The sequence below is a fragment of the Cavia porcellus genome, unplaced genomic scaffold (genome assembly GCF_034190915.1).
Source record: "Cavia porcellus strain 051 isolate PalLab524CR breed Dunkin Hartley unplaced genomic scaffold, mCavPor4.1 scaffold_15, whole genome shotgun sequence".
NCBI classification, from domain to species: domain Eukaryota; kingdom Metazoa; phylum Chordata; class Mammalia; order Rodentia; family Caviidae; genus Cavia; species Cavia porcellus.
Window position 1 is genome coordinate 18490972 of NW_026947498.1, and position 72089 is coordinate 18563060.

Genomic DNA, 72089 nt, shown 5'->3' on the forward strand with positions numbered 1-72089 from the left:
ACTCCATGTCCTTATTCAAATTGTTCTCTGCACAACTCCTGACTCAACAGCAAGTAATAAACTCAATTGGTAGTGGCTGAGTGAATGAATTAAGATCAGGCAATGTGCCAGCACACGGAATTGTACAATTGTCTATAAAAGTCCTTAGATAATTCCCCTAACAAAAACTGCAAATGAATGTATGATAGGAGACCCCACATCATTAGGGCACCCCGGGATGACCTAAGCTCAACTACTTTCTGCAGCCTCCTTCCCTTTCACTTTCTCTTGCGGATCATCCACATTAACCTGTTTGCATGGACATATGGCAGGTACATTTCCCTTTCTATTTGTCATGTGAAGCTGCTCTTGTTTAAATGTTGTCATTAATCTAGTCAGTGTTCATGTTCACTTTTAGATCTCATTGATAATAACTTATCTTTCTACATGAGAGTAGGCCCAACATCCTTCTTTTTATCTTTTTCTTAACACTGAATGGTTGGTTTTCCTTACCTGATTTCAGCTACATTTTTAATTCTGGTTACATTTTATTTACACTTATTAGTTGCAAATTTTGTGAAGGTAGGGATTCATCTTGATTTGTTCAAATTTTTATGTCTAAAAATGAAAACAAAAAAGGAAAATATTATGTAATAAATATTTGTCGAAAGATTGAGTGACAGAATTTATACATGAATGGGAATTTTCTGTGTAGTCAGTTACTAAAGTCACAGATTAAATGACATACCTTGGGTTTTTAATATGCTCACAGCCATGATAAACATCTTGTATCTATAACATGAATAAGAAGAAATGTAACATTGAACAGAGCTCTTCCAATCTTGGTCTCAATGACATCCCTCCACTCCTGTTTCTAGCACCCATGCATATACTTTATGTTTCACCAACACCGTGATATCACTTCTGAATATTGGAAATGGAGTAATAAACATACCTGTCCAGCTCAGCATCGTAGTGCACGCTTCTAATCTCACCACTCCAGAGTCTGAGGCAGGAGGATCGCTGTGATGTTGAGGCCAGTCTAGCTGGCAAAATAGGACCTGATCTCAGAAAAAAATTTAAAAAGTGTCAGTACAAAAATAAAACTCAAACTGAACATTTATATGCATAATAGATTCCACAAATTCTTTGATACAAGACTTAGCTAAAACTGTGTTGTGATTCAGTTAAAAATTGTACCTTAACCAAAGTGGGAAACTAAGTTCTTTGAAGTGAGTAGAAATATATTCTGTTACCATGTATGTCCACTTATTACCCTCTTTGCTATTAATTTTAGTCTTATTGTATCTACATTGTTAAGAAACAAAATCCTAACTAAAAATGAAACAAGTAAATAAAAAAAAAATACAAAATGGAGGATTGCAGAAAATCCTTTCAATCAGACACTATTTTAATATTTACAGAAAGAATAATATTCTATCATTTAAAATTTAATATATATAGAAAGAATAATTATTCTATCATATAAATCAATTTAATGTTTTGAAATCATTTTGCTTAATATCTAGATACCTCTCAAGAGACTATGGAGCTCATAGGCAGGGCTTTTGGAGGTTGGTGGGATTGTGTGGGTTTACAGCTGGCTTGCTTCTCTGAGGTGAAGCCTGGTGGAAGAGGTGGGTCCGAAAGTGTTCCTCTGGCTCCATGGGTCCTTCGTTTGCTGGCTATGATTTTCTTTGTCATGGAGCAACTACTCTCATGCCCTTCTGCCATGCTGCCCTGTCTCGGAGCCCGTCAGTTGTGTACTGAAAACTGACAACTGTAAGCCAAAATAAACCTTTCCTCCTTTAGTGTAGAAATATTTGGTATTTTTCCCCAGACTTAAAAAGTATAAGACACCTATCATTCCCATGAGCTCTTTGTAGAGTTATCTGGGGTAACTAAAATCTCCCTTGCACAGAATACTGAGAGCTTGTCTTTATTTCCTTTGAGATAAGTAACCAGTTGTTTGGTCATATATTTGTTTGCCTTTTGTCTCCACTACAAGGATGAGACTGCATAATCTTTGATGGAGCTGGATCCCAGGCCCCTTCCATTTGCCTGTACTCTTCGCCTCTTCCTTTCTTCTTTTGTATTCAAAGACTCTCACTAAATTGTCCATGCCGGTCTCTAACTAATTCCTTCTCCTGAGAAAAACAAGGAGGTAGATTTCAGGCATGTACAACTTAATCACATTGAGGTTACATTTCATTTCACTTAACTAGGGCTGGATAGCTTTCTTTGGCCAAAATAAAAAATAAAAATTAGAATCAAAGTACATACCCCAGTCCTTAAAGTCCTGTACTACTTTCAACTTTGTATATGCAACATTTGGAATGTCAAATTTAAAACTGCTGATATTTGTCTCTCAGTTGAATACTTCTAAATGTACTTTTAGCAAAACAAAGACAAAAATATCCAATAACAAAATAAGTTAAAAAAAATGTTACTCTAGATTCTCTTAACATCATAAGTCTGCTTAAAATTACTTATGTAAACTTCAGACTGGGTTTTGTAAACATTTAAAAAGTTGGTATTGTCTAATTTAGAAACCAAAGGTTTTCACCAATATATTTCCTTCAAAGGAATAAAATATTAGACAATCATATATGGATATATATATGTTATATATATACATATACATATTATATACTGCTGTGCATGTTAATAATTAATAAAATAGGGAATTTGTAAATTTTAAAAACCATCACATAAAGATTGAGGGATATAAAAGAAATTTAAAATAGTTTAAATGAAAATAATACTTATTTGAAATGTATACTACTAAAACTTCTAATATGGTATTCATCTAACTTAAGGAAATATTGATAAATAAGCATTGTGACAGGAGACATTGTTAAGATGATGGTTTCTTTGGAGCCATTGTAGACGATCAGATACCTATAAAGTTATCTCATAAATTGTCTGTAATTCAGATATAATTAATTTATTTCTAGTTTTCTTTGCAACAGAAACATTTTGTACACTGAAATCAATAGAACTTATGCAAAATATCATGGTATGTGAATGTATACAGTGACAACAGTTTTAAGTATTTCTGAAATTTCTTTTAAATATTGAAGAATTATTTTAATACAGCTGATTTCCAGCTTTATATAATAATGGAAAGATTCTACTATTAAAGACCAAGTAGATTTATAGTGAAAATATAGTCACTTATTTTAAAATAAAAGGTGTTCATTTACTTTTAAGCTTTAAAGTTCAAAATTAATTAGTTCATGAGAGTATGAATGTTCAATCATGCCTAAATTTTATTAATTTTACCAGAGGAAATGAAATGTTCTAAAAACAAAACTGAACAGGAAATTAGGTAACAAGGAACCTAAGAGATTCATATTAACCTTAATTCCGGCACAGATTTTGAGTACAATTGCCAGGTCTAAAGTAATCCCAATTTATTCAGAAAACGTTAAACCTGAAGTTAATTTCATAAATAGGGATATAGACTTGTTTTAGAACTTGGAAAAATAAAAATGTCCTTGACAAAGATAATATAAATCAGTGTTTCTATGAAAAGCAAATTGTTTTAGCAAATGAAGTCAAATAGATTAATATCAAAAACACTGACAAATGGTTATATGTAATATATATTTTTTTACTTTCCTTCAAATTCAAATTCCTTTTGCAATTAGATGGCTGAATTTAATAGAGTAAGTCATTCACTTATGCATAACTCATACTTAATGATTCACTATGAAGCAAGTTCTAAAAAATTATTCATGAAAAAACATTTAAGAACTCAAACGCCGTAAGATGAATTAAAGTACCAGCAGTGTATTAGTTTTAGGCACATTTTTCTACAGATCCACGTAAGACTGTAATAAAAATTTGAAAGAAGTTTTTATCATCATTTTTGTCAACTAGATTTAGAAAAACAGTAAACATTTTTCCTTCAGATTTATTTTAAAAAAGAAAATAACACATCTGAAGTTTATGTAATATATTTTTGTAGGCAATATTCTGCCTTTTGAGTGTTCATTTTTAGCTCCAGTTTTAGTGTGTATGTATCAGCCAACATTTTGATGGCTTCAAGTTGTTATAATGTTTCTTAAGAATTAAGTAATACTATTTTAAAGTATCCAAAGTGATTTTTTTTTATTTTTAGCACTCAACTTTTAAACTTAAATATGGTGTGAAACTCTCAATGAATAGTTCTCCAATTTTTACTGTTCAAAATACTTTGACAAATGTGTTAATTTTATTTTGAGTTGAAAACAATTAATTATATTTTCAGAATTTTATTTGTAATACACTTACACGTATATATATATTATAAGTATATAGAATTCACATTCTACATGTATGTGTGTGTATATATATGTCATAAAATGATTCATTATATCATAATTCTTTTCAGCATACATATAAATTTCAAGACAAATGAGAAAGTACTTCAAACTTCAAGACACTTAGAAAAATCTATGTTTGTGTAGATACTCTATTTCTCCCCATTTTTATTTATCATTAATAGCCACCTCCCCAAACTACGTGATACAGGAATCATTCTTTAAAATTCATCTTTACTTAGTGATCTTTGTTTCCTATTGTAAAATGATTCTGCATATAGCCATGAAGTGAAATCACATAAAACTATTTCAGTGATGTAAACTTCAGAAACATATTGATGTCTTTTTGCTGAAAGATGAAATCAAATTCTCATGTTCCTTACTTACATCATTTTTCATAAAGCTTAGAGACAACTTTTGTGTTATTCATGCTACACTTTTTCTCAGCATGCAATTTCTTATCCTGCTGTATTTTTTTTTTAATTTAAGGAGAAAAAGAAAAAAAAGGTACAATAATACAAAATTAAAAAATAAACAGTAACAAATCACTAGTTAATAGATTAGATATTCTCATCTTAGAAATAGTTGTTCAAGTTACAAAATTGAAGCATACAAAGTGGACTTTCAAACAGTGAGAGTGCAAACAGTTTTGTTCAATGATCCCAAAAAACTCAGTAATATGGTTATCTGTCTTATACACTTAAACGTATATGCAGTTTTAACCTTTAGAGCACTTGCTTTTCTTTTCTTTTGTACAATGACAATTACACATTTTGGATTTTATTACTCCCATAGTTCTTTTTACTCTTTCTGAAGAGAGCAAAACCAAATGCGACATACCAGAACAGTGTCAGTCAAATCAAAAGGATGGACACAATAGATAATGTAAAAACAAAACACAAGTTGATCAACAATGGTTATCATACTGCCTCTTGCTATTTTAAGAAGAATTGCCTGTTATAATAAAATTGAACAAAACAGTAAAGAATAAAACCAAAGCATTGGAGACATTACAGGACTTTAAAAGAAGATAATAGTCAACCAGAATGATTGTCGTGGTTACTTTTCTGTCATTGCAAACACAAAATACCCTACACACAAAATTAAGGAAAGAAATGCTTAGATCACAATTTGTGGAGGTTTTAGTCCAACATCAACTAGCTCTGAAGAAGGATGGCATGCACAGGGGCAACACTTTCAGGTGGCAGAACACAGCAAAACACCAAGAGCCAAAGGAGCGGAGAGTAAACCTTTCTTACTGACTTATATTGATGCAGGCTAGCCCTGCTAGCTTGGATGTAGCACTCACAACTGATCCATGCTCTCCTCTTGCACAGGCTCAGGATGTTTACAAGGGAAGATCCTGGCCTCCTGCTGAGCTACTGCATTAAACTGCTAATCTTCTCAAGTTGAAACAATGGATCAACCATTACACTGACTTTTTCAGTACATATCTTCATTATAACTTACTGAACAAATGGTTAAAAATAGTCATTAGTGTAAAGGTTCTTTGCTATGAGAACAAGCAATAAAGTTGTAAATTACAGGAATAGAAGAAAAGAAGATGTCACCTAGGAATTGAAACACATTTAGCTTTTATAATTTGGACAAATTAATTCAGTAAGCTAAGGAGCTATGGGAATTAGTTACGCTTCAGACAATTTGCTTTGTAAAGGGAATGTTTGCTAAGATTGGCCCTTGATCCTATCGTTAGAGAGCTGTGACCCTATACTCTCTTAAGAAATTGAGGATGTTGTACTAAGATATCTTCTATATTTAGAAAGAATAGGAAAACGAGAGAATTAGTAAGCAACCAGTGTTGTTCCTCTTTTTTCCTCTATGGAGAAACACAATATATTTAATATGTCTCTTTATGCTCAACGCTATTTTTCACTTAAAGTATTTCTTTTTACCCAAATTTCTTTATTACCAACAATTGGTGTACTTGACAGGCATCTTATGAAGAATTATGCTTGAAAATTGAAATTGGTGATAGATAGACTAATAATTACTCAGGACTGATTGTAAGCAAACTGGTAGGGTCAGGTCCATTTAAATGTTAAGTACCACCAGTTAGTAGAAATGTAAATTAAATGAAAAGAAACAGAATTACAAAATAAGCTTTTGTGATAAGCTCCTGCAATTTAAGGACAGAATTCTTTGAATATTTCAAAGACTATTTTACAGAAACACTGTAAAGCAACTGCTCCATATTTCCTGTGATGTCTGGAAGACTGAACCAGTTACCTATACGAAAAAAGAGTCTGATTTTTTGTTGAAATAATTAATTCCATTGTTACTAAATTATTGTGTCCACACAATTTGTATCAAATACATAGATAAGATTGTTAGGCACAACAGAATTTCACTGAAAAAATTTCCATCACTAAAAAAAGATTACCTAATGCAGTGAAAATATGCCTTATTCTTACAACCACATGTTAAATAAAGATCTAGTGATAGTTATGTCTTCTGAAAATGTGATAATGTTCCACACATAAAGCATCATTAGTAAAACTTTATTATGTCTTATGTATAGTTTAGGAAGGAATAATTGTTTTAAGCTAAACTGATATTTCTTCTTTCATCAATCTTATCTGTTATGACTAAAAATAATATCTGAATTTACTTACTGTAAATTTGTGTTATGAAAAATGTTTTTAGCTCCCTATTAATTTTAATGTCTTAGTCTTACCTAGGAACAAAATTGTTTCTACGCATGAGATTTTCTATGTTAGAGAATTCATTCCTCAGCCAATCTTGCAGGTATCACATAAAGTGTGATAAAACATGATATTTAATTTTTTAAAAAAAATATAGTGAAAGGCACATTGTCATAAACCCCTCTCAAAATTTCTCAATTTTTTTGAACACACTTACCCTACCTACTAGCCCCTTTATGAAGCATTTCTGAAATACCCATATTTACCCTGCCATTGCCATATTTTACTAATAGATATTCTCAGATATACCTTTTTCACAGTACAAGCTCTTTGAACTCAATATGTATCTTTAAACATTTGATGTTCTATCTGTCATTTATTTAGGTTCTGTGTCCATTTGGGCAATGGGATATAAAATAACGAAATATTTTGAAAGAGATGATGTCTTTAGTTTGGTAAATGTGCTAGGCAAACATGTTGCAGATATTAAAACTGAAGGAATCTTGCTCCAGAACTCTTAAGTATTGGCCCTATACTCAAGAAAAACAGAAAAGGCTGCAGACACAGAAAACAAAACTGAACATTATCAACAAAAATATGAATCAGCTTGGACTGGCAAAGGCAATAGATGCTTCTGAGTAGTTGAGTATTGGGTGTGGCAGAAAGAGGTGGGCTTTAAAATTCACAGAAGGATTGCACATCCCATAGTTATATCATGCAGCTCCCACATTGCTGAGTGACTACTACTTAATTACCAATCATATTCTCCACTCTCCACTGTCTGCGTACACCTAAAGCCAAGGTAATCCACATTTGTAAGGCTGCCGTGGGAAAAGCAATTCATAAAAACTAGTCCTAACATTCCTGATTCCACTCTCAAAATCATTACACAGAAAGCCAGGTTCTTCTACTAAAGACATTCCCCAAGACACTTACCTCATTCCCCTGCTTCAGTCTGTAACTCTGGTTGTGAGCCTTGGGTTTGCCTTCACTGGTGAGGCCCCACCTCATAGGCTGCCTTTAGAGGAGCATGGACCTCAAATAAATGCTGGGAAACAAGCAGAAATTGTCATCAGTTTAACCCTGAAGAGAAATCGATGACTTCTGAGACAAAGTACCTATGAAAATTTATACCAGTGATTCATGAAGTAACCTCTAAATTTGAGGCCAACCTGATCAGTTCATTATATTCCAAGAGCAAGGAACACTTTGAACATGAGAAGGCTGCTGTAAGAAAACATTAAAGTCTGTCTGGTTGGGCTCTGGTTTATGGTTAAGTCTGAAAAGGAAAATAGAATTTGCAATGATTCAAAAGTTACAAAAATTGGAAATATATTCTGTGGGTTGTAAGGTTAAACAAGGCATTTCAAAGGAATATGCAATGGTCAGATTTTGACTCAGTACAAAAAATTCTAGGAACAAAGAGTGCTCTGGATATGTAAAATTTTGATGCAGGAAAAGCATTTATGAATTTATTACAAAAACTTGTGTGAATATTCCAGGAAACAACCAGTTCCAAAAGTAGTCAATAAAGAAATTATATATATATATATATATATATATATATATATATATATATAATTATATATGTAATTATACCTATGTATAATATTATATGTAATTATAACTATTATATATAATATGTATTATAAGTACAATACATATGACACAAATAAAAATACACTTACAGTTTTAGTAGAGGATGGCAGCAGACTCACAAGTTGTTAATATTAGTATCAAAGGAGAATAATTTTTTGATTGACGGGATGATCAAGGTTAGGATGCATAGATAAAATTACAAGCTGACATCTGAAAATAAGTGCCTAGAGTGGAAGGAAAATGTTTAAAATGGACAAGAAAATATGAGGTTTGTCAATGTAGAAGTTATTTTTGAAAGTATTTCAGTAGAGGATGTTAACAGCAACGATACTACCACTGTGTAGAAAAAGGACTAAATCTATTTAGAAATCACATTAAGAAAGCAGTAAAATGTGAAAACTGAAGATGAAGAATGGATTAACAAGAATGAGAGACAGAGAACTAATGCCATGCATATTCTATGAAAATAAAAACTGTGCATAAATGGTGTTAATCACAGTCTACAGCCTCATTCGCAACATGCATTAACTCATCTTTTACAGCTTGATTGGGGCTAACTCGTCATAGAGGCAAAAATCCCAAACAGGTTAATTTTTCTGTGAATGTGAACAATTTTATCATCTCCCACTTATGGTCAGTTTTTCTTTTGCCTGACACAAGAACACCATTCTCAACACAAGAACTTTATCATCTTTTGTAGCTTCCTTTTACTGCATAAGTCATTCCAAGAAAAGTCAAGAACATCTACCAGATCAATGAGGTGTGGATAACCCTAACTGCTTCTCACTCCTTGCTCTCTGAGACATTTGCATTTACTTTACAGCTGGATTCTGAATGTCTCTTGATTTGGAGACTCTTTTGAGATATTCACTGAATTCTCAAATAAGGGCAAATCTAGAAATCTTAGAAAAGGTCAACTTTTTACTTTAAATATAATTTCACCTGGTAATCACGTGTTTAAGGTCAAAGATCCTTCTTGACGTTCCTGATAAAATATTTGCATTCCTCTGTTGACTGTAACTACATGTCACAGTTTTTGTGACACACTACATGATGCTTTCATTTTGTATGTGGCTGGTAACTATCATCACATTTTACTTTTTGTTTACAATATTTCTCTTTTCTACTTCAACACTTTGCTCTCTTCAATCTCTTCAATACATTCTGAACCCTCTTATAGTGAATTCATAATTACTAAGGGAAATAGGATTATAAATTTGACTATGTGAAAAGTTTGACAATGAAAAAAGTCTAACAAAAGACTTGCAAAGAAAATGTCCTTCAAAGTATCTAGTATTTTATATATTTAATGTGCCCAAGGTACTATTTTTATATATACAAACTACTGGAAATAGTTACACAGAAATTACTGTATCCTCTGGGTCCATTTTTTTGCCTGTTGATGTATTCTTGGAAATCTTTTAGATATTTTTTCTCATTCCTCAAAACTCTTCTAAGTTCCCCCACATTTGCTTATTTTACCTATTGTTTCTTAGCTGTAATATGGTAATATCAACTTCTCCAAGATTCTTCTAGCACCAAACTCTGCCCTACACCTGCTCTTATCTCTTTTGTCTTCTTTTGAAGATTCCACATTAGTCCTTTGCAATTAAGTGAGAATTAAAATACAACTCATACTACATAAAGGAATGATTTGTTAAACCAATATGGAGTCTGCTTTTTCATGAGCCCATAATCTTAATACATATTAGTTTATCACAAACAACTTTTACATTGTTCGTAAACATTTCCATTGTTTTAAAAGTGTAATACAAGTATGTTTCTTTTCTGCTCCATCAACACATACACTATTTAGGGCATATAATTCATAATATCTTTGTGACGTGAAGAGTTTTGTTATCTACAATTGTTGAATTGAATCTCCTTTGTTATTTCTACCCAGTCTCTCTCAACAATGAGTGCTAATAACTTGATTTATGTTTTGAGTAATTACATAGAGTATTATCTCCTTTGTACTGCACTAATATAAACAATTTTATCCTGAAATAGTTGCAAATTAATAATACATGATTAGACAGTTTTTCACCCTACTTATGAATATAAACAATAGCTTTAGTGTTTTTTAACATATGGCAAAATATTATTTTTCTTTTTCCAGGCTTTTAAAACTTAATTGTTTTTCATACACTTTAGATATACAGAATGGTCACATTCTCCATAGGAAAGTTGTACCTGGACATGATATATTTTGATTTCTCTTTTTTTACTATTCCCTTCCCCTATCTTCAAACCTTCCTTATTCTCAAAGCTTTGTTTACATTTTATCATCGTATCATTTTTATTTTCTCTTCTTTCCTTTCTCCCTTCCCCTCTCTAGTTTCCTTTTCTTTCTGAAAGCTTTCTAAAAATTTCACAATATCTATTATATATGTTGATTCTTATATACATTTTCAGGGAGATAGTGCAATATTTGCACATGTCTGTCTCATTTATTTCACTTACGATTAAGTGTCAAAGTTCATCCATTCAGTTCTAAATGTCTTGAGTTTAATCCTACTTGATTGCTGTGTAATACTCCATTATATATTAAAAAAGACATCTTTTTTTTTTTTAATTCATCCATTGATTGTCACTTTGGTTGTTACCAATATTTAGCTGTCAAAAACTGTTCTTCTATAAACATGGGTGCAAATACATCACTGTGGTATAATGATTTTGATGACTTTGGGAAGCTACCAAGATGGAGAATATGTGGTTTAAATAAGATCTCTAATCCTAGGTTTTTGAAGAATACTCACACTTATTTCCACAGTAATTGTACCAGTTTATACTCATATGAACAGTGGAGACGTGTTCTGTTTTCCCCATGGCCTCACCATCATTTGTTATTGGTTGATTTTTGTCATAATAGCTGTTCTATTTCTACAAGAAATTTAGAGAAGCTCTACTGCCACTAGTCCTCAAAATCTTTGGTTACATTCAAAGAGAAGCAATATTCCCAAACTCATTCCTGGGAGCAAATATTGCAATATTAAAACAAACAAAAAACTGTGAAGGATTCAATCACGAAACTACAGATCAATCTCACTAATGAATGTAGATGCAAAAATCCTCAATAAGAGGATGCAAACAGAATACAGCAAATCAAGATTTTGCACTATTACCAAGTAGGAATCATCCCAAGGATGCGGTGAAGGTTCAATTTATGCAAATCAATAAATGTAATACACCATGTCAACAGAGCCAAGCACAAAAATAAAATAATCATACTAACAGGCACATAAAAACATTTGACAGTCCAACATTCATTCATGATAAAAACCCTACAGAAAATTAGAATAGATAGTTTTTACCTCAATCTGATCTACAACAAATTAATGGTTAACATCATACTAAATAGGCAAATGCTGAAAATTTTCACTCTAAAATTAGAAACAAGATAAGATGTTCACTATCAATTCTTCAGTAAAGTTTGGAAGCAATAGCCAGAGGCATAGTTTTAGCTTTACTATTTGTTTTCCATTTAGACTATGGCTAGACAGTTTTAGAAATAATTAGGTGAAATATTCTGTTTTTTTAAACTTCACATATTTAATATATTAATGTAAAAATATTAATGTATATGTGCACATCCTGAAAATTCATAGTATTTTCCATGTTAGCTTCAGCTTTGCACGTTAACTTGAAAGAGTCCTTTACTCACCAAAAAGGAAATATGATGATTATTACTGTAACAGCCTCTAATTTTAGAGAGCTGTACCTTTGTTGGTTATTTGCATGCAGTCATGGTTTCTTAATTTTTCTAAAACCCCATCTGTTTGTAAAATGAAGCACCTACATCCTACAGTCCTAGATAATGAGGAAAGGTGACAATGTTCATAAATAATCTGTAACAGCGGATGCCACGTGGCAAGGAGGCAGCAGATGACCGGTGTTGGTGGATGTTAAATCATGCTCCATGTCCCCAGAATCACTGCTGTGGTCTGCTTCCAGCAGTGACACTGTTAGGGATAAGTACATGGAAAATCAACATGCAGATATAAATTTCCTAAATTATGCAAAGTTCTTCCTCTTCCTTTCAGTCTAACTCTTGCTATCTCATATTACATCATTTACCTACTAGAGCCCGAAGGTTGTCTTTTTTTATAGCTGAGTAGATTTCCATTGTATAAAAGTGCAACGTCTTTCTTATCCATTCTGTGGTTAATGAGAAAGCTATCCTTGATTTTTCTGCTTCACTGTCACATGGAGCATTGTTTTCTCTCCATTGACTTTTGGTCTATAAATTTCTTTTCATGGTAAATATGTTTTTTGTATACAGCACTTTGATAGATCTTGTCTCCCAAACTACTATACCTGTATTTCTATTGGTGAACTGAGGTTATCTACATTGATGATTATGCACTGGCTCATCTCTGCCTTCCTCTCTTCCTGCCACTGGCTTCCTACTTCTTTCCCTCTCTATTTTCTGCCCTTGGTGATCTCCCTGTGCTACTGTTCCTGGAACTGTGTTCATTTTTATCTCTCTCTAGAATGTCCTTTAGCACTCTTTGTAGAGTTACTTTGGTAGTTATGAATTCCTTCAGTTGGTTTTGTCGTGAAACTTTCTTGTTTCTCCATTAATTTTGAAAGGTACTTTTGCAGAGTACATCAGATTGGAAGTTACTTTCTTCCAAACTCTTCTTGACTTGATTGTTTGTGTTGAGAAGTCTGTCATGATTCTGATGTGTTTTCCTTTGTAGGTGATCTGTTTTTTTTACTTCTAACAGCTTTTAATATTCTGTTCATATGTTGAATTTCTGGCATCTTGATCATCATATATTTAAATATAAATTTATTATGGTTTTGGCTATCTGGAGCTCTATATGCCTCACTCATTTGTATGTCAGGCTCTTTTCCCATGCTTGTAAAGTTTTCTGCTGTTAGTTACATAAATAGCCTTTTTATTTGATTTGTGATGAGCCCTGCTTTTTCCACTAGCATCTATCACTCTTAAATTCTTTTACTTTGAGTCATCTTGCAGCTTTCGAGTTGCTATTTCTTATTTCTTACTATTTTTAAGAGACTTTTTTCCTTTCATGCTTGTTAGCTGTGATCCTGTCTTTAAGGTCTGAAAGTTTGTCTTCAGTTTCTTTCAAGCATTTTGCCCATTTTCAATGGAATATTTAGTTTCCTGGATTTCTCTTTGAATCTGTTTCTTTTATTTGACACCTTTGTTGTGTTGGTCTTTCAAGGTATCCCTCATTTTCCTATGCTTCTGTAATTTTTTATCTATGTCTTCTTTAGATATACTCAGATACTTTAGATATACTTTTATTATGATTTTCATTTTTTTCCTTTACTTGTGATGATATTTCTGATCGAATTTCTTTCAAAGCTTCATGAAATTGCTTCTTTACTTCATTTGAAATCATTTCAGAAAATTCAGGTGTGCAATTTTCAAACTCTTCCATTGTTACATGTCCTGGACTTGCTTTCCATGTGTCGGAGGCCAGAGACTGTCTTTTGCTTCTTCATCTTGACATTTTCCTGGGTTTTTCCAGACAAGCAGATTGTAGAGTGCTGGTCATTTCTTGCACTATAATTTCTTCAAGACATGACTAGCTGATTCTTCCAGCCAGTGCTGGCTACAGGTACCCAGTGGGGGCCAGTGAGTGTGCTGGTGCAGGCGGGCTGCTGCTTTTCCCAGTCTGAGGTAGCTACCTGCAGATAGCTCCCTGGTGGTGGCCTCATGTGCATGAGAATGAAGCTGGGTGCTGCTTCTCCTGACCATCACTGGCTACCAGCAGGAAGCATCTCCGATGGCTGCTGTTGTGTATGTGGGACCATAGCTGCCTGCTGTTTCTTCTAGGAGCTGGCTGGTGCTTCTCTTAACCTGTGCTGCTAACTAGTGGGAGGCAACCCTGATGGTGGCTGGTGTGCATGCCCTTTATTTTTATGTACCTTCACACTCTTCATTATTAGTGTTAACAATAAGATTTTGTTACTTTTAGTTATTTAATAACTATTTTTATTGCTGATTTTTTTTGGTATTTTTAATGTTATAGTTGTTGCTTTTAGTAGATATTGATTCTATAACATTTGTTTTCTCTTTGTATCTGTATTATTACAGATTTTTTCTACTATTAGCAATAGTATAGTTGTACCTGTTACTGATTCTTACACTATGTGAATAACTGATTTTGACGATTAATATTGATGGTATTTTTGTATCATTAATGGTGAAATATTTGCTGCATTTAATTGTTTTTTACTTTATGACATTTCTGGTTCGCCTTTGTGTTGTCAATGTATTGCAGTTCCTGTTTCTTCTCTGAGTAGTTTTGGGGCTAAAAGCCTCAAAGGGAGGTTAGCAAGTAAGAAGATTTTGAAATATTACATGGAAAAGTTTGTAGAGGGTTATAAACATCAAAATGTAACCAAACTTAATTAAAAACCTCAGGAAAACAGAATCTGAAAGATTTCTATAGCAGTGACAGAAATTCACTACCTTAGGTGATTTTTAACCCAGTGCAAAAACAATAAAAATAATAAGAAAAAAAGACAACAGGATTTCCTCTATACTCTGAACTCCCCCAAAACTAATCTCACAAACACTGAAGCATGGTAAGTTATAAGTAAAAACTCAAACACCAACTGGTCAGTGTTAAAGGGACAGAAGAAAAATATAAGCAAATACATAAGATGTTTAGTGAAATCAAAGAACATTTACCTAAACATATAAGGGAGTTTGCCAATAAAAGAGTCTCAAAAGACAGACTGGCAGATTGGATCAAAAAGCAAAGCGTAAGCGTTTTTTATCTATTAAAAAATACATCTCATCCAAAAGAAAGTAAATAGACTTGAAAGGAAGGGATAAAAGCAATACTGCAATCAAATGAAGTGCAAATGTAAGCAGCACTATGTATCTTGTTTTCAGAAAAAGCAGACTTTAAGCCAAAATCAATCAGATGGTCAACACATACTGATACACAGAACTACATACTGATATGTACACCAACTTAATAGGAAGAGATAATTGTAAATGTCTATGCACTGCACAAAATATCCAGGCAAATGACTTAATAAAACAAACAAACAAAAAACAAAATAAAATAACATCAGCAACAATAAACTATTAGGGCCGTGGATTTAGCTCAGCAGCATAAGTGCCTGGCAAATGCAAGGTCATTAGTCCTTTCCCTGGTACAAAAAAAAAAAAAAAAAAAAAAAAAAAAAAAAAAAAAAAAATTACACAAAGAAGGGTAGCTAGACACTGGTACAGTCATAGTGGGAGACTTCAGTACCTCCCTGTCACAATTATGCAAGTCAACCAGACAAAATTTAACAAAGAGACACTGGAGTTAAATGCACCTTTGAACAAATGGAATAGATGTCTACAGAGTATTTCTTCCAAAGTACCAGAGTACATATTTTTTCCAACAAGACACAGAATATATTTCAAAATAGACTGTATTTTAGCCTGTAAAGCATACTTAGAAAAATACAAAATGAAACTGAAATGACCCCCTGCATAATATTGGATCATTACAAAAGGAAGTTAAAATCAATATAAAAAATTATAGAAATGCAACACATGGGGATTAAACAATACATTTCTAAATAATCAATGTAACACAAAACAGTAAAGAGTCTGTTTAAAAAGTTTCTAGAATCAAATGACAGTGAGAGCACAACATACTAAAATGTATTATGAAAGCAGTCTTAAGAAGCTAGTTCAGTTCTATGGTTATGTGCATTAAAAAAAATAAAGTGATCCCAAATAAATAATCAAATGATGCAATGGGACGCTTAAGAAAGATGGGAACAATCCAAATCTAAAATTAATAAAATGAAATGCATTTCAAAGTTGAGACATGATAAATTATTTGGGCATTGAAAATTTATAAATCATCAAAGAATTTGAAAGAGTAAGAAGGGGATGTGAGACAGAGCAGAAGGAAGAGAGTTAAAGGGATGTAAAATAGATCAAGGTATAGTATATTTGTATCAATTGTTCCATAATGTATGTATTTACTATGTAGTAAAACATACTAATAAATATTGGGGGAAAAGATACATTGACATTAATCTCCTTCAAAATATCCCTTTGCTTTGAGTACATTTGTCTAATAATCTTAGCAATGCGTATTTTGGTGTGATAAGGATGTCTTTAAAACAAAAGTTTTGAACACAGGCCATATTTCTATTTATTTATCACCTTTTATTTATATGAGATGGAGGGAGAGCAAAGAAAAGTAAGGGAAAGGAGATGAGAAAAGGAATTAAAATGTGAATATACATGTACCATCTCTACACAATGAATGGAAACATTACATAGTGCAAACAAATAGTAATAAAAATAAGCTAATTTAAAAAAAAGAAATTAAAACTTGCTGATTTGGAGTCATCTGTCTCAATATTCAGTAAGTATATACTGATTTTTCCTGAAAAACATTAGTTATCTCTTCCAGTGTTTATTGTAATTCCAGAAATCTGATATCTACACCTTCAATAATTTATTCTGTATACTTTTCTCCAATATGAATACAGTGATATTTGACTTGGTAAAATGGTGAAGATCTATATAGTAAAATAAAATTCCCATTTTAGACTGATAATTTTAAATCATGTAGTGGTTATCTCAAACTTACTTTATAGTATACACTAATCAAAATCATATTGCGTGCTTACTGATAGACATTATATGAGAGCATGGCGGACACTGGCCGAATGCGGTAAGCTGAAATAACAGATGCTTACAATCACTGGGAGTTGGATTCAGTTTCCCATTTAAGATTTACTTTAGTGGGATAGTTTGGAAACTAGAAATGTAATTGTAATGTTTAACAAACTTATTTGGATATAGTAGAAATTATGTTCTAGTATAAAACACTTCTACATAAATCAGAAAATTTTGTTAGTTTTTTTTTTCCATAAAATACAAAATAGTTATTACTTAGTTTTCTTCTTTGTGCTCCAGGGAGATTTCTAGAAATTCTATTCCAAAAATAAATTATTTTCCTTAAACCCTGCTTTTTGTTATTGAAGGAAAATATCATCTTGTAGGTTCACTCCTTTCTTAGATAGAAAAGAAGCTTGAGGGAAATCTAGGCAATACTAACCATCCACTGTATCAAAATATATATATGAAATGCACAGAATATGATGACGAACATAGATCTTGTTCTCTATTGTATTAATAACTGCTCTTTGTTGAGAATAAAGGATGAAATTAAGACTTTTTGTAATTTTTCTGTATTATAAGAGTGAAAGCTTTGGATTTGAACATTATGTCTAATTTAGTAATTTTCTAATTATGAACAATTTAGTTAAACTACCGTTAGCTTATTTTCAACTTTTACAAATTGATTTTTTTTTGTCTTTCTCAGTATTATTTGGGTAAAGTTTAAATATCTCAACATCTGTAAAAGTGTGTTAAAATACCAAAACACAATAAGAACTCAGTAAGCGCTAAATATTTTAGATGTTTAATTTTGATATAGTATACCTATGAACTATAAGCATTCTGTTAGTCACCATCATTATTTCTCATAAATTTCCATCATTACCATTGTTCATCTCACGTAAAGGCCAGATTTGGTTTTTATGCCATGCCCAAATACAACCAACTCTCTTCTGATTTTTGTAATCTACTTATTTGACTCGGGGACGAAATTTCTTTTCTTCCCTGTAAAGTTACTGGGAGTTCACTTCCAACTGTATCCCACTGTTACACCGCAATATTTTTTGTCACTGCCACATGAGTAGGCCTTTCCCTGAAAATCAAAATCAGCACAGGAAAAGTATTTTCCTGTATGTTTCCACAACATTTTGAGAGATGAATTGTCATTGTATTGTCAAAAAATTCTCAGTTACTGCACTTCTTGAAATATGTGTTGATAACTCTATCTTACTAACTATATCTGGATAATATGGAGTAAAAGCAGAAATTTTATCTTATAGTTTATCTCAGAGATATAGAATATCCTATATCTCATACTGCATAAGGAAGTGGGAATTAAAAGCCAAGGTGTGGTATAGGGGTGGGCAATGGAAAATTTTAAAAGGATGTATTAATACAAGTATAGGAGGGACTCTGGCTAAATGAGCTGGTGGCATTCTTGCTGAAAACAGGCCAGAATGTTCAGGCATCTTATAGATGTGGAGGAAATTTGATGAATAGGTTCAGATACTACTAGTGGTCAGACATCAAGGACAAGCAAGGATTTTTCATAGCCTATGAAGCAGATTTCTTTGCAACTATTGCCCTTCTCAAAAAGTTTACAGAGCTTGTAGGAGTGGGTTCTGAAGCCCAACTAATGTTCAGCCAAGTTAAGAATTTTGTGACAATTGAGAACATCTCATATATTTGTCATACTGCTATTTTTTGCCTCCCCACCGTAAAAAAAAATTACAAATCTAGTATGATTCATTGTATTAACTATGCTGTATCAATAAGCAAATTCTTATGAAACACACTGATCCCCAGACTTCACAGTTCAACTTGTTTAATCTCTCACTAGACAGTGAGGCAATGAGAGATCCAGTGAGTTTCCAGAGAGCCGATCAAGAAACAGTAGAACTCCATTTTTGCTTATGGTGGTTTGGATTCTCAAAAATGCTTGCAATACTTCTTTACAAAAAGGGATATAATTGCAATGAAAGGCATATGCAGAATAAAACATATTCATCTATGAAGTGAAGAGATGTTTTATTCAAACTTTTTGAATTTTACTTGATTTGTAGAATATATATAAAGAAATTTTATACTTTCCTTCCAGAGTCAAAATTGGTTTTAGTTCCAACTACCGTATGCCACTGTCTTAAGTCAGTGCAATTAGGTATTTAACAATAGTTGCTATCAAGCAACATGAATGGTCACTATAGGTCTTATTCTGTGCAGCATAATGAGATACACACACATATTTCATACAAGGTCCTGCTATTGATTTAATATAGATAGATAAATAAATATAGCTGTATATAGACATAGAAATGTCACCACATTATGGATTGCAGTAATCAGATTTCCTATTGCAGGAACACAATGTTTAATACCTACCAATTAAATGGAAGACAGAATTAATTTAGTTTATGGTTCAGGAGATTCAGTCCATGGACAGCTGACCCTAAGACAGAAATACCATAAGGAAAGTGCATGATGGAGGGAAGCTGTTCATTTCATGGCTGCCAGGAACAAGAAAGAGAAGGGAGAAGCTAGATAAAAGGGATGCAGCCTTCAAATGCAAACACCCAATGACATCTCCTCGTACCAGGCTCTAGCTCCTAACAGCAGGTTTTGCTATGAATTCATCAATAGGTCTGTCTGCTGATTAGTATAGTGTCCCTATGAGCCAAATGATATAAAAGGATGCAACTCTCAACCTAATATATGTCTGGTATGAGTTAATGTTCTCTAAAATTGAAGAATTAATTTTAGGAACAATGGAGGTAATGAGCAGTATACAATTATTGAAAGAAATAAAGCTTCTGTCTCAGAGAGAGAAGGGTCCCTAGTGTGGTGTCAAAGACTCTATATTTTCCAGGGAATTTTATAGCATACAACCACAAAGTGAGACTGGTGCAAGGTGAGGAAAATCTGGGAGCTTATAAGGTGAGCATAAGGTGGGACAGATCTATGATCAACCAATATGATTAATTGCTCTTGTAAAATTTATTAATTCAGGAAAAAAAATGGGGAAGCAAGTAACATAGTAAGGGAGCATGCTTAACAACAGTGACTCTTCCTGTAGGGAGTTGGAATGCTTTGGGATTGACTTCCTCAGGGTGACAGAGAACTATGTGGACTATCAATCCTGAGGAAGTGGGTATATTGCTTTGCCTTTTGTCTTGAGATCTGGCCCACAGCAGGAGCTGTTTGTCTCTTCCAAGCTTACAAGGCATCTGAACTTCTCCACTGGCTCCTTTGAGGGCCCACCCCTGTCTGACTGCCTATATTAATTCTCTTTTTTTTTTTTTTTTTGTCTTTTTCCTTTTTATCGGTACCAGGGACCGAACTCACAACTGCCTGCTTGCAAGGCAGGCACTTACTCCGCTGAGCTAAATCCCTAGCCCCTAAAAGACACCCATCTGAATCCCAGCTGCAGTTAGGAGGCCTTTCTGCCGGTGGAGAGAGCTCTCTCTTTTTCAGTCGGTTCTGGGGATTGAACTCATGACCATCCGGTTTTAAGGCAGGTGCTTATGCCGCTGAGCTAAATCTAATTAACTCAGCTTCCTGTAACACACCTCACCTCTGAGCACATGAAAATCTTGCATTACATCCTAGATCTAACTGTAACCTAGATCTTCACACGTACAGATTTTAATGAATATATTAAATATAAAACCCACTGAATTCTTAAAAACATCAACATGTTCCTTTCAAAAATAGAGAAAAACAAAAATCAGGAAAGCAAGATACTAGCATAAAGCTCAATCTTATTACACATTTTGTGCTTTAAAGAATTATAGACTGGGAAAAAATCCTAGTAGGCATTCTCTTCTTATTCAAAATTTCTGCAGTTTGTAAGTTGAAATTTTCTGAAGACCAATGTACAGCTGGAAAGATTTAATAGTTTTTGTGAAGTACTTTTCCTTTCAGTTACAAGTTTCTCATGTTCATTTTAAGCATAATTCTGAAACTTCGTTTTTACTTTAAATTGAAAATTCTTCCTTCTCTTTTTGATATGCTAATATCTTAGAATATCACATTTTTTTACTCAAACAGTAATGAATACTTTTTTCCTAGCCTCCTTTACCCTATCTTTTCCTTTATTTCCTCAAAGACATTTTCTTGAAATGCAGTATATTACTTCATACTCACAAACCTACAAATTTTAAAATCCTTTGTACTTATGTTCTCATATCTATGACTGTATCCCATTTATAAGGAGTCCTTGCATGGTTGTAAGATATACGTATATATATTTTGAATAATTCTTCTTGTTGAATTCTCCACTTTAGACCATGTAAATGACCTATGCAGTCAAAAAATATTTTTTGGTCAATTTTTAGCTGCGTTTATCTCCTAGGAGCTAAGAAACTAAAATTCTTCTGGAGAACATACCTAAATAGTGTTGGTGGGCACTGTCTTTCAAGTTCCAAACTATCGTAGTGGGGAAATGTATTTGGGCATTGTGATTCCACCCTCTATCATGAATCAGCATATGATCTCTTACCAAACAAAATTATAATCAATAGCTCTGAAAAACAATGGATGAACACAGTAATGATATTATAGAGGCTGGGGATTTAGTTCAGCGGTATAAGCACCTGCCTTGCAAGCAGGCGGTCGTGAGTTCGATCCCTGGTACCGAAAAAAAAAAATAATAATAATGATATTACAGTGTTACAGGCAACTAAGCTATATAGAACTATTATGGATAGTTAGGGTTAAGTCTTCGAATATGCCAATGCAGAAGACCAGATATCTCATAGGGGAGCCAGACATCTCCCACTGTGGGCCAGCCCTAAAGACAAAAGAGTAAACAAATGTACTCACATCCTAAGGATTAATATTCTAAATAGTTCTCTATCACCCTGAGGAAGCCAGGAATCATTATCTCAACCATCTATAGGAAGAGTCACTGGTTTGTATGCATGCCTGCTTGCTGTGTGACTCACTTCCCCATTTATCCCCAATTTAATCAATTTTATCTGAGCAATTATTCTTATTGGTTGACCATAGTTCTGTCCCACTCTATGCGCACCTTGTGAGTTCCCATGTTTTTCCATTTTGGACCCATCTCATCTTGTGGTTTTGCCCCATAAATGTCCCTAGAAAAAACAATCTTTGGCAACCCACTAGGGACCCGTTCTGCCTCTCGGACACAAGTTTTCTTTCTCTCAATAAATATATTTTGCTCTTTACCTCCACTGTTCCAAAATTCACTCTTCAGTTTTAGTGAACACAAACTCATGCCAGACATATAGTAAGCTGGGATTTTCATTCCCCTATATCAATAGAAAACATCAATATTTTACAGATATTTCAGGAAATTTTTTCTCTTAAATATTGGAAATCTTTTTGTGAAATCATTGAAGGCTGAAATAAAGTCAATATATAAAATAGAATCTGTTTTTTAAAATTGAAGTGTAAAAGAAATGAATTGATGGTGAAAAATTAATTTACTAAAAACGATTTAAAACTTAAAAATGGTTAAATGTTTTTCTTTCCTATAAATGTAAATACTGTAATGAAAGAATTTAAAACGTTTGTAAGATAATTCTTAAAACATTATATGGTAATTAGCTTGTAGATGCCTTATTTCAAACATGTATTTCAAAGGTGAAAATCATGTGTAGTTTCAACTTATTGTTATTCACAAAAATTAATTGACCATAAATTTGTTAGCAGTTGGGCTTTGAAGTGGGTTGGACAAAGGCTCAGATACATATTATTTTAATGAACAATGATGTGTGAAACGAATCGTAGCCTTGTCAACAAGATAATGGTGAATTATAACCGATTCATTGAGGAAACGCTTTATGACAAGCACCTGCATTACTTCGTAAAAATGCCAGTTGAGTTTATTTTTAAACACAGAAAAACTACAGAAAGCTTATAGCTTTCAGAACATTCCCCACCATAATTATTCTGAACCCAAATTCTGCAGATACAAGATAAAGTATAACTTTTTATTGTTTTTCCCATTACTGCTATAACAAATTTGCTTTCCAATGTAAATCAATACAAATTAGTTTCCTCAAAAGCCTTTTGATCAGAAGTCTGACACAGGAATCACTGTGGCATGGGGGACACTATGGTATCGGAAATGCTGTCATCTTTTTGGAAGCTCCAGAGGACAATTGTCTTCTCTTTGTTTGGATGTTGAAAAATTTTATTTTCTTTTTAGTGGTTCTGTAACTGAAAGCATATTTCTTTTGCTGGTTATCTGTTCAGGGATATATGTATCTTCCAGAGGCTGTGAATTGTGTCTCATGGGTTTAAAATGTTGACATCTTTGGTACACTTATGCCTATTGCAACTTTTGACTATAAATGAAACAGGTTGAGTCGATTAAACAATCAGCAAGTTTGGTTGGTTTTGAGGCTTCTCTCTCTGCTGGCAGATAGTGGTCTTCTTGCTGTGTTCTCATACTGTATGTTTCTTTTGTTTTCTTTGACTACATCTCCCTGAATAAGAATTTTATATGGTTCCAACAACAATCAGTTTCTGAGATGAGAGGAAAATCAGGGGTTTTCTCAGCTCTTCCTTCACTGAATCTTAAGACACATTTACATATAATGTAGTTTATTCCACTTCATCTGGACCAAGATACTGCAGAAGAAATAAAGCAGTTATTTAAATTGTCATCATTCATACATTAAGATGAAAATAAATCTCCCAAATAAAAAAATTACATTTTTCTTTGAAAGGAATATATATATATATATATATATATAATTTAAGTCTACCACAAGTGACAAGATATTTTCTGACAGAGATCCTTTTATTCTACAAAGCATAAAGATTTATCCATTCCAGCTATATATTTATTGTAAAGACTTATCAAACAACAAATACTCCAAGGGAAAACTTTATCTGACATTTGCCAAATATATATAGATCCTCCTACATTAACCTACTTGGCATATCATAAAATAATAGAATATTTCGCAAGCAATTTATTGTAAGATATCTGTCAAGATGTATTTCTTGAAGTTAGATTTTCTATTATCATCTTGCTCTTATATGACAAAATTGGCAAGGTATAACATCTGTTCTTATGTCTCTTTAACTACAGATTGTTTATTCTAAATTTTACAGTCCTAAATGTTGACTCTCAAATGCGGATGAGTACTTAACAAAAATCAAAACTTTTTTTGAGAGGAAAACTACTACACACTACAGAGATTTATCGTATGTACTCCTGTGTCTCAATAAATGTAATAGCTATCCACCTGGAAGAGAAAATCCAAGGCAAAGTCATAAGTATTTTTTGTTTTATGACAGCATGTCAGGTTTAATACACACACACACACAAATATATATATATATATATATATATATATATATATATATATATCTTCCCTAAAACACATGAGGCATTGTTTACTGAACAGATAGAATACTGACATACTAAGATTCTGAAAACACTAATGAGTGTATTAGTTGTGACTTTAGTTTCCTTAATCCTTAATGATACAGTAGAATTATTAAAGAAACTTTTTAAGCCATTCCAATTCTAAACCTGTACTAAGATTATTAGAAAGTAATATATACAATTTATTTTAGTTTCTATAGAAATGTACCTACTGAGTGGTTGTTATTGCCATAATTTGAGCTTTTACAGAGATACAATAACCTTAATCTTTCATATATTTTAGTTATACATTGTATACATGTAATCAGTTGAATTTTTCCAGAAATCATTTTTAATCAAAATATCCTAACATAATTTACTATCTTAATTAGATCACTCAAACTCTTAAATAAAACACTTATCTCTTAGTCCCTTTTTTATAAAAATTCTCAAGGCTAACTTGGTAATCCTCCATTAAGCAATTTAAAAATAATTAGAAGTTTATTTCATTTCTTTAAAAATATATATAATAAGCTTTTTTATATACATTAAGTTATATTTGTAATTGAAAATTTCCCAATTTACTATTTTGATTTTTTTCTCAGTTATATTTTTCATTAGTCCATGTTTGCATTGCATAATGATTACACTTGTTGACAGAGTTGGTGCATGTACAAAATAGACCTCAGTTACTTTTTCATTCTCTTTGTCTCCACTCCCTCCATCTCTTGATTCTCTTCTTATCTGAAAAAGATGTTTTTGTCTAGTAGGGTGAATTTATGTTTAGGCATTATGTATACTTCACCTCATTTAAAATTAGACTGTAAATTGGTCTCTTGTATTTTGTGGATATAAAAGACCTTAGGGAGAAGGCAGGCCTCATTAAGTTACTTTCAAATCATGAAATTAGTACGAATATTATTGCCTTCAGAAGTTGGATATCTGTTCTAACTAGAAGACAACAGAAGTGAAGAAAAATTTGGGTAATATAATAAATATATGGAAGTATAAATGTGACCCTCCCAATTATTTCATTTCCTAGTTGAGGACATAAAATAAGGTAAGAGAACAGGTTTCAGAATACTATACTGAAATGACTCAATATGGCATCAAAAACCTAAGAAAAATATTTAAATTTTGAAAAAAAAAAGGATGTGGATTAATAGAACATTGAGCGAGGAAAAGGAAGATAGGATTTTTTTTTTTAATGTTGAATGTTATAAAGAAGAAAAATAGAAGAGTACATAGGTTTAAAACCTTTTATTACACAATGAATGTCTCAGGTTCTAGTCAGTCATCATAGTAATTTGGCTTCAATGAGGAGCAAAAATTTATGAGTCAACTTTTTTGTATAGGGAAGATTTATTTTGTTTTATCGCTAAGTAACTATGATTCTTCCCTTAATCTTCCATCACTGAATGATATTAAGAAATTAAATCAAATTCACTGTCCAAGATCAGCTGGACTTACTGCTTTGGGTCTGTGGCAGGAGGCTCATTATGGTAGGAAGCACTGATGGTGCACAGCTGCTGATGTCACGGGAAAAGAAGGGCAGAGACAAAACAGCCGAGCACCTACTGTCTCCTTGAAGGCCACGAATGATGCAACCTGTTGCCGACTCTTCAAATGCCATTACCCAGACCCTTGGTCCCATGAGCTACAGATTAAGTTTTTAACAACGGGCTTTGGAGGTTGGGGGCATTTCAAAGCAAAACTGTAGCAAGCGGAACAAAAAGATATGAGTAGACTCATCTGTATTGCAGGAACCAAGCACACTTCCTCTTCTTCATAGACCAATCTTAATGTTTCTTTTCTTTTTATATACCACTGAAAATTGAACTTAAAGCCTTCACACTGAGCTACATCCTTGACCCCTTAAAACATTTTAAAAAATAGAATCTCATTAAAGCACTAAGTAATCCAAGCCGGGCTTGAATTTATAATAGTCCTGTTTCAGCCCTCAGAGTGCTGGGAATGCAGGCATGAGCTTCTACACTGGGTAGGGATATTGCTTCTTTAATTAGTTATTTATTTGATGTGATGGCGTTAATTAGTGATACTTTGAGAAGTTATTTGAATTGATTAATTATTTTATTAATTAGTCATAAATTTATGACAACTGAAAGATCTTTAGAATTAATGTGTTTAACTGTAGCATCAGTCACATCATACTAATTGGTTAATAAATGTTAATTATCTTTCCGTCATTACTATAATCTTCAAGGAACTCTCAGTCAGAGATATGTTATCTAATTGTGTCTCTAATTTTCCTGTTTTCATAGAGGTAAGGTAACAGTTGAATGTACTCAAGAGGAAAGTTAGTGCTCACACAAAATAAAGTGAAGTAAGCCGTTACTTGAGTCGGTTAGCTCAAACATAATGTTTCTGTCAAAAACTTTTTTGTTTTTTTTCCAGTGACATTGGTCGGTGTTTCACATGTCAGGCTATGATTAGCAATATCCCAAACTTTTGGCACATGTTCATGGCCCTGTGAAAGGGACTCATTTTCCTTAATTCGCCACTGTTCCCATCATGAAATTCCTAATATTTTAAATTAATGAGTTTTACATTAACATTTTGCACTGTTTTCTACAAATTTTTACCTGGTCTTGCTCCAGGTAACTGGTATTCTTTACTCATTCATCATGGATCGATGTTAAGTTATGAACCTCATTTTTCTATTAAGTCAGAGCTGAGAATTCTAGCTAATTGTAATCTTATAAATCCTCACTAACCTTTCATGTATTAGACCAATTTGTTTTTATTGCTCTTGGCCTGACACAAAGGCTTCTTCTGCAAAAGTCCAGTGCTGAGGACCTACCTGTGTTTTTAATGAAAGGGTTACCTTTCACACTTACGTTTCGCCTTTGTTCATTACACTTTTGTTTTTGCAAACACCTCAAAGACAATTACTGTTGCATGGTCCATGCTTATGAGGGGAAGAAGACCAGTATTTTTCATTGCTTCCCTACATTACTATTTTTCTTCTCTCAGAAACTTCCCAAGTGTCCCATGTGTCTTCTCAAATTTTTGTTCATAAGTTCTAGTGGTTACCTAATGAAAAATAATCATTTGTCAAATTAAGATGGTTAATTTGTTTGTTCTTCCAATTAATAATAATTACTGGAGCTGTATATTTCACCTACAGCTATTTTAGGAGCTGAGATGCTATAGAGAAAACAGTAAAAAAAAAAATCACTTCTTTTAAGTGCATTTGCCATAGACACATACTTCAAAAAATAAATGTCTTCAGTTTTCTCTGGACAAAAAGTTCGAGGGTTTTTTGAGCTGGGATGACGTTTTGATACCTTTTGCCTAGAACAAACTTCAAAGCATTTCTTCAAAACAAATTTTATTTTTATTTGAACCAGCTGCTCTATTTAATTTCCAACATTTAGAATAAGCTTTTAGAGTTCAGAAAATTACTATATTTCAATAAAAATTGATATTAAAAATAAATACTATATTAAAGACAGTGATGTAATTCAGTAGTAGAGAGTTTACTATCACACATAATGCCCTGTGGCCTGACTTCTCAAAATGAAACAAAGCAACAGCAACAACAACACCAAAAAGCCACCACCACCACCACCAATAGCGAAATAAAATAAAGAGAAAGAAAAAAAAAGGAGTAACCCTGATTTTGTTAAATGAAATTCCCTGCTGATGGCACACTGGCTTCGAGATTTAATAAAATATATTTGAGTTTTAAAAGCCATATTTTATGGAAAGCTAAATACTCTTATGAAAGGACTTTATGCTGTGTTCTCAATTCTTATCTACTTTGTGTAAACCTTATCAATAAACATAAGGTACTTTAGATCTTTTCAAACAAGACTTTTTTTTTTACTGTAAAACTCAATCAGTAATATTAAATATCCTATTTATATTTTATGATCAAAACAATATATTCATCAATTTTTTCTCTACCAACAATTTGGGCACACTGAAAATCAATGTTTTTCTCAATAAATTTTTGTTCATGTATGATATTTACATCCTAATTTTAATCTTCGTATTTTTCTTTCTGTTGCCATTTATTCTTATTTCAAACATCTACTCACTTTTATTATATAGTTTAGTCTTTACCCTTGTCTTAGAATAATTGAAAACAGATTTTTAACAGAAAATGGTTTATTACCAAAAGAAAATATACTCTAGGAATTAAAATTTCTATTTAAATAGGCAGTGCAGAGGTTTGGTTACTTGATACCGCGTTTTCCGTGCTAAAGTAATGACTCAGTTTTTCTGGAATCAGGGGCAAAGCTTGATGGGGAGTTTAGGATGCTTTTTCCGCTGAAGTTGCACCTCAGATGCGAGGAAGAGAAGCCGTGTGTCATGGCCACTTTGAGGAAATAGGGAGTTAAATAGAAGCAGCAAAATACACTTTATCACGAAACTGACAAAGTAAGCTTGTGTTTTAGTTAGGGTAATTTAGATGAAGAAAATTGATGAATGATGTATATTTTAATATAAACGAACATAATGATGTATAAATATTATGAAATATGAATATATATTAAAGTTTCTAAATATTTTTATACAGAATATATAAATATTTATACATATATAAGTAAACTGATAAAGGGTTTTTATTAGGTAAACTTTAGGATCAGAGACCGGAGAGCATTCACAATGGCCATGTGTGTGCTGTAGTTTAGGAGAATCCAGTAGCTGCTCAGTCAAATTAGATGGAAACTGAGCAGAGTGATCAAGATTGCAACATCGTGTGCAATAAATAAGTAAATAAATTAAATGAGAGCATCAAGAAATAGATGAGTGAAGAAGGAAAGGGAAAGTGGATGAAATGAAAAGGAATGAACATCTATTATCTACATTTAACAGTCTCCCACAAGGACTGCAAATGTTAGGAACTACAAACATGTACTATCAAAACAAAAATGTGATAAACAAAAATAGAATGCAGCATCAAATGAGGGATGGTACACAGCCCTGAAATTCTAACACTCTTGCGGGCTGGGGCAGTAGGATCAATAGTGTGAGCCTGGCCTGGGCAAATTAGCAATATTCTCTCTCTAAATAATAAAATATTATAAAAGTGGCTGGGCATCAGAATCAGTGCAAAATTCCTAGGTTCAGTTTTAAGTTGTGCAAACTAAAAGAGAGAGGCAGTAGGCGAGGTGGAGAAGAAGCAAGAGAAAAAGGAGGATGGAGAAGAGGAAGGGGAAGAGGAGGAAAAAGAGGAAGAGGAGAAAGAGGCAGCACATGCAACACCGGCCCCATGTAAGTGTGCAAGGTTTCTACTTTGTTCCAAAAGACTGAAGAAACTAGAATGCAACTTCCAGTAGTGATGGAAAAAAAATGTAAAAGAGAGAACCGAAAAAAAAAAAAAATTCAAATCAATAATTTTCTCCCACTTTCAATGAATTTTAGTTAAGCTCTTTTCACGGAGAACTTTCTCACACATCTTTCTGTTTATTCATTCTCAGTACAGTTTCTGTGGTTTAACTCTTAACCATCTATCATTTAAATCTCCATACCTTCTTGTCTATTTTTAAATATCTACACTAATTAACTCTATTCTATTTCCTATACTGCAATCAAGGTAAAATTTCTGAAACATGACAGTATTTTTAACATTTTCTTGATTTTCCTTCCTTTCCGTGTTTTCATTTATAAGGAAAAAAATGTCAAATTCTAAAGCAGTCTGAAGTGAGTACTCTCAATGATCATGCCTTTATAGGTCTGTTTCTTCCAACTTCTTCTACTCTGTATTCCACACTTAAGTCCTAGAATCCTTTTCTTTCTACAATTTGATCATTAATGAAGATAGAACCATTTAACTGGATTAAGAAATGTCTGGCAGATTACTAAGGAACAGTTCTGTGAGTGTGTTCCCATGTAGTCCCGGCTGGCCTTAAACTCACAGAGATTCTCCTCATTCAACTTCCATTTTTGAAATTCAAGGCAAAATTCATTTGATTAAGCTGTTGGATACGCAAGCTTTTGTTGTTTGTTTTTTATTTTGTTGTTCTCTATCGAAACATTTCACTTATATGTTGAAAAATGACAAAAATGATAAATTTCTCATACAGTATTTAAATCAGTTTCTTGAAATAAAATACTAAGGAAAAAACAAATCCGTTAAACATGCTTTTCCCTTAAGAGGTATGGTTTAAAAAAGGAAGTTGGATTTAAAAAAGGAAGTCTCAGATGTGGAAAGACATTAGAACACATTGGCTTACAATCTATAATTAGTAAGATGGTTCCTTTCAAGAATCCCTGTGTTTTTAAAGCAAGTAATCTGATGCTTTCTTAATTTCATTGTATGTGCAAATGGTCTAGGGATCATGTTCAAATGCACACTTACATTTACTAATATAGAGAGAATTATTTTCATAAGTTTTAATAAAATGTTCTTTTTACCTATTTTTTTAGCTTTGTTTAATATTCTTCTTACAGACTGTATTTGAGTACCAAGGATTTAGCTCTGTGAGAACAACTCTTAGTTTAATTGAAGGTTATTGTTGTTCCTATAATAACAGATGGTTTCCATGAGCATACATTTATATTCAGAAGAGATGTTCCTATTAAATGATTTTAAAAATGTAGAATGTTTGAAACTAGAATGTTTGATTTTTATAAACAACTTACAGAATCAGTAATGTGTTTCAAATTTAACTTTGAATATTATTGATTTACAAGCTTTTATTGATTTTTATATTTTATACCTAGTGTTCATTCAAAAATAAGAAAAAACATTTTTAAACTTGTTTCTGACCATAATTTTATAAAAGAAATGTTTTATTTAGCAATAATATGAGGATTGTTACATGGAAGTGAACTGTAAGAATTTCCTATGACATAAAGTCCATTTAGAAAGAGAGAAATTTTCTAGCCATGTCACATAAAATAATAAAAGTCGATGCAATCTATTTAATATTTAGTTTGCTTCATGCTTGGATTTTCCTGACAACCTTTAGACTCTTCTTTTACAGAAGAGTGATTGTTTTTCATTGGGGAAACTTGCCCTTTTGGGCAGTTGTAATGCTAGGAAGAAAGGATAGACAGCCAGGAGGGACAGAAGGGCTACACATCTATCCAGCAGATAGACCCATCAATTCTGATGAATAAAGATGACAACTTTCACAGTCAGGTTGACCTCACAGCCATAATTTCTATCTTGTGTAGAAATTATGCTTTTCTCTACTCATTGTTCATGATTTCTTTTGACTATGCACTAGAATCACTGATGGATGAATGAGTCTGATATTATTTTTCTATTTATATGTCCAATGAAATGATGTTTCCAGAATTTTATGTTATTATCATAACATTTTTATGCAAATGACATCTAATTGCTTTGCTACAAAAAAAGTAACAATACAGATTTTAATCTTGGGGAATAATTTTGCTTGGAAAAAATTGTTTTAAATGAAAGTCTGTAATAGAAACACTGCAAATTTTTGTCTGTAGTTTCATGACATCTAAATTTGCTGTTTTTGAATAAATATCAATAAGTATACTAATGTTTAGTATACTAATTTGGAAACATTTTATTAATAGTAATTTAGTAAACAGGGTTATTTCCTTAAATAAAGTAGATGAATCCATTAACACTATGAAATGTATCAAAAGACAATGTTATTTTCATCATATTGTTTAAAATTTTGTTTCTAATTGACTCACAATAAATATGTTTGTCACAGGGTAGAGCATGATGTTTCTAGAGAGAAAAATAAACAAATGGCAGCATTTAATATTATCCATTATTTTATATTTAACTTTTTGTGGTGAAATGTACAAAATCATTTTTTTTAGTTTGTTATTAAAAATTTGCTATATAACCTGGAGGACATTATGTTAAGCAAAATAAGCCAAATACATTCTCACTCATATATGTAGAGTCTGACTAAATCAATTTCACAGAAGTAGAGAAAATGATGGTGCCTAGAAGCCAGGAAGATTATTGAGGGTGAGGTATAGGAAGATTCTGTCTAACAGGAACAAAGTTATTGGTATTAAGAACAGTGAGTTCTATGGTTCTATCACTACATTGAAGCATCGTTCAGACTTCCAAGGGCAAAGAACTCATATTTTAGGAAATAAATATATTTTTATCATTTATAATAGTTTTGTGAATTAATGCCAAGAATTATTATTTTAAAGAGAAGACTTCCATTCAGTATAAAACTTTTGCCGGGAAATTTCCTGATCTTAAATATCCTAGTGATAATAATAATAATAATGATATCAAATGTGTGAGTTTTACTCTGACACCTTGTTTATTAGAATTGTTTGAAACAGGGCAAAGAATTAACAACTAGAATGCATTAAAAATTTTTAAAACTACCTTCCCCAATAAACGATCTCAGTAAATAATAATAATAATAATAATAATAAAGTGGCAAAGAAAATGAATAGACACTTTGTAGAAATATAAATGGCTAATAAATATATGGAAAATTGTTCAACATCACTGGTCATTAGAGAAATGCAAACTGAATGTTGATATTCCATCTCACTGTAGGAAGAATGCATATTTTCAAGAAATCAAATTGTGACTAAAGTTGGCAAGGCTATGGTGGGAATTTAAATTAGTAGAACTCTTGTCAAAATCAGTATCAAGATTTGTAAAAAAAAAAAAAAAAAAAAAAACAAACTATGAATCATTTGACCCAACTATAAACCTGGTTATCTTCTGATATCTTCCTTTAAAGAGATAAAATTATCATATTATGGTGATACATGCATACTCAGGTTTAGCACAGCACAATTTATAGTATCTCAATCATGGAAACAGCTTATATGTCCACTAACATAAAAATAAATATGGCACTTATATGAAATGAAGTACTCTTCTGCAATAAAGAATTGAGGCATTTATAAGTAAATGAATACACTTCGATAACATATTATAAAGGAAATAAGCACACAAGCCTATTGGATAGTTTATCTTACATGAGGGACTAAAAAAGTGAAGAGCAAAATAAAAGACTATAGAAACTAGGGGACTGTTTCTCAAATGGGAAAAGAAATACAGATGAAGGGGAGAAAGAAATGAGGAGAGAAAAAGAACTAGGAAAAAATAGTTGAAAGAGAAAAAACTAAATAAAGCTTTTGAAAATAAGAAAGAATCCAACAGACAAAGGAGGCAAGGAGGGAGAGGAGGAGGATACAGATGAAAAATTTAAGATGCATTATATACATTTACCAAATCTCCACATTAAATGCAATTATTATATACTGTAAACATGTATCAATATAAAGTAACTCCAAAAAATGAACAAAATAAGGAAGACTAGAATGACTCTGCAGAAGCTAATTTCACAAATAGGTTTGTATTTTTATTCTCTTTTTAAAAAATAAAGTATTCATGCTAGTTTTTAATTTTTTTTTCTCATATAGACTACTCCCAGGATTTTGTTACTGTGAATCATGGTGCTGTAAACATGGGTATGCATACGTCTGCTTAATATTATGTCTTTAAATCTTTTGCAAAAACACGTAGTAGAGACATAGCTAAATACAATGAATTTCTGTTATTACTTTTAAAAGGAATGTTCACACTGTTTTCTCTGATTGTTGTACTAGTGTACAACAGTGTAGCATTGTACTAGTGTACAATATAGCAATGTAGCCTTCCTCTTCACCCTAAAGGCTCCCAGTATTTGTTGCTACTTGATTTATTGATAATAGGCAATATTGCTGGAATAAGGTAGATTTTTAGTATTGCTTTAATTCATATTTCTCTAATGGCCAGAAATGTTGCACTGTTTTCAGCTGTTTTTTGGTCATTTGTATTTCTTCTAAAAGTGTCTATTTCATTTCAGTTTTCTATTTTGATGGAATATTTTATTTTAAATGGTATAATTTTTTGGGTTGCTTCTGTAGTCTAGATAGCAGTCCTCTGTCTGAGAAACAGCTGGAAAATTTTTTCCCATTTTGTAGATTGTCCCTTCATTCTGGTGAACATTTCCTTGTGTGATGTTAACACAAAATGCAGTACTCTTTTTCCATAACAGAAAATCAGCTTGAGTCATTTGTTTAAAAAAAAATGTGTATACCTTCAAACCATAATGTTAAGTGAAATAACTTGCTGCATAATCCTCAAAAAATTAGGACCAGAGGTCACATGTGATCCAGCTATTTCCTTTCTGGATATGTCTTGAAGAACTGAAAGCACCATAGTGCAGTGATATATGCACACCAATGTTTATAGTGGCACTATTCATAATAGCCAAATCTCAGAAAAAGCCCTGATGCCCATTACTGGTGAATGAATAAAGATGATGTATTTTTTTAAATATATATACAATTACATACTACTCTGCCATAAAGATGGATAAACTAGAAACTTCGCAGCTTGAGACTCTATTTGAGATAAATTTGATATGTGTAAGTATTACATTGCTTCTCTGGTACAAATCTAAAAGTGTAAATAAGGACCAAAATATATTAGGTATTATAAAATAGGAAGACAATATTCAAATGAGGAGGGGAACATGGAGAAGAGAAAAGGAAAGAAAAGAAGGAATAGTTTTAAAAATCATAAAAGAAAATACAGAAACAAAACTTTTGTAAATGTGGAGAGGAGGAGGGGTTGAAAACAAGGTAAAGAAGTGCGGAAAGAAAGAATCAAGTTATGTTATGTACAAGTTCTGTATGATGAAGATGACCATTACGTTCATCTAAAATGTACCAATAAACTGTGATAGAATCCATGAATAAATTAGACACATAAATGTTGCTTAAATACTGCCTTGTATGAAAAGCACAAAATATAATGAAAAAAAGGTTGATAAAAGGAAAAAGGGCACACAGATCTTTTGCAAAAGGGAAGGAAACCAAGATATAGGAGCTGGAGGAAGAAATAGAAAATGCATTAGACAAAAACTAAGGTATGTTATTTATATGTAACAAGTCCCCAAGAAGAATGTAATCATTGTACATTGCAAACATGTGCCAACAACAACAACAAAAAAAGTTGTCCTTGGCAATGATTGGTTAGTTTTATGCAAATTTGGTATAAATGAGGTATATTGTTACAATTTCATAAATATGAAAGCTCACATAAAATAAGTAACATAGTTTAAAAAAATCTTTGGTATGCAGCGAGATTTTTTCAATGATGTTTTTACCTGTATTTGATTTTACAACTTATATTCTAAAAGCTATCTTACAAAAACCTCTTTATAAATTTATAAAATTATTCATGTTGCCTATATTGTATTTCCTGATTCATGATCTAATCATTTAATTCTTAGTTTCATTTAGCCTGAATAGGCTTGATAATAATATTGTCACTTGAAGTGATTATACCATTGTTAACATTTGCTTTAAAGAGAGAGAGTATATATTTTTTTCTAGAAATACTGTATTATTTGTACCCTTTTAGTCCATTGTTTTTTTTTATGTCCTTTCTTTTTTTTTCTTCTCTCTTTAAATTAAAAAAAAAGAGAGTATTAAATACAAAAATACCCATAAAGAGATGAGAAGAATGTAATTCAAAAAGGCTAGGAAGATTGGAGGAATTTTCTAAGCTCTAAATTGTCTCAGAATCTAACAGAAAAAGGCTTTCATTTTATAGGAAGGGATAAACAGGGCTCTTCAAATCTTTATACGTGGTTATGGAAACCAAGGGATCAAGTAAACGTGATATGCAACATTTGACCAGAAATATATACATTTGTTGTGGTCAGCTGATTCCTGGGAAAAGCTAATAAGGAGGCATCATATGTTCTGCTTCTTAATACCTGCACAAGGCTGGGACAAGTCAAATGTCTGGTTCTAAGAAGAGTAGAGAAGCCTCACTCAAATTTCATCAACATAAAGCAAAGAGTGTAAAATAAGCAGCCACGAAAACCTAATCAGGAACTTCAACAGTATTTATTTGCCTCGAGGCTCTTAATTTCAGGATCCCTGTGGATATCAAAATTTATGGCTGCCTAAGTCACCTATACAAAATAGTAAAGTACTTTTGCATAAGTTATATGCATCTGCTTGTACATTTTAAATAATGCCTAGATAGTATCTAATTACTAATGCAATTGAAATACTATGTAAATAGATTTTATGTTACATCATTCAAGGAACAATTACAAGAAAATGTCAGCATATACTCAGTGCCGATGTGATCTAAAGAAAAAATACACTTTCCACCTGAGCTTATTTGAATGAAATAGATTCAGAACCCATGCTTAGTCTGTTAACTATTGAATTTGTTATTCTCTTAGCTTTCTTAGTAATAATCTCATTCAGTGTGTTGGTATGTACATATGCTATCTATAATAGTTGACACATTATGTCAATTTGAGAAGTTTAGAAGTTCAAGCAACTCAGCAGGGAGCCAGGGATTTTTCTTTATAAATATCCTCATGCTGTACAAGACTAGGGCACGGATCAGGTGTGAGTGCTACACCAGCCATAGGTGATGGTACCCTGCTTACAATGTACGGGGGGAAAGAAGCTTGTTCCCTCAGTTTTGGTCTTTTTGATTTTGCTGTCTTTTGCTGCCCTGAACTACTGATCATGTGTCATGCAATCTTCTTTGGAGCCAACTGAATATGGACTGAAACCTCCACAAACTGAGCTAAATAAACCTCTAATTCTTTAACTTTGAATGCTGGGTGTTTCATCTCAGTAAGGAGAAAAAAATAACTAAGACAATAAAAATATTTGGTTTTTATTTCTGGTACCTAGCACAGAGCTCCTAAAGTGTTTGAATTTTCCTGAATGTTAAGGCTTTTAGGATCATTTGTTTTAATGAAGTAACTCATGATGATGTTATAGATCTTTTCAGGGTGGGGCATGATCAATGTAAATGGAAAGGCCTAGATAAAATCAGAAGCAGTGATCTTACACACCAACATTCAGGGAAGGGGAAGAAACTAGGATTGACTCAGTAATGGCCAAAGAACACTCCTTGGAAACAAAAACAAAAACCAAAACCTAAATGATAGAATTTGGAAGGTTTCTGTGCCGGTGAGCAGATTGAAAGGCTTGGAATATAGTATACCTTGAGACAGCATGATTTCTCTTGCCTTTATTTTCCCTCTACATACTTGATTTGACTGCTGCTGTGTTGAAACATTTGTTATAAACTAATAAAGGTATGTAAATTCTTGCCCTGAGAGGTAAGTATACTGTTGCGGATAACTAAACTCAAGAATGGGACACAGAAACCTGAAGTTTACACTCGTAAGCTCAAAGATCAGTGGCCAGATTTATGATTGATGTCTGAAATAAGGACAGCCTTGCAGGTTAAGGCCATTTATCTTTTGGGATGTGACAGTGACACCAGCTACATCAGGTCAGAAATTAATGGAATTGTTTTACATTAATGTGGTGGCAGAGGATAGAGTGTTGATAATTGATAGTATAGGAAAACAATGCTGGAGTGCAAGATCGTAGACTTCATCATTATTAAACTTAAACTTTTAAATACCTTATTTTTTTCCATTTAAAAGGGGTATTATTAGGCCTTTCCCATGATGTGAATCCTATTAGACACAAGAGGGATAGGAGGAAGAAGAGTCCAACGAATTACTCAAAGATATTCTCATCATAGAATGAAAGATCTTTAAAACACATGCTCTATTAACAATAGGCTGGTAGTTTTAAATTTTCATATTATGTACAGCACACTATTTTCATTTTTTAAGTACTTGGAGACTGCTACCATATTTTAAGTCAACTAATGCTTATACTATACAACACATTTTTAGTTCCTATAAATCTTTCTTTGTAAGTCAGTGGATTTATTCCATTAATTATGCTTCTCCAAGTTATTTCTAAAATCTTTTTTTTTTTTTCATGCAGTACTTTAATAAGTTAAACAAGTTAGAAAAATACAAATCTGGTCATAAGTTCTCTATAGTAAATTCATTTTTATTCTTGTCAGAAAGCTTCAGCCAGTCCATCAACAATGACCAGAAGCTACTCAATTTTCAGTTACTGTTCAGGTCAAGTTGATAGGTAAAAGGAAAAAAAAAAAAAAAAAAAAAAAAAAAAAAGGAAAAAAAAAAAAGTCCCCTTATGCAGTCTGGGCTCCAGCTTCAATGTGATTCAAGTCCTCCCCCTTGTATGACATAGGGACTGACAGTCCACTTTAAAAGGGACTATTCTCCTACAGAGAAACTGAATAAAATCAGATTTTCCATCAATATAACTACAACTCTTCAATCTAACTTTCTCTGTTTTCACTATCAAACTCAACTCCTCAGTTTCTTTTGGTGACAGTGATTTTTTTCACTTATTGAATCTGAGAATCTAGGCTTTAACATTTTTTAAAATACTGTAGCTGGAATTTAAGTTGCATTTGTGCTGCTTAAATACTGTGTTTTTAAAAGAAAACACATAATCATGAGCAGGATTGCTAAATATCAGGTACTTTAGCACTTGCTTTAAATGCATAATTTCACTTAGCAAAAATATGGTATAGATATTTCCCATCTTTGTTGGTCAAATTAAATGAATTCAAGCAAGATCCAACAACTATGAATTAATAAATATTCAATATAGGTTCAGGATACAAGACTGTAATCTCCACTGCAACACCTGGCAGTTTCTAGCACATAGACCAAGTCTTGGTGTATTCATCTATAATACTGACCTGTGGTTACACATTACTTTAGGTAGCTAATTGCTTATTGAAGATGACAACACAAAAAGTCCTCTTTGTATTAAACCAGAACCTTGAAAGTATAAATCGTCTATGGCTTTAGATTGCGGAGTTTCCTAACATATCTGTGTGCACCTCGGATCTAAAGGTGTGTTTAGTGGATCTCTGGGTAAAAAGGCTCTTTACAGGGAATTCTACTATAGGCTTAGAGCTATGCAAAACAAAAATGGATCCAAATTATTTTTTTCTCCAGCTTTCCTGAATCACTTTATTTTTGCTTTGTTTTATTTTGTTTTGTTTGTAGTTTTATTTTTTTTCCATAATTCAGTGGATAAGACCTTTTCAGCGAAATCATAACAATTCTTTGAAGAACCTAGTGCAAAATTCTAAGTCACATTCTGAGATACCAGTAAAAGGTTTCAATCTATAAATCTGAGAGAGAGAAAGCACAATTCAGCTTATAGCACATCTTTAATAATGCTATTATCGTTAAATATATTTCCATATATTAAAAGCCCAATAATTATATACATAATGTTTTATAGAACTGATTTTTAAGCCTGTCAAGGGAATTTTAGGAAATATAATTATTCTGTCTTTTGTAATATCTTTTCTTTTACTGTTAATCTTTCTTTCTTAATAAGTATGGATTTAAGTTATTTTGTGTCATCATTATTTCAATCTGAGAAATGTCTCAATATTTCTTCTAAAAAAGCCAAGTGACACCAAATTATCTCAGTTGACTTTATAGGAACTTCACTTTCATCCTGAAAATATGTTTTTAATGTATGTGATTCTTCCCAGGTAATCTTTTCTCACCTCTCCTCTTTTCTCTCATTTAAAATCTGACATTTCATTGCATCCTGCTTTTTGTTGCGAAGTTTATCATTAATTTTACCGAAGCTTGTTTTTGTCTGGCTTTATTATTTTCCTGTGTCTTTTCAAGACTTTTTTCTTTGTCACTAGCATTTTTTACATTTTGATTTTTATCTGTCTTGGTGTAGGCCTATTTGTATAATCTTATTTGGAATCTGTTGAAGTTCATATATATATATATATATATATATATATATATATGAGAAATTTTTTATCAGATTAAAGAAGTGGTCAGTCATATTTGTATAACTTTTCCATGCTTTTCTGATTTTTCCATTCATTGTGAAACACCCACCTGCATAACATTTTGGTAAATCTGTATTCATTTTTGTTCAGTTTTCTTTCTGCTTTTCAAATCTTATAATCTGTATATATCTTTCATCAACTTTCTTGAATCACTTTTTTTAATAGCTCAAAGAGATGCCCAAAATATATGGTAAACTTTATTTCAGTTATTGCAGTTTTTAACTATAGGCTTGAAAGGCTGTTGTTATTTATAAATTTCTTTACTCATTCTAAAATGTCTGTGTATTAAAGGCTTATTTTCCAGAGATTTGGAAGATAATTAGGTAATGAAGTTTTGATCAGTGGTAGAACGGTCAAGACTTGGTGATTATTTAGCAATAGATTAAATATATTTGATATTGTGAGACAGACATGAGCCTTGGGAGCAGGATGGTATGCAATTGTTTGAAGTAACATACCTGTTAAAGATTCACATGGGAGGGAAAAATAGCTCAGCTGTGCAGAAATTGCCTAGCAAGCACGAGGTCCTAAGTTTGATTTCTCTAACTGGAGGAAATAAAAAAAAATAAGACTCATTTAATTAGTCCCTATCTTCTGGCAGCCTCCCATAGCAGGTGTGACTTGATGGAAATGGTATGGTATTTGTGATGTAAAGAACAGAGAGAATGTGTTCAGCATCTCACATTCTCTTTGGGAATCACACTTTCCATAGCCTAAGAATCATACAAGGCCAAACCTCTTAAAGGTCTCACTACTTCCTAACAGTCAGTGCCCAGGCTGGGGCCAGTTCATGGACATTTGGAGGACTTTGTGGCTAATCTGTAACAGAAATTTTGTGAGCCGAGCTCAATTTTTAAGCTTCTTAAAAATAGTAGCCATTCTTTCTCACTTCTGTTTGTAAATGTGTGTCTATGAATAACATTTCCTTGGTTTTTTTTGTATCTTTCTACTGTTCTCTGAAAAGTGCAACTTCTTCCCAAACTATTGTTGACTCCTTGATCCAGTTTTCCTCTGTGACTCAGTGAAGTACCTCTATGGTGTCTGTTTCTCCCACATTATACAGCTATCTCGATACTTTTTCTGGTTTTTATCTTTCAATCTAGTGATTACTCAGATAGCCAATAGTTACATGTGGATCAGCTAAGCCATTCTTGGTAAATAGCTGTATTCAAATATCCTTATCCATTGAACATTAGATTTCACTCTGGAACACTTATCTCTTTAAGGCTGCTATCAGAGGTACTGGAAAACTTACGGTATTACTCTATGTTCTCCCACCAAGCAATAGTTTATTTCATTTCATAAATATGAAATACTTTAAGGTAACTAAAGCTGTTAGTTTTGGGTTCAAACGTGAAACTTAAATATTGTATTGTTAAATCTTTCCTCCACATGTGGACTATGCATGAAGTTTGTTTCCAAATTATCCAAAGATAGGGGAGACTAAATTCTCCCCCTGAGAATTACCGTAGCACCATCTTCACGCCCCTTATTTCCTTTCCCAGTTACTGTTTCAGTATGATACCGGGCCTTCAGCCAGCAATTAGGAAGGAGTCCTTTCATTGTTGGAAACCTGGCTGGTATACCCATCTTTTTGAACTTCTCTATATTTATGGAAATTCATTTTTATATTGATAAAAGATAAATATATGGATATTTTCTCAAGAACATTTCTAATTGTGATTAAAAATGTAAAGAAGGAATTGAGGCATTAATCTTAACAGTGAATGCCAGTAAAACAAGCACAAGGAAAAAACAGGGACGATTGGAGTTTGTAAGGAACAAAATGCTTTCCATTTTTGGTGAGCCAGAACTTTTACCTTGGGATGACGTTAAAGACATGTATTCCTTAGAAGTTAAATTCCTAATGTTGAAAAAAAAAAAAAAAGGACAAGTAAAATAAAAATGCATATTATTAACCTAGACAACTTCTCTTAATCAGCATTTCTTTGTCAGGTAGTTTAAATTATCTATTTTCAGTTATATGCATGGTTACATTATAGACAACTAAATTAAATAAACTGCATGATAGGCAGTCAGACAAGGCCAAGCTCCTGAAGCAGCCAGTAGAAAAGACAAGATACCTTGAAACTGTAGGAGAGGCAGACACCTCTACTTTGGGTCAAACATCAACAAAAGATAAAACAAATGAACCCACATATTTCCTACAGATAAACATCAGGGGTTGATTTTCTAAAAAGTCATTGAGCACTTAAGGAAGTCAAGAAGAGCTACTAAACCAACCCCATATAGCAAAAACCCCTGTTTGGTATCCATGCCTGCTTATTAGGTGACTTCTTTCCCCATTTGATCCTCATTCAATCACTTTTACCTGAGTAATTATGATTGGAATCTTATTGATTGACCAAAGTTTTGTCTCACCTGATGTCTGCCTTGCAATTTCTCATTTTCCCCTACCTCATCCCTTAGACTTGCTCTAAAAAATTCTCTAGGAAAGGCAGGGCCCTCCACAGACCACTCAGAACCCCTTTTGTCTCTATGTCAGGCAGAAATTTTCTTCACTCCAATAAATGTATTCTGCTTTTAACTTCCATTGTTCCTAAAATTTATCTTTGCTTTAGAGACAACAAACTCAAACTCGTACTGTACATCTAGAGGATTGGGAGTTTCTTTCCCCTATATCATTTATATATCCATTCAAAAATATTCACATTGGCAAACAATCTACAGATTATTTCTGAAAGTGGTGCATATCATATTTTTAAAATGTAATTATTTTTGATACTTAAAAAAAACTGAATAATTTTTAATAATTTTCCGATATGCTGTTGGGGCCTATGGTAATATGAATTTGTGAGATGCATTTCTTAAAACCTCAGTGTGAGTCTTCAGTCGATTGTTGCAATGATTAGATTTCAGTTTTGTGGCATGTTGAGACTGGATGGAGGAGGAAAGGAAAAGGCTCTTATTTAAACAGATAACTTGTACACAAGGCGTTCTTTTGTTTAGCAGTTTCAGAGAAAGTTCTTTGTACATTACACAAGACCACATTGTAAAGAACAAAGACTGAATTTCAAAGTTTTGCCTCTTATGATAGAAAAGAAAGCATTCTTACTCTCCAGGTGAATATTTCCAAGAAAGATTAATAGGTGGAGAAAAGATCATCTTCAGAAAAGATCAGAGCTTGAGCTGTGCCATTTGTACTTCCTGGCTTTATATATCCCTTAGTGACAGTGAACTGTGTGTCAATTAAAAAAAAAAAAAAAAAAAAAAAAAACTTTGCGTTGCTTAAACTTCATTGAGCAACATAGACACCTCTAACAGAGTGAACTATGAAATTTAGTGGGCATAGATATGGGATGGATTTGACTTTGTCCAAATATATTTTCAAATGCTTTCATTTTGCTCTTGGGAGGATACTTTTTTCTTTCTGATATATTTTTACTTTACTCTTCATTAAACTGTTTTCTATAACCTCAAGCACAGTGTCAAGTGCTTTGGAAGAACCCTTTCCCTCCAGCATGCCCAGGTCTCACCTTGGCTTCTCTCAGGCTCTTTGACTGGACTTTGCTCACAACTTTCCCTTTGCTCACAAACTTTCTTTCTTTTGCCTCTGAAGATTTTAAATGCTCTCTTCTAACCTGTTTTATATTTCTACCTCATCCATAAAAATCAAGCATCTCCTGACAAATTTCTGTAACAATAAGGTTCTATTTCCTGCTCTTTTAAAATAAGTACAAGCATGAATTATTCTCTGCCTGGCATTTGTCCCTGATAATGTATGCCTGTCAAAATTGGACTTTTAGAAATATCTTCTCCAGAGTTTAACCTATTGTAAAGTTGATTGCTTGCCATTGTCATTGTATTTAACTATATAAATAATGTTCATAAATAATCAAGAAGTGTACTTCTGTAAATCAAGGACAATTCACAGGATTTGGAATTTAGATGAGGAAATAATATTGTGAATATCATAACATTCACATAAATGCTTCATTTTTAAAATTAAAGTTCTAGGAAGTATGTTAAATATATTTCTGTGAGTCTTCCAGGTATCTGACTAAATTATTTTCTGATTCTTGTTTGCTTAAAATTGTAAATTAAAAATAATTTTGATACTGGACTATAACAGCCTCACAGCTAAAGAAAAATAAAAAAACAAACAGAAATAAACAGATAAGGTAGAAATAACAGGTAAAATACAATGAAGCCAGACTATTTTAATTTTTGAGTACAAGCTCTTAAGATGTAGGTAACTGCAATAAAGCAATAGGTGGTAGATTTCTGTATTTCTTCTTCTTTAAGGACTTAAAATGTTTTTCATAGATCATTGTTTCCAAATTTTCTTTATTCTTAGTAATTGTCTCAGGAGAATAAGATTTAAATCATAAAAAGTTTTGAAAAAAATTAGTAATATAATTTATAAAATATCAAAGGACTCAGAAAAAGATTCATAAATGAAGAAACAAAGCCTGAGAAAAAATTAATATGTTTCAAGTTCCAGGAATTGTACATGTAACTGGTTCATGGTTTGGCTGACATTAAAATTAATTTTGAGAGAAAAAAAAATATATATATATATTTCATTTTTGATGGACATTTCTGACACAAACCTTCTGGGTACAGAAGGAATAATGAGAAAATAATTTTAGCAAAAATCAATTTAAAGTTAGGTCTGATTTAATAATTTCAAGGAGATCTTGAAATTGAAATCAATGTATTTTGGGTAATAATTCGGTCTTAATGTTCTATTTTCTCCTTGCTTCTCTAAAAACTGACATTTATAATGTAAGGCAAAGGTTTGTATGAGTTCTAGACACTACAGAAAGGACATCTTTCATAATCTTTGCTTATATACCCCTAAATGTTATCAAATCCTAGCATCAACAAAACTATATTCAAAAGAATTATTGCAATAGAGTGGGAGATACTGTTGTGAAGCAGGGTTACTTTTGCAATGGGAAAAGGGGGATCTTTGCAATATAAAGATCTTCTAACCAGGGCATGTGTAAGTATATCAACTACCAAAGCAAGGTTTCTTGGAAGGAGTAAACAAGGAAAGAAACCAGCTAACAGAAGAGTTGATGAGGAAGTAATTTTGCATGAGATAACTGAGTCAAATCCTGAGAGAAGACATTAAAAAGGGATTGTTCAACAATGCAATTATTAGAAATGGAGAGGTGTTCAGGAGCCTGGGGGAGTGGAGATTCTGTATGAGCATTTTTTGGTTCAAGGAGCAGACATTTTGAACACAAAGAGCCTGGATTGAACAGAAAGCACAAACTAGTTAGCTAGTCATTTAGGACACAGTGTAAATGTGGATAGTCTTTGTCTGGACTTGCCACAGGTGAAAAGACAGTCAGCTGTGAATTTTATTTAAAACACATTACGGGGTTCTTTGCAGTCCAACATACAAGAATCCCCTAAATTTTGGATTTTTCTTGATGGTCCGTGGTTTGAGTGGCACAGAACCCTGTGAATAGCATTTTCAGAACCACTTGGAACTTTGTTGGTGAATGGTATGATTACCTGTAGTTGCTTGTTATGTAGTCTCTACTCTCTCAACTCAGCAAAAGTAGTGATTTTGTTTCTCATTACCACTCATGGCTTCCAAAGACCGCTGAGTCTATACCATATGCTCATTTTGGTTCTTAATCTTGATTTTTTTTCTTCCTGGCAACATTACTGTAGCAGCCATCAGGTCTAGAAATTCTCAACTTAGCATCCACATCATCAAGGAAGTAGAAAGTATAAATCAGAATTGCTGGATGCCTGATCATGCTGATTTTGTGACTTGAATCAGCAGGAAATAACAATGTTGACGTGGATCCCGACCAGTCAGATATAAATTCTGAGTTTTGCAGGTGTGAACTACTTTGGCCTCAACTAGATCTTCCTGGTGTGAAATATTTTTTTCAATGCAACGGGTACCACTATTTAATCAGAGAGAACTAGTATCTGAATAAATGTGGGAATGGGGACTCAGTGAAAGAATTTCCTTTAAAGATATATTAGTTACTCTTACAGAGTACATTCAGGCACACACACTAAACACAATTTCCTATATATCAGCTTTAAGTAAAAAAGTACAACAATGCAAACAATTAGATATCAAAGAACAAAACTGAGCATATTAATGAAAACTATTAATTATTCTTTATAGAGTAGTAGTCAAAAGGAGCAATTGGGCACTCTTCTAGCAATGACTTCTTGTGACCAAGATGTGGAACACTGCATCAGCAGAGGAGTTGAGCCAGCCATATTTCTCTACCTAAGAAAGATTCATTAATATGAAAGGCAGAGGAACTGACACATCTAGCAACTAAGGAGGTATCTTTATTCAGTCTTCTGTATGGAATAGAATTGCATGATGTAATCTTACACAAGGAATCTTCTCCAGGAACTAATAGAACTGAGAATTAAAAAGCAGAATGTGAATGTAGATTACACAAGAAAACGTAGTATGTTTGCAAAACAAGATTTAAAAGTTTAAGAAGTGAACATTCCAGATGAGTTATAAATTATTATTCACTAATATTTTCCTCACATTTGTATTCTGTTTGTACTATACACCTGAATCACACCAGCCTCACTAGCTTCTTTAAATAAACTGTGTGTTGTCAAGACAAATTCTACCAGACACACAGTGTGACTGTAATTTTCTATGTGAGTCACTAATACATGAGTGAATGAAGATCTGAGCTGGAGAAAAAAATGTTAAGCTTTGTTCTCATACTTTTATTTGTTCTCATTCTTAGAATACTGTAAGTCCCAGATTTATGAATGACTTACCTTCCAGGAGGAAGTTCTTAAGTTAGATTCATTCATAATTCCAACAAACTGAATCTTATACACCTTTGACAGAAATATAAGATGCAAAAAATTAAAAAGAAACACACACACAAATACTCTAAATAAGCTGTTATTATATTTATAGTTACCAAAAACATAATAGCAACTTCTGTGATTTGTTCAAATCTATGAACGTTTATTTTACAAAATCCATTCATAGTTTTGAATGTTCACAACTGAAATGTTTACAAGTCAAAATTTGCTATACAGGAAGTAAAGGACAATTTTCCTTTTCCAGTAACAAGTACAGCAGCTCTTAACAAATCAGTTACTGTAATTGTCATTATCTTAGTTACTTTTTACTCATCTCTGAGACAAAATACCTGAAGCCCAAAGTTGGGAAAGGAAAGGTTTATTTCTTACAGTTTTTGCAGGTTTCAGTCTATGCTCATTGGGCTCCAAGACAGGTGGACCTGGCTGGGCTGCAGTTCATGGTGGCTGTAAACAGCAAGCAGAAACCAGCAAAGAGCAAGACACACCTTCTTCCTGCCAGTACTTCACATCCAGGCCCCACCTTATCTGGGAGGAGCACTGACACCATCAATCCAAGCACTAGACAATTAACCATCAGAAATGCACAATGCAAACTCATGGGGCGCTGGGGGCCACAGATATAAACCATGGCAGTCATATTTACTGTAAAGATGAAATAAAATTGGTGATAGATCAGTGAAAAAATTATTGTTGGGAACTTTCAGTATGCAAATATTAAGGTTGATTCACTGTGTCAACTTCAGAAGTTTAGACGTTTAACTGAGAGACTCAGCAAGGAGCCAGGATCCTCCTTACTTTGTAAATACTCTCTTCATGTGCAAGAGGAAGCACAGAGATTTTATGAGTGCTACACCAGCTCTGCAGAGGGAGGTGGTGTCCTATGTATAATATAAGGTAGGAGAAGAGGCTTGCTTTCTCTCTTTTGCTCTGCCTGCTGCTTTGAGGTGTTGTCCTGGTGCCATGCCATTCTGTCTTGGAGCCAGCTGGTTATGGACTGAAAACATCACAAACAATGAGTTAGATAAATCTTTCCTTCCTTCATTTTGGGTGTTGAGTGTTTTGTTCCAGCAGAGAGAGTAAAGTATGGAGAGAGCACGAAGGAGTAAACAAGGAGTACCTGAGTAAGTACACTGATGTAGAGGATTTGACTTAAATTAATAACAGCAAAAATACTCTAGGTGGGGTAGAGTTTTTCAAATTCCAAATGTTTTAAGATTAGCAAGCCACTAGATGATCAAACTGCATAGAATAGGACAAATGATGACAAAATGTGTTAGGAAATTCTTTCATCACTTTGATATAGGCTATCAGTTGAAGTAGTGGTTAAACAGAATACGTGAGGAAATTGTATGAGCTCTCTGTAGGTGGTATGAAGCGTAATTCTATGAAACATGTGAGTTTTATATAATTCATAAATCAAAACCTCATAGAGTAAAACTTAAGATATGCCTGCAGAAAACACACTTTTTAAAATGATGAGTCACTTAATAATATCATACCTTGCAACAGCCTTTCTTATATACAGATTCATAGATGTACAGTCTGACCCCTTTAAATCAGACCTAGTGTGTAAGGTATATGGCAATTTTTTTGTGAAATTCTGCTGAGCAGAATAGTCTGAATCTTTTCTATAGAAAAAATTATCTGTATTTGACAGACATTGCTTCTATGAAACAGGCCTCTCTGTCATTTCTCCTGTGCTTGACAGACTATCTAGCTGTCTAATGGCAATTCATTTTTGCTTTTTTTCTTAATAACAAACACCTGACATTGCATGACTTGTCCGTGTATGACTGAGCAAAAATATTGTTTTTTTTTCACTCTTCTTTTAATACAATAAATGACTCCAGAATTATAGAACAAACACTTTGAGATAATTTCCAGGAAATCTCCTGGAAGGAGGCTGAGTCAGCTCCCCAAATTCAATTCCTCTTTGATCTTTCCTCCTCCATTTCTCCCTGCTCAGTTCACAACCACCTGACCTCACAGAGAGAAGTCATCAGCTCCATTAACTACCATTTAACCTTTTGAATGTAAAGCACAGTTGAACCAGGAGTAACCAGCGAAATAAAGAAGACAGTGCCTCTAATAGTAAGACAGAGGGCTAAGCTAATTTGTGCAATGTACCCCTCTCCTTCTCTGAAGTGAACAGTCTCTTCGTTGCAACACAAGAAACGGAAAGTCCTTACAGATACGTTATATTTCCATGGGTAATATGAATGTATTCTTCAATGAGATAAGGGATTAAGAAGTTTTAACCCCTGAAAATAAAAATCAATAATAAATAAATAATAAAAGTTATGTGGCAGTGATGTTTACAGATATTTGTAAACATCAAATATATATATATATATATATATATATATATATATGCTTCCTGAATATTAATAAAGCAATAAAATGTGATTTTTTAATACAAAAAGACTTCACAACAAAAAATAAATCATCCATTAACAGTGATACAAGTAATATCTATAATATGAACAAGAATCTCTAAGATGGTATGCTGATCATTTTATATTTTATTTAATCTTCAGAGTAAACCCATGGGAAAAGTTGTTTTCCTCCTTTTTCAGTTGAAAAATTGAGAATCAATAAGAATAGTGAGTCATCAAATGAGGAATCGCCTTTTTGTAAATCTGAAATAATAACATGTATGCACATGTCTGTTCCCTTTAGTATTTCTGTTTTACTTGTTTGAGTTTTGTTTCTTATTGTGTCAAAGATTTCCTATAAGAACCTACGGAAAATTCATAACTTACATCTTTATGCTTTGTAAAAGTTGACAATACTGAATATAAATATCAGCATAATACAAATTACAATATTTTAAATACCATTTTTGTTACAGCATTTTAATGATTATTGTTTTTTATTATTGATATCATCAGAGCATATTTTATCAGTTTACAGTCTTGTTCTTCACTAATTCTCTAATAAGTGCCATGATTTGAGCAAAGAAGAATTTCCTCATTTTGAAATTAATTACAAATCTATGAATATAAAATAATTTAGCCCTAGCTAATCTATAGATGCAATTGTTGCTCTTCTTCTTCCAATTATATATGTGCGCTCCTCTGATATACTGGTATTAAAAATACTTCAGAAAAGTGAAATTAAGTATTAAAAAAATTATTGACACTTTAAGTTGTACAGTTACAAATACTTAAGTACACTTATTTTCTTCTTGTTGGAGGCATAGAAAAAATATGCTATTGTTACCATGGAGATATAGAGCAATCATATAATGTACATAGGACAATTTTATAAGAAAATATATTAAATGTAGTTTTCATCTTTTCATACACATGATTTTCTACAGAAATATTCTAGCTGGCCTTATGTGCTGATCCTTCACAGAGTTCTGTTCTTTCTTTTTCAATGCATCATTTATCAAAATATTTCACAAATGACATGCTTCTGAACATCAAACTGAATTGCTAGAGCTCATGAACGGTTGGTTCATAAGCAGAGTAGTTCATAAAATTGAATGAATACTTTTTTGGAAATTACCCTTGATTGCATCTCAGTGTTTATGAACCAAGACAACCTTTAAAATTGAATCTTCTTTACCAAGCTGATGGATTTAAACTGGTATTTTTGGCGTGTTTGCTTTGATAATCACACTGCCAAGGTCTCTGCACCCAACATTAAGAATGCATTAAGTTAAACTATTAGCCACAGGAAAGGCTAATAACAACTTCCCAAGGCCAACTAAGGTCTTCCTAACACAGTACACAATTGTTCAGAGTTACATTTATTCAGATATGCATTTTAAACATAGCTATTCAAAAATACAATAGTTTTTAAATGTTTTCAGGAAATGATGGTAGCTAAATAAAGTGATAGAAATCACACTGTTTTATAAGAGTTTACAAGTTATGCGTGTACTCATATCAATCTTTAAAATAAGTAGCAAGATTGCAGTTCATGAACTGTCTCAAACAGTATAGTACATGTTTCCATTTAATTTTATTTTCAGGAAAGAGTGTCTTTTTAAAAAAATACTTCAAAAAATGTGTTATTGCTTTTATGAAGATTTCCAGAGAACACGAAATGGAAAATACAGACTTATTTTCAAAGTTTACTTTCTAAGGTATTTTTATTGCTAGGTATTTGCAGTTTTTGGTAAAATACAGTTTTTAGCCAATTTTTGTATGCTCCTTGGGAAGAAGAAAAAGTGGTTATATTAGAAACTGAATGTAGATAAAAAGAGAAACAGATATTTTTCTAATTTTTAATTATTTTTGGCCTATAAGTTTACTATTCACTCAGAGAAGATAAATTTCATTGTCTCTTTTCTTTTTTTTTTTTTCCCCTATGGTACTGGGAATTGAACCCATGCCCTTACACATGCCAGACAAGCACTCAACCACTGAGCCATACCACAAGCCCAGGCCAAAGATACATTTCTGAATTGAGGCATTGAAACAAAATATCTTCAAGCTACCTTCTTCACTATCTATTTCTTTATAATTATCACTTAATGTTATTTGTGCAAATTCCCAGAAAATGGTGGTTTATAAATTTAGTATATTAAGTAAGAGCAATAAAGTCTGGACAGATTTTTACCTAGGATAGGTAAAGAAAATTGAACTTGTCTTCCAGGGCAGTGGTCTACCTTCCTGAAAACTGAGGGCTGATCGCCTAGCAGGGTCTCAACAGAGAATGTCCCTTGCAGTTTCCAAGGACCACATGTAGCACATTAGGCTGGCTTCTGGCTGGTTTGGGTTTCCTGTGATGTGAGAAGAACTACGAAATCCTCTAGAGGAGTTTCAAATTGGCAGATCACTTGAATAATTGTGAGAGTCTTTCTACTGTATGCGTAGAAGGCTTGGTCCCTAGCTGCAGCATTTCTCCCTGTACTTAACCTGAAATAAGAAAGTCGAAGGAGAGCAGTTTTCAAGAGGTCCAATCAGTGAGTGCCAGAGTGTGCCCATGTGCACATGCTTTTCTGGTTTTCTGTCCTTCTTCATTAATATTTCTTTGGCTATCACATTTAGCTCTGATGAGGATCACAGTAGTTTTAGAGATACACATTTCACATTGCAAATTAATAACTTTTCAGATTGTAGATATTCATACTTTGTCACCTGAAAGTCCTTTTTGTAACAAAGAAGTGATTATATAGAATAAATCATCTAATTAAAAGAGATAGCATGTAATACAATGCTACCTATGTGTATTTTTCTCTAATAAGAAATCAATAGTTATCGATTTTAATGACATTTAATGATCACTTTTTACCAGTTAGAGTGCATATTATTAAGTATAAAAAGAAGCAAGTAACATTTTGAAAAAACTATGGCCTTTACTCTGCATGTGATTTTCATAAAATGAAATAATTTAAAGAAAAATGTTTTTTAAAATTAGCTTTAAAATTGTAAAATATGTTACCTATGCCTCACTTATTTTCTTTTTTTTTTAAATATTAATTCTTTTCTTTCTTTTTTGCATTCTTAGATACTGAACTAATGGTCTTTGTCCTGAGCTACAATCATCACCTCTTTGCTTTTTTTCCTTTTCCTTTATTTTTGTCCTTTCTTTCTTTTTTGTTCTTTCTCTCTGTGTTACTCTCTTTTTTCTCCCTTTCTCTTTCTTCTTGTTTGTTTGTTTGTTTCTTTCTTTCTTTCTTCTTTCTTTCTTTCTTTCTTTCTTTCTTTCTTTCTTTCTTTCTTTCTTTCTTCTTTTTACTTTGACACAGGTTCTGTCTGCTTAGCGAAGATGACCAAGTTGGGCTCCATCTTGCAGACTTTCTGCCTCAGCCTCCCAGACAGCTAGGCTTACAGAACTCCATGACTATGCCTAGTTCATTTTCAGTATTTTTACTAATAGTTTATTTAAACAAAGAAATGTAATATGCACAATTATATCTTGAGCTTGATACCACACCTTCTCTTTTGTTTTATTTTTCTAAAATACAACCCCCAAAATATACTATTAATTTGCTTGAAACACTAAATTTTTTAAACAATTCATTTTAAATAAAAGAAAGTGTTTTGAATTTACCCAGATGGTCGCCATTCCTGGCACTTTTTACTCTTATTTATCAATAAATATTTTCACCTTAAAGCTGAGGAACTTACTTTCAAAAAATTCTATAGTGCAAATATACTACTGATTATTTGCATCATTTTTTTCCACTAAATAAATCTGTTGATTCCCAATTTTTAAAAGACAGTGTAGAAGTATGAAAGTTTTGCTTCCTTTAAGTGCTTTATTGTTGTCTCCCTATCTTTCCATTTAATTGTGTTGGCTTTTGTTTGGAATCAATTCTGGTAAGCAGTCAGCTACCATTCTTATTATGCAGCAAACTTATTTCTAATTTTTTCTGGCATTTACAATTTTTAAAAATGGCTTGTTTTCAATTATTTTGGTAAGTTTTGTTTTTCTTCACAATATTGCATGCAGTCTTGTTTGAGCTCTTGTGTATGTGTTTATATTTTCAAGTCATTAAAACATTTTATGACTTCAAATATGTTCTCTACTCCTTTTTTCCTTTCATTTCATTTGGAATTTCAATGACAGATGGAATGTTAAATTTAACAAATTTCTCATAAATCAGCGAGGTTCTGAATTTTAAAATTTTTCTTTATTATTGTACCCATAGCTTCAAGTTTACTGATCTCATTTTTTCCTCAACTTCTGAACTGCTTTTATTCCATTCTATTACACTGTACCTCTTTTTAAAAGCATTTTATATTTCTTCCCTAGGAGTTTTGCTTACTGTCATCCCTGCCTTTTCATATTAGGCTCCTATTTTTGACTACTGAGAGAGACGACGGTTGAAGTTACTGAAGCTGTTCTAACTGCCTTGTTTGTTAATTCCATGGTACTTGTATTACAGAGAAGACCTTCCTGTAATCCCTGCCTTTCCCACTTTCTTCAGTTTTCTCTAGTTTTAGTGCTCTTCTCTTCTGTTCCAGAGTTTCTAGTTAGCTGGGATCTCTGATCTGTAATCTCTGTATTCTCAGCTCAGAAATAATTCTAGTGTCTATTGTACTCTTCCCTGGTTTGAGGCACACAAATTCTTTTTAGGTAAGTAGGAAGTAAATTGGTATCATCATAGACATTCTCCTGTTTTCTTTCTTTGTCTTAGAACTGTCATCCTGAACTTCTGGCTTTCGAAAACATTGGATAGACATAAAGATAGATATACATACAGACATGTAGAGAGATAGATAGGTAGATAGATAAATATAGATAGATAGACATATAGATGTATATAGATAATAAATAGATAGGCAGTTTTCCAGTTGTTTGAGACAAGATACATTAGTTCTCGTTCACTTGTCATATCTGAAGTCAGAAGTCATTAGATATAATTTTAATTGAACTTATTTGCTTAACAAAATTTGATTTTTAGAATACATTAATTGTATTCTTTCTATATAAAATGTAAGTATAATTTCTTTTTTATCATACAATGGATTTAAGCTTATCTATTGCTGGCAATATTTAAATATGTAATTTTTTAAATTCAGAGATAAAATTATCACTGGAAATATTCAAAGACATTACTTTGGGGATACATTTCTTTTAAAAATCTGTATTTTCTGATATATGTTGTAGCATGAATTAGAGTAACTATAAAACTGAGATAAATATACCTGAACAAGTATTTTACCATACTTATTAAGTTCACAAATTATGAAATAAGCACAATAGCTATGTTGCTATGAATAAAGCTTTAAATACATGACCAGTCTATTTGTTTTTGAAATATGTGCTTATTCTGTCCTTAATGTGTTTTTTTATTAAAAAAAATGCAAATCCAATGTTGGTTTTTAAATATGACGTTTTAAAATGCAAATTCAAAAAAACAGTCTCTTCATTACTTATTTAAATTTCAAGCATTCCAGATATTAAGTGATGCTTAGGGTGAATTTATCCTTAGTTTTATTCACTTTCCTTCTGCATTTATTGCCCAGATGATGTAAAATTAGGATTTTGGGGGTTGTATAAAATACTGCCTATCGTAATGTCCACTTAAAATGAATAATTAAAGATTTACATCTTATCTGCGAATATTTAGTATTTTCGTGCCTAACATCAGTTAATGTAGGAGGAGCCTAGAAAAGGATTTTACAATGTGAAATTCAATGACTATGAAATACCCTCTTTACCAATTACATTTGTTAAAATATGTCATCATTTATACAGAAGTCAAACTAATGTTTATAAAATATTCTAAGATGATAATTTTGATAGATTCATTATTTTATTTTAAATTTTGTCTATTGAATCCTGCTTTATTACAATTTTCATAGAATAGCATGCAAATTAATAATATATAAATAGCTAGTCATGATTTGATGTATTCTATTTTTCATAGGAGGATAAGAAGACAACCACTGTGTCATTCAGCTAAGGCCATCAATTTCTTTTTTTTTTTTTTTTCCTTCTATATTCATACAGAGAAATTGGAGGTCTCTAGGCTACGGTGAAGTGAAATGTAAAGATTGTTAAAAATTTATCTTCTTCAAGTATTACTTGATGTTTCATAATATGTGAATGAAAAAGTTATCCTGTAAAGCTATTCATTGTGTTTATTCATACAAGATAGTGTTTAGTGACAAAAATACAAAACAATAAAGGGATTTTTGTCTTTGTTTATATATGTGAGCAAGAATCCATCTCTGTATTCTCATGATTTAGGACATTGCCACATAACAGGGGAATACATGGTGTTGAATATATGCATATTTTTCTGATTAGGGTGCTATAATATATCTTACTAATTTAATTAATATTTTAATGATACTAAAGATTATAAAAATGTTAAACTTTGAAAGGGAATATACCAATAAACACAAATGAAATGCATTCTCTAATTATTGAATTATTATTAAAATATAGACAAAGAGAAAATATAAAGAAAATAAGGACGACAGACTTCCCGACATAATATCAGCGAAGCATAAATCACAAAACATTCTTAAGCAAAGCAATGTTTTCAGTCACATACTGGTTGTTCCTGTCCTTTCAGTGCTGTGTGACACTGAATATAAAACGGCCTGAAACACAAACAGAAAATTCACACCTACTTGCATCATTTTGTGATTTCTGTGTACTTTAAAAAAGATGTCTGAGGGCAAATGATTTTTTACAAGCTTTGGGAATTGGTAAAGTCACATAGAATTTCTATTTCAAGAGTTTTTTTTTTTTTTTTTTTTTTTTTTTCAAGCTGCAGGGCACCCTCCATTTCCCATTGTTTGAGTTGATTTTTTTTTTTTTTAACTCTATACACATATTGAAGTCCTCATTTTAACTCTTCAGTTTATTAGTTTGGGGAAAGGATATTTAGATAAATAATTAGACTTTGACTGATGGGAATAAATGAGCCCATTTTAGATGAGGGACTTCTTGGACAAAGACATGCACAGAGGGAAGTCTGGTGGAGAAATAAGATGCCCATCTGTTAACCAAAGAGGGAGACTGCAGGACGAACTAATTCAGTTGACACTGCGATCTTGGACTTCTGTTCTTCAGAATTGGAAGGGAAATAAATATCTGTTGTCTAAATTAACTAGCAAGTGACAAAATACTAACCAATATCCTCTAGTAGCCCATTCAATATTTGTGGCCACTTCTTCATTCTCCTTAGATGTCTTGAGTGTATGGCCTAAGTATCAGGAGAATTTCATTTCCGTAAGTCAGTATTAAATATGTCTCTCTTGGTGTGCAAATACAACTTACAGAAGTAGTAGCATTGATGATGAAATCTGTTCGATTATCTTCTGGCTCTGCAAGTCTATACTTTACTTTCTGACTTCTGAAACGTAAATTTATTCTCATTTTTTACTTTCATATAATAGTACAGTGAAAAGTAACTTTAAAAAGATTTATTTTCATGTGCTTTTAACTTATAAGATGAATGTCTGGTCATTTCTGGAATGTAATTTTAAAACACTAATTTCTACTGAGTTATTCTTCTAACATAGTATCTAATAAATTTTGCAAACCTTAGAATCATAATTGCTTCTTCTTGAATATATGTGCTGTTGAATTCTGAGGTATTTTACAAACCAGCAATATTTTCTAGTCAACGTGTAGAAATGTTATTTATTATTTTATTTTTAAATTTTTATCAGTCCATGTTTGCAATGTATGATCACATTCATCATGACACACTCCATGCCCTCTTCTTCTCTTGGTCTCTTTCATTTTTATAAATGCTCTATGCAGAAATACTATTTAAAATCTAACAAACCACATACTGTTCTATTTTTGTTTATTAATAAATATACTTAACCTGTAAGTTTTGATAAATAAAATGTTACAAATTTATTGATCCTTAGCCAAGTACAAACTTTTTTTTTTTTTAATATACATTCCAGATCACACATTCTGTGCACCCTATCAGCTTCATGCTGTGTGATGTGGGGATTTTTTTATAATATTTACTCATAAAAACAATGCTCAAAAATTTATCCACTTATAATATAGAGCCTTCCTAAAGGGAGAAAGACATCGCACTGGATTGGGTTGCACTTGACTTGGTTGAAAGGCAGAATACATTTGCTGGCTGGTAGCATACGAAAGTCTCAGATCACTTGAGGTGTTGAAATACCATTGTGTGGCTCGCAATGCCATAAGGCATTTGGAATATTTTCCCTCCATTCAGCATGGGGCTGATTGTGAAATTGTTCACAGTGATTTTAGTGGTGGGATGCATCAGGTGAATCTTGTTTGGCAAAATTTATATATGCAAATAGCAGAGGAAAAGGAATGAAAGCCTACAAAAATTGTGCTTCAGTTTTGTTCTTCCTTTATTAAATAGATTGTTGCGTATGCCAGTGGTCTCACAGTACGATACTTTCTTTTTGTTTGGAAAAAATTCTAAAAATCCATGTCACTACTCCTATAAAATACATATTTTAAAACGAAATGACTGTGTAAGTGTTCAGGGCTCTGTTAATCATCTAAGCACAATAAATTTTCTGTGGTTCAATATTTTTCAAAATGTGTAAGTTTCTTTCTTATTCTAGGTGACACTTTTACAACAGTCCAAGTTATAATTAGAAATTGTCGGCCAGCAGTCCTTCAACAGATTTTTACACTAGACTTGACATATGTAATAACAGGAAATGAGCAGCATCATAAATCTCATTAGTGATGTTTCTTGTGGGATAATATAAAAAACATCACAGTCATAGTCAAATACATTAGAAGTATTAGCACTGAGATGATTAAGTCAAAATCAGCAAATAATTACCAGTGATATCATAGAAGTTTCCTTGACACTACTGACAGCTGAAAGCTGCCAAAGCAAACGTGAACTCAAGCAGCCTGCAAATATGAAGGCTTGTTCTCACCTGACTACCACCCACCCACTCACTGGGAAGCCAGAACGGAATCAAGGACAGTTGGCAAGCTAAAGTTAAGAAAATATAATTTTCCAATTAAGTAAAAGAGAAGAAATGAAATGAGAGACATATTGTTTTTTGGTTTAGAGTGATATAGGCATTTATTTCTATTCTTCCTCCGATGGATGACATGGTGTCTGCAAGTTCTAGTTTTGTCCTTTCCATGAATGGTATTAAATAGTCATGTGGCTATAAACAATTCACTTCTGTAGGCTTTATCTTCATGTTCCATAGAAGGAGAAAGAGATGTCCAATTGGTACTCTTGTTGTAATATTGCAGCATGAATAACTGGGGATGCACATTGATCAGAAACATGAAACATTAAAATTAAAGGCCAGTAAAGAAATACAGATAGCTTAGGAATGTGGCACACACAAATTTCATTTTTATTTGTCCTCAAAAGTCAGGAGGTCTAGTGGTTTTTGTCTCATTTCATTTACCTGTGCATATGTAGTGTGTGCCTATGTCCTATCAGACACTGACCTGGGCACTGGACCATAACAGTGAGTGCATCAGCGACCCAACCCTCGTGGAGGTCATCTCCGTGCTTCAGATTCTGTTTTCCCTTTGCTGCATAGATGCAGTTTTGCCTACTAAATTTAAAGGAAGTCTCCAAGAAGTTAATTTAATGTTATGAATGGAATATTTGTGTCTCCTCCAAAACTATAAGTTGAAATTTTAATCTCCATTATGATGGTGTATGGGAGTGAGACTTTTGTAATGTAATTATGTCATGTGTGTGGAGTCCTCATGAATGGTATTAAAAGTGTGTGAGAGGCCCTAGGTAGATCCCTTATTCTGTCATTCTTATGGGGAACATGTAGAAAGATGCTCTATAGGCTTTAAAGTAGACACAGATCATACACCAAATATGCTGGCATGCTCTGGTTTCTGTTCAGATTGTACAAATCTTTCAACTTTTACCAAACATGCTAGTATGATGATCACCGAATTTTAGGCTTCCAGGATTGTGAAATCTACTCAGTGGTATGAGGACAGATCCAAGTTTTGTGGGAAATGAAGTTTACACATTCTACAAACTCACTTTAAAAAAAATTAGGAGTACGAAATCAGGTGAAAACGTTTTATCTTGAGAAATTAAAGAATCATGATTATTCATTTAAAATGGATAAAAGACATAAAAAAGAAATGTGTCTTTTTTTGCTTGAAGATTCACTAACACATACTTATAATAACATATTTCATTTATATTGTAGCTGCAAGTCATATGATATAGATTTTGTAACACCATCCCATATATAGAAAATAAAAAAATAATTTAAATATGGTACAATTTTATTTCATCACATTCTAAATTGTGCTTAATTGTTTTTATTGCCATGAGATGTGTTGTTATTTATGAAATACAGAGTAGGGTTAACTTCATGTACTGAGATGTAGTTCTTCAATTCATTATTGATATATAAAAGTACTAGTCAAATAAGAAACTCATATGAGTTTCCTTCACTTATAAAATGAGTAGTTGAAAGAATTTTCTATAGATTGACTTTTGTGTTTTATTACTATTTTTATATCAGTTATTCTATGTAAGAGTCATTTTCAATCTTCTTGCCTAAGTCTTTATTTGAAAGAGGTAGATGAATACACATCATAGGCTGTACGTGCAGCTGAATAATCAGTCACAATATAGGTAAGTATGCAAATGAACTGTTTCATGTTTACATGTTATTAATAATTACACACTAAAAACTAGATGATCCAGAATAAACGAATAAACTGTTGAACTCATATAAATAACAAAACTCAATACTGAAGAAACAGAAAATCTAAACAAAGAAAGAGATTTCATGAGCAACTTAAAATAAATCAACTGTCAAAGAAGCGCCTAGGACTCAATGACTTTGCTGCTGAATTCTACCAAAAGATAAACGTGACTACGGCCTTTCTCCTTTATCTGTGGGGAACATAAAAAATCCTAGCAGATTCAGGAGCTGAAGACAGCAAAGACCTATAAATACTATGATTTTTTTCTTCCACATATGTATGATGAGGCTTGTTAGATAAATTAGGCATAGTGAGAGATTAAACATAATAGAGTGCAACAAACAAAGGTTTTATGAATATAATCTGTCTTTTTTTCTTGCTCAAATGTTGTAACATTATACTCTATTTCTCAGCAATCATACAATGAGATGCTTTTCCTTTTCCTAAGTTTCCAAAAGTTCATCTTTGTACATAAAGTACTTCATGACCTCTTTTTGCATATCTGAATTGTCTATACCCCAATTCTTGTACTTCAAAGCCATTATAAAATAAAATAAAAATTATTTGAAAATAAGCACTGTGATAGCAGTACAGATGATCTTAGATCTCAAATGGCTGATGGGTAGGAAGAACAAATAGCATGCATACTTTGAACAAAATAACATGGGCTGTATATGAAAAACCCATAGCTAATGCTATACTCAACAGGAAAATGTTAGAAGTGTTTCCTCTGAGTTCAGCAAAAAGGCCAGTATCCCCATCAGTAAGTGTTAAGAAAATTGTATACTTCCATTCAGAAAATGAAGTTAGAACATTTTGTCATACAAAAAAAAATCATTACAAAATGGAAGAGCCACTTAAAGTCATAGAAAAAAATCTTAGAGAAATGCTCAATGGAATCATTCAGGCAGTGATGTTCAGGCTATAACCCTCAAATAATAGGCAATAAAATAAAAGAAATCAAAAGATGAAACTATATTATAAGGTAAAATGTGTCTGCACAAAAGTAAATGTTAAAAAAAAGAACACATAGTTTAATAGTACACAACAAACTCAGTGTGCCCATTCGTGATAATTATGGTTATTTAAAATATGCTGACTTGATTCTCTATTTGATGACTAGCATCTATTCTAGAAAAACAGTTCAACAATTGGACTAACATCCTCTGAATGGAAAGTATATATTATTAATAAATACCTTGAACTAAGACATTTTACCATAATTTTTTTTGCACATAATAATACGAAGTACTGCAAACTCTAAATTTTCAAATGTAAATTAAAACTTCAAGTAATCTACCTAAATCTCAATTTGCTATGTAAAATAGGCTCGATGGCATTTTTCTGTCCAAAAGTCACTAGGGATGCTGTTTGTGAAACAGAAGATTAGGTGAAGTTAGAATTTTAGAACCTAAGATGTCCATATGTAAAGTATTATTTCAGATCTCAAATATGGCCTTTTTCTCTCCTTCAGATAAAATAAATATCATGAAAAGAAAATCTAGGCCTACTAACTAAGATCAAGGTTGAGAAGTGCTCTGTTTTGGACTCCTATTTTACTATGCAAGAAGATAACTAGGTTAAAGTGTAGTTCTATAATTTTAGATATTTTTAAAAAGCAAAGCCTTATAAAATCATAATAAATAGATGGTGTTTAGTTAGTTAAATTGAAGATTCAATCACCCAGAATAAATGACAAATGAAATGATTTATAAAAGTCATTTTGCATCATAATGAAAATGTTTCTCCAGCTGTCGAAGTGAATCTCAAGCCACCAAAGGCCTCTATGTTTAACAAATGACTCTATGTGAACAGTACTGTCAAAAAGACAGTAATGTCAGATCGAGCTCTATAGGCTCCCTGATTAATAGAAGTACTCTTATGATGGAGTCAGTTACAACCTTATTGCACAAATAACAAACCTCTATTAAAAGGAAGGCTATAATAAATCACAGTACTGTATAAAACCCATAAACCTGTGGCAACATAATGGCCACTGGGGACTAAACTCCATTAATCTTGTATGGTGCATTGTCATTCCTCTAGAAGAGAAAACTAAATATATTCCATATGAAAGTGAATTATGAGTCTGATATAGATTCTGGACTATTCATTTGAGTTAATAGCTATGTTCTTATTGAGATACCCCCTGGCTAACTTTTCCTTAATCTATATTGAACACTGTTTCAGCAAAGATAATCAAAGACTTGTTCAATCTTTATTCCAAGCCTTCTATTTGTTGAAAACATATTGGAAAAGAGACATGAAAGCAAAGGGAACAGATATAATACCACAAGTAAACATAAATTCTCTATCCTTGAGAATATTTTCAGTTTTAGTTTTCCTCAGTTTTGTACCTGGTAAGTTTATTTATACCATTATTATTGGTACTCACAGGTACATACACTATTTGATATATATGTATCTTTGCTACGGTTCCTGCATGTTTTTCTATTGCGGTTGTATCTTTAAATAAAATGACATACAAATTAAATTTTAATCAGCAAAGAAAATATTGAACACAAAATTGCATAGCATCAGTCAGGATAATTTTGTCAATTTTAGTTTTATGTAACAAACTAAAGTGTTTCATTTGGCCTTGCTATTTCATAATTTCTAAGTATGTCCTGTGGATAAGATTGATTTTAGTAGGATGGAAAGTCAAAATTGATTGCTTACATTTTTATGTTTGATAAAAGTATATTTCTGCTCTTATTTTACTAGAAATAACTTAGGATGAAAACACGTTTTTTAACATCATGTAAAATTATTGTAGATTAAAGGCCAGTAACATTTACTGCTTTATGGGTAAACAGTTTCTTAGTCATAATAGAAATATTTTAAAATTATTTCCTTGTGCTAAAGTTGCGAGTTTTTAAGCCCATAGTAAACTTAAACTTAGTTGTCAAACAATAAATCTGTTCGTATGGTAGATAAATTCATTTTGTATGACAGTTACCCATTTTTTCATATATATATATATAATTTATTCACACCAATCTTCAAGTTAACATGGTATCTCAGAGGCCTGTTTGTTAGAAATTGTGTATTATAAAGTCTGTGCTTTGGAGTCCACTATCTTCATAAAAGAAAAAGTTAATATAATCTTGTTTCTTTTTTTGTCTGAATTTTGAAGTCATCATAAATTGTCTAGTTCTCTACGATAAGATAAGAGGTAGTAGATGTGAGATAAGGAGAATGAACTATGCTCTTGACTTTGTGATACAGAAAATGTATGTAGATAAGTATTTCATCATTTATATTTGTCACAAATGAACCTGTTATCACTAACGCTTATGATAGGAAAAATGGGATAATTCTGTATTGATAAAGACAAAAAAGACAGTGTAATATGATTAAATGTAATGTGAACACAAGTTCTTTGGCCTAAAGTCATGAGAGCATTTCACATTGAAAAAGTAACACTAAAATAGGACTTAGATGAAGATAAAATATTAGGCATGTAAACATTAAAAAGAAAGTTCTATCCAGAAAACGAACAAATACCAAAACTTTAAAAAAGATAAGTTGGAAATGTTCAAGAAGTGAAATGTAGTTTAAATTTGGTATGGAAGGCAGGTGAAACTGCATTATGATTAGGGCATTGCATACAGGCCAAAAATACAGATACAATGAGCATACATGTTTGATGAGGTAATGTGTTGATGTCTGCAATGTGGCATGAAGATTGCCAATTTGCTTCTTGAAAGAAATGGAACTGACTACATTGGTGTTTTATAATTTTATTATGATTTCTTTGTATGGAAAATAATAGAGAGTAAGAGTGGAGGTATAATAAATTGGAGTTTTGTAGAACAGAAATGACCATTACTTAGAAAGAATTATTGTTCCATACAAGATGAAAGTCTTAATTCTGAAAATTCCTAGACTTAGCATATCTTAAATAATAATATATTCTCTTATACTGTCATTCTACTTCTAGGTATATGTTTACAATACTTGAAAGCAGAATGAAGAAAGAATATTGTACACTCATGTTCACACTGGCATTATTTAAAATAATTAAATCTTGGTGGCAATACAGTAGTTCACGTATAGAAGAATGGATAAGCAAACTGGGTCATGGTCATACACTGCAATATTATTCTGTTAAAAGGGAAGAAGACTCTGACATGCCGCCATATACGTGAATTCAAAGTACACTATGAAAATTGAAATAAAGGCAGCCAGTATGATTTTTCTTACGTGATGTAATTAGTGAAAATCCTAGAGAAAGGACAGAGAATATCGGCAGTCAAACACAGGACTGGGAAGGGGTTGGAAAGATTGCTTATTAGCTGCAGAATTTTAGTTTTACAAGATGTAGTGATTTTGGAACTCGGTGGTGATGGTTTACAAGATCTCGACTCTTTAATACTACATGAGACTACATGACATTTAAAAGTGGTTAATTATGCTTGACTTCATGCTATACAAATTTTACCACAAAAATAAGATATATTCAAAGTAAATGGTTTAACAATTTACTTAAATAGAGATGGCTTAAAAAATCAAATTAGTTGTCGGTGAGTGAAATAAAGTTTATCTTAATCACGACTATTTTGAGTTACGTTTTGAGAGATCGTTTTGAGGTAGTTGTTCAATAACTATTTTATGTGTTTATATGGTGATATCTTAAGAGTAAATTTTAAATCCTTATATTTCTTTATTTTTTGTGATTTCTTTTACCATTACTTTCTGTTTCCTTGCACTGTGAGCAAGAGAATATCTGGGAATATTTTTGAACTCTAATTTAGTTAAGCATGGTTTATGGGCTTATTAGCTGTCTACTTTGCAGAAAGTTTCCATGTGCTCCTGGGAAGAATGTGTATTCTCTTCTTGGCAGTTGGAACACTCTGTAAATATCTATTACATTCATTTGTTCACAAATGTGATTCAACTCTGTTATTTCTTTATTGACTAGCTGTTTACTTGATTTTCTATTTGCAGTAGGGAGGTATTGAGTTCACCCACTGTAATTTATGTTATCTGATCTTTTATATACAGTAGTGCCTATTTTTATGAAGTTGGGTACACAAGTACTTTGTACACATATATTTATACTTACTGTCTATTGCTGCTGAATTGTTCCCTTAACCAATGCGCAGGAACTTTCTTTGGCTTTTTTCATTAGTTTTGAAGTTTTAAAATCTATTTTATCTGGAATAGAATAGGTATGTTGCCTTGCTTTGGGGCTCCCATTTAATTCTATCCTTTACTTTTTAGCCTATGAATTTTTTGAGGGGTTGAGTGTGTTTCTTTTTGCAGCACACCATTAGTGTTTTTTGTTTGTTTGTTTGTTTGTTTGTTTTGTTTGTTTGTTTAATCTTGAGTTGTGCCTTTTGATGGAGAGATTGAAATCCTTTCTATTGAGAGAATTTTTACTCGGTGCCAATATCTAATTTGTGTTTGCACTGTCAACATATGTATCTACATTCTGCATATGTGGAAAGCAAAAAAGTGAGTGAACCAGTGCTTCCATTTTAAACGGTATTTTCATTGGCAAGCCCGGGCAGTACTCACCAAACAGAAGCTACCAAAGTACTCACAGTTCTGGCCTTGTTACAGCTTTCCCCAGTCTCTAGCTGCACGCCCTCCCGGGGAGTCCCTGCACCCACTCCCACAATATTTTCTCAAATCCTCTCACTCAGTATCAGTTCTTTAATCCACGTCTAAAAATAATTCCACTTGAATTAGATCTTGGATCTATTTTCCAACTATTGATGTTTCTCTTTTCTTGTCTTTTTACTGTTACTCACTTTTCTTTTTTTTCCTTTTCTTTTCTTGCCCTTCTGTTTTCTTCCCCTTCCTTCCACATTCTAGTTTGCCTATTATTAAAAACACAGTGTACTCTGTAGGGGGTACTGATAAATGAAGAAATTGTTAAACGGAATTTCAATGTGTACAATTAATGTGCTTTTTGATCTGCTGACATTGGTGTAACCAGTAGATATTCTCTTGCTGCAACACAGCAGTCCATTTCCATGGTGTTAAACTGAGATGGAAAAAGTTAATAAATATCAAAATGAAAATAAAGACAAGATCATGTAATAGGGAAGCAAAAACTAACTAAAGACTTTCCACATTAACAAAAAAACAAACCAAACCAAACCAAACAAAAAAACCTTTCTCACTCTAAGCAAACCTCAGGAAAAATAGAAATGTGTGAAAATAAGGCACCAAAAGATTTTCAAAACATTCCAGTTATCCAAAACCTGAAACGAGGGGTCTCAAATGGAAGGAAGTAAAAACTGATTGAATTACTAGAGTTGATAAAAAGAAATAAAATGTTAGATCAACTAAGTATTATGTGACACTGAAAGATATAACTGAACAGAAAATGAATATAATAAAGTTATATGTTAGTTTAGTTTAAAGAAGATAAAAAAATTAAAAATTATCTAAGCTGAACGAAATACTACAAAACATAGGTCAGTTTAGCAAAGATTTACAGGCCATGAAAACGTAGCCGATAGAAATCCAGGAGACATAATATTCTGCTGAAGTATAAGCAATACGGATGAATAATCTAAGGTCAGCATGATAGACAATATAAAGTAGATACCTTAAAAAAGGCAAAGGTGCCATATAAAAATACCTTTAAAACAAGAAAAGATCTCGGAAAATGGTTATAACAGTTGCTAGGAGATTCAAAGAAAACTGACCTGAAATTCATTGTGATCAGTATAAAGAACAGAAGATGTCAAGAATGACATAAAAATCCTGTTCATAGAAATCACAGTAGAAAAATATACAAGTATTAAAGAAGACTTTAATATATAGGTAAATGAGTTATGTAGGAATCCAAAATAGTTGTGATCAGAAAAGAACCTCGTCAGTCTACATATCATAATCCAGAAATCCAACATAAACACAGAATCTGTAGCATTTTTAAAGAAATGCTGCAAATTAATTCGGAAGTTAACCCATTAAAATTGTGACAATCTCTCAACACAAAATGAAGGCTAAGAGAGTAAGGTTAGAGAGAAGGTTAAGAGTAAAATGTTGCACACTCAAAGAAAACAACTTCTATCCAAGACCAATACATCTGCAAAACCATATTTGAAAACTGATGCAGGAGAGGCACAATGGTAACCACTTTTGATCACCTGGTATTCTATTTTTGCATCATGTGCTAAACCCACCCTTGTGTTCTAACTGTCTCTGTTTTGCTTAGTCATATTTGGTTTTATTCTCTTCAAAAAAAGAACCACGGGAGTAATAAAACCCAAAAATCTAATTGTTATTGTAAAAAGTGAGGAAAGGAAGGTGGACTAAGGGATATAACCGCAGGTACGTTCCAATGTGTAGGATGGAAAACCATATTACTGAGCTTTTGTTGAATCATTGAACAGAAGTGTCTCCAGTTTCACTGTATGAATGTCCACTTTATATGCTTTAATTTTGTAACTTGGACAACTGTTCCTGGGAAGATAATATGTAGCCTATTAACTGGTGATTTCTTACTGTATATTTTTTCTTGAAATACTGTATTATTTGTACACTTTTAACGCTTTGTTTCTTTTATGTTCTTTGTGTTTTTCTCTTTAAATTAAAAAAAAAGGAAAACTGATGCAGAAGTAAGTTCTTTGCATGACAAGGAGCACCTGATCCCAAACCCAGCAAGTCTATAAACTTTCCTGAGGGTATCTTACATACAGACAATGAAACCAAGAATGGCAAAATGTATAATGGAACAAGTACATCAGGGAAGGTGAGATGTCAAACTGAAGGACAAAAAAAAAAAAAAGTATTAGCAACAAAAGCATTATTCAATGAGGTAAATAAGTCAGCACCATTCAGTAATTAGTGATTAATATAAACCAAGCCTCAAAAATGGGAATATAAAATCAATGTGAAAATAAACAAACACTAAGGCCAACTATATCCTCCGACTCCATCATTTCATTTGAAGCAAGCTGGATCTGTCTCCCTCTTTAATATTTATGAATCCTGAATTTATAAGAATATGAAGTTGGAAATACATGTTATCGTCAAAATTCATTCTAAAGCTCATATACATGACACATACCTAAATCCAATAACTATTCAAAGAAATTAATAATGACCTGAATCATGACCCTTGGAAAATAATTGACAAAATAAGAAAAAGAATACATACAAGGGACTAAAGAACCACAGTGTAACATTCTCGAACTCTCTTTAACACAAGAGCTAGCTTTCCAAAGGAGATTTTACATTCAAATATTGTTTAAAAATGATCTGAAGCAAAGAGCAAATTAATCTATTTCTTTTATTCTCTCCTTCTCATTAAATTATCAAATTCCTAATTAATAAGATTTTTTCACCAGAAAAAGGAAATTAGAGAAAAACACATAAATTTAGCTCAAAATAGTGCTGGGAATATTTTTTGTATTTCTACTGGCTCACTTTAGCAGTTCTTCTTGAGTATTTGGAAACCCGTGACACAAGCTTACTATTGAGAGACTATAATGTCACATAACATTTTAAATCAGTTGTCAGTAGTCATTTGAAATGTGGACATACTAAGCAATGCAAAAGGTATGTAGTTAAAATTTTTAATCTCCAGTAATAAAGCATAACTTTTTCTGGCATTCAGTATCTTTAAAATACGTATAAACAGAATAGATTAATTTTATATACAGGTTTCATAAAGAAGAAAAAAAAAAGGTCACACTTTCCTCTTTCTGGATGTCTACACCAAAGGTCTGATATTTTCCCATAAAATATCGTTAAATGATTAGTGATACTCAGTTACTACCATGCTTAGTCAGAGTGATTGATGCTGAATATATTTGAGAACAAAAGAGTGCAGAATTTCAAACTGATATTTAATTTAGGTTATTGTGCTTGTAAACTAGCAAGTTACTTGAAAGAATGATAGAAGGGGAAAACGTAGTGTCATTATCCTTCCATCTTCAAATGTGATAATTGTGGATGCATTTACACATTAGAAATATCATTAGAACCTGTTGGAGATATGATAGCAAGTTAACACTTAAGTTTTCAAATTTCATTTCCAGTGGAAATTTTTGAGTATTATATCTGAATTGACATTGGGAAGTCCTTAGCCTCCATTTAAATTAATATGAAATATATTTTATTAAATAGCATACAGAATAAATAATGCCACAATTAAATATATAAGTTTTGGCATTTTGTATTGCTTGAATTATATTGCAACATAATCACTTTGAAAAGCTAGTATTTATGCATAGATACATAATTCATATAGCACATTATATATAAAACATTTACATATAGAAAATATACTAATATTTTACCAATGAAAATACTCAAATGTGTAATAAAATACAATTGTAACTGAAAAAATAATAATCAGAAATCACAAGAGCCAAATTTTGTTTAGGAAAGATAGTGTGATATTTCAGTAATAGAGATAGCTATATTTAAATATTAATGTGCCCACCTGCTTATTATTTTTTTGCTGCCTCATTTGTACTTTTTAAAACGAAGATATGAAATTTCTAATATCAAAACTTCATTTTGCTTACTAATATTTAACTACTCTACTAAGCTCTCATTATTAATCAATCTTAGCAGTCTTTGTGTGAAAAGAAATACAGGTGACAGAATAAATGCTTATAAGTATTATGCAAAAGCATTGTGCACGTGTATCTATGCTTTATGTAGAATTAAATTTTAATACCTCAAATGTGAAATTATACTTTCACAGCCTGAAAATTCACACACAACCTAAATTGGATGTCATGTCAATGAATAAAAGTCCTTCTTGTCAACATTGCTATTGGAAGTGATATCATTTACTACCTTATTTAAGTGTCTGAATGATGACATAAGTAAATAAATGTAATAAAGAGTAATGTAACACCTCTGTAACCTGTTTGTAATCTATTTTAATATTTTAGATTTTCAACTTTACTTTCCTTTGCTTCGACTGTTTAAGGATAATGTTAAATGACAGACTACTATTATTTTTCACTTTTTCTGTTAAGTGTATGAATATTTTAAAGAATTGAAATATACTTATTATCAGTTTTCAGTATTACTTAATTTAAGCTAATACTCTTTCCTTAAAGGATCAAAGTAACTGTGTATAATTTCTAACAGCTTTATTCTAATTTAGAATTATATCATAATGCACTTAAATAAAACTTATAAGTACTATACAGCTTTCCTAATTATTTTATTTATAAGATACTTTTAACTTTAATTCAGTATGTTAATTTTATCATATTTCATTATAACAGTGCATGTGGAATATAGAATATATTCTTTCTATTAGAGAAATAAATAGCACGAATTAGATCAGAATATTCAGTTTATTGAAGTAAATCATGAAACGATTTTATAAGGAGTTTGTCTTATTTTCCGTTTCCCTGCTTATGATCATATTTGCTCCTTATATCAGGAAAATTGGAATTATGTTTATGAAAAAAAAAACTTTTCATGTACTTTAAGCTAAAAGGTCTATGCAAATAAAATATTTTGTTATCATTTCTATTCACCGTTGTTATATATCACTCAAATGAAAATCATCAAGTGTCCTTCAACTTAATATAAATGAATTCCATTGAAATTAATTTATATTAATCAATAATAAATGGAGACTAGTAGTTCTTTTAAAAGCTGAAGATTCTTTTGAGTCTGTATGTCTTCTCATTATCTTGAAACATTCATTCAAAATGTCTAATTAAAAATGACTTAGTTCAAGTGACAAAATGACGAATTTGACAAATCGTGATATTTAAAAAATTATATTTTACATTAATAAAGAGAACAAAATTTAGCAACAGGAAAAACATAAATCTGGTGTAGTACACTAATACATTCTATAATCTAGGACACACTTTTTTTCCTGTGGATTTGTGTATAATATCGCAAATTTAATAAATGCTCCAAAGAAACCCCTACCAAGTTTTGTTTTCAGCTGTCAAATCAAGTTTTTGCAATTATAGCCTAACACAGAAGGATCATAATTAAACTAGTTTCCAAAACACAAGAGTTCTTAACACAGCATTTTTAGAAACTAGGTTGTTATTATGGCTAGTCATGAACATTTTTTAACATAATTACTAAACATCTGTACAATTTATTAAGTTTCTTTATGCAACCAAATGATGTAATTAGAAAGAAAACTTTCCTGTTAAAACTCTGCAATTGTTTACTTATAAGGTATTTAGTATATTCCACTCCTTCTTGGAGTTGCCAAAAATAGTCATACAGAATTCTACTTGTCATGAGAATTTTATATAACCATGTGAGTGGGTAGATGTAAAAAGCAAATTAGATGTTTTATATGAAAGTTATTTTGTATTTTAAGGTTTTCTAAAACATTTAAAGTTCATGCTGAAATGTTAAATATACATATACATGTAAATACACCAAACCCAACAGTCTGCACATGTTCAATTGAAAACTAATGATTGGCTCTTGTATTAGTCTGTTTTTCTATGGCAAATTATCATGGATTAAGCGATTTAGAAAAATAGAAATTTCAGAATTATAGTCTGAAAAGCCAAGTACTGGAATATTCTGTGTTTGATAAAGTTGTTTCATGGTTTGCATATGAGAATATTTTTTGTTCTGTTCTCACATGATGTATACAACAAGGAACTCCTTAGATTCTCTTTTATAAGGGCACTAAAGGGTGTAATATTTGATAACCGTAAGGCCACATTTCCAACTATTGTGTCATCACATGAAAATAAGTTTGCAATATATAAATTTTATAAAGTCACAAATATTCAGTCTACTGGACTCATGTTACATCATAATTTTTATATTTTCCTCCTTTAAAAAAAAAAACAAGAATCAGGTAATGATGTAAAAAGTGAGACAGGAACAAAGAACCTAAAAATGGATAATGATACAGCATAGTGTTAATTTCTTAAGGTTTCTTCAATCTCAAACTATACGAATTGAAAAGATTGTTGGACATTCTTCATGGGGAATATTAATTGAGCTCTGTACATTTAAACAAGGGGATCATATTCACGTC

At 32.1% G+C, this 72089-nt stretch overlaps 1 long non-coding RNA gene across 1 annotated transcript; it reads right to left on the reverse strand.

Annotated features, from left to right (window-relative positions):
• Positions 1-23004: 23004 nt before the first annotated feature.
• On the reverse strand, positions 23005-47495 carry LOC134470555 (uncharacterized). The gene is made up of 3 exons (XR_010039500.1): positions 47399-47495; positions 46976-47038; positions 23005-23771 (listed from the first exon to the last, which is right to left on the reverse strand). It is a non-coding gene; the product is annotated as an uncharacterized LOC134470555 (long non-coding RNA).
• Between the last annotated feature and the right edge of the window lie 24594 nt (positions 47496-72089).